Source organism: Pyrus communis, chromosome 9 (assembly GCF_963583255.1).
Source record: "Pyrus communis chromosome 9, drPyrComm1.1, whole genome shotgun sequence".
NCBI lineage: Eukaryota > Viridiplantae > Streptophyta > Magnoliopsida > Rosales > Rosaceae > Pyrus > Pyrus communis.
Genome location: NC_084811.1, coordinates 27,194,937 through 27,267,025, shown reverse-complemented (window position 1 = coordinate 27,267,025; position 72,089 = coordinate 27,194,937). Strand labels below are relative to the sequence as shown.

Here is a 72,089-nt window from a genome sequence, read left to right as displayed (position 1 = left end):
CCTTGGACGTTAATTGGTGTTGTGGGGTGTTGTTTAGTTGTTTCTTTTGGTTGTTGACTCTTCTAGGACCACACACCCATACCACACTTTCGTGCCTTCTCTCTCTCTCTTCCCTCTTTCGATTTTCTGCAACGTCCGTACAAGTCGTACGGACAACACCAAACCAACCCATTTCTGTGCAGATCGAGCTCGTGTTTAGTACCATCACCTTCATCTCGTCATCACGAACTCATCTATACTAGTTTTAAGACGTGAAACCCTCGAAAACCTGAGAACCAGGGAACCCCGATTTTGTGCAATGTTCATGCACACGTGATCATGGGGGTTTTAGAAGTTTTTAAGGACATAGGAAGCTTTAGAATACTCTCACGAAGCTTGGAGAAGCATTTTGGAAGAAATTGGACGTCGGGAAGGCCTGGAGTGGCGAGTTGCAGGTTTGGCCAGAATTTCGTGGTTTCTCCCGCGAGATTCCGTGAATTTAAGGGCTTCAAAGTGGTAAGGTTTTGTTCTACTCGTTGGAAGCTCCATTTTGGTACCAATTTCATGGAATTTGGTTGAGAAATGAAGAAGATATGAAGTTTTGAAAATTTTTCAGTTTTCGATGGGAATTCGAGTTATAGACGGCGGCGCTAACGGCGGCAACCGGTGAGACTCACCGAAGAAGACAAGGGAATATTTCGTTAAGTTAACGGAATATTCTTAACGACGTCAGGTTAGTTTTAACGGAATCTATTATGGTTTAACGGAATATTCCCTAACGGTGGTTAGGGAATATGTCAGTTTTGGCCGCACGTGGGGGCGCGTAAGGCCGTGCCCTCGTTGGCACGTGGCGGCGCGTGGAGCCTCGGAAAATTATTTTAAAAATATGGGGTTCTTCGTGAGGTTGAGTAGATCACGTTGGTGTATTCACACACCCCATTTGAGCATTGTATGAGAAGTTATTACCTAGTTTTGGTTATGTGCTTTACATTGACGTTTTTATAGTTGTTTCGCATATAGGTCAGACCTATCCTAAGGACGAGCGCAGTCACTCGAGACAAGGGGGTTACGACCCTTCCATATATCAGTGAGTGGGCTTTTGGTTTTCTGTATATACTTATATACTTGTGGTTTTTCCTATAAAATAAAATGGAATGTTTATATGTTTTAAATGCCATGCATAGCGTTTGCCTATTTATTTATGCATTAGTAGTTGCATATATGTATGTTTAGTGTTGCGGACGTACAGGTAAGTGCCAGGTAAGTTTATGGTTTATGATTGTGAATTAGTGGTTATGTGAGATGAATAGAGAGCTCATAACCTGCACCCCAGGTGTTAGTGCTTCCGCCCAGAGTAGGGCACAATCCTTCATGTGATGTTCACCTCCCGCACCACACGCTCATCTTGGATCCAAGTTGGGTGCATAGTCTTGTTGTACAGACCACTATAGGTGGTTCCGACTCGTAAGTGACCTGCGATTATTCGCCCAGTCTTCACGTGATCGTAGCACTTGAGCATATTTATTTACACCCAGTCCTGTTGTACAGACCACTTTAGGTGGTTCCGACTCGTTTCCAGGTATAGTTAGTGAGTTGAGGATTTGAGCTCTAGATTCAGCCATACAGGCACGTTAGGTGACTCCGGCTGACATGTTACTTGCATTGATTGACATTACCTGGATTACTTACATCTTATGTGGAGGCATCTAGGACCATCTAGGACCACACCAAACCAACCCATTTCTGTGCAGATCGAGCTCGTGTTTAGTACCATCACCTTCATCTCGTCATCACAAACTCATCTATACCAGTTTTTAGACGTGAAACCCTCAAAAACCTGAGAACTAGGGAACCCTGATTTTGTGCACTGTTCATGCACATGTGATCGTGGGGGTTTTAGAAGTTTTTAAGGTCATAGGAAGCTTTAGAATACTCTCACGAAGCTCGAAGAAGCATTTTGGAAGAAATTGGACGTCGGGAAGGCCTGGAATGGCGAGTTACAGGTTTGGCCAGAATTTCATGGTTTCTCCGGTGAGATTCCTTGAATTTAAGGGCTTCAAAGTGGTAAGGTTTTGTTCTACTTGTTGTAAGCTTCATTTTGGTACCAATTTCATGGAAATTGGTTGAGAAATGAAGAAGATATGAAGTTTTGAAAATTCTATGGCATATTTCTGAACATGTTTTTGATATTTGTGTATATTCTATTTTCTGGGAAACTATATAGGTTTTACGGCGAGGGGTTAGAACTTTTGATAATGAAATGATTTTGAAAAGCTTTGTTTTTGCCCACTCACACTTTCTGTTTTACGCCCTTCCAGGTTCTAGTTTGGTTTGCTCTTTTGGTGGCTTACGAGGAATCCACGGCATATCTGATAGATTATCACTAGTGTAGGACCACCTATGGGTGTGTTTAGTTAGTGTTTGTTCCTCTAGACTGCAATAGGCTTTCTTTGCTCTAAATATTGTTTTTCACACTTATACTTGCACTTGTACGTTAATTACATTGTTTAGTAGTTTGGTTTTTATTTATTCGTACTTTTATTATTATATTTTGCTTCCACACTATGCACATGGCTACGTCACCCTCACGTGACGGCCAGCACGCCTTAATTTCGGTCAGGGTGTGTCAGCAATGATTTCAGCTTTGTTTATTTTAATTTTTTTTTTTATAATTAATGGTCTTGTATATGTGTTAATTTCTTATAAACTATTATTTGGTTGAGTCTATAATCTTCAGTCGAACATTCCAACCATCACAACCAAACCTTCGATCCATTCAAAGTATACATAAATCTTCATGGCCAATAACTTCGCTTCCAAAATCCAATTCACCACGTGAGGGAAGGATTTATGAGTAGAACGACGGGTACCGTCATTGATCATTGAAACAAAAAGCCAAGAAGAATAATACGATTGGGACTAAATTTGTGCAAGCATAGTTTCATTTGACAAAAATGTGTTCCCAATTTAATAGGCCATTACTACTTAGCAGAACAAATTAGTTTTCATATTGAAACCAACATACACATTTTAATAGTAAATAAATCGAAAAGCAGATTAATAACCACGTCACAAATTCCCCCAGATTAAATAGTGATGTTACCTCACCTGCAGGAGCAGAAGGGTGGTGTGCGGTTGCGCTGTGGCCTTGTACCAAGAAGGATGACGACACTTAGGACGACATTTGCTTGCCGTTTAACCAGAAATTACCCATCGGATTTCTGAAACTCACCGAAAAAATGCAAATGTTAGGATTACCTTTGATTTACCTCAAAATGAACTGAAGTCCAACATGCAATACCTGAATTTATCTCTTGGGAGTGAGAGGAGTCGTTTCCAGGTAATGGCAAGGGCCAATTCACCTGCGGATTTGGAATTTAAGATCTGATACCTTCCCTCCAATTCGAAAAAGCTCTGGAAGGTCGTGAAATTGCCCATGAATATCGGTTGTAAGTACATGCAAATAAATAATATTAAGTGTCTAACCCATATAATTTGAAAGATCCACACCAGCGTTACCAATTCAAATGAAGGACAATAATAACGCTTTTTTCCCATACAAAATAAAATAACAGTGAAGTATGTACTGTAATACAAATATAATAAGAGACTAAAGAAACCAAAATCTTCACCTGAACATTGCTTTCTCCCATTAGAATTTCCTTTGCTTTCTCGCATAACATTCTCACCTACAATGAAGCAATGAAGACACGATCATGTACAGATAGATGGTTCTGATACTAAAAGACAGGAGATAAGTTAAAAAAAAAATAGAAAACATAATATAACTTAAAATGTGCTTAAACAAACCATTCTCGCATATAGCCAAGTTCTATACAGAGGTAAAAGTCATGGATTGTACTTTAGTCCATTTCACATAGTTTACTTTGTATGTGCACAAGATAATTCATTTTGAAAATTACAACCGCCTTATCTTAAAGTGGCAATACAACTGCCTTATCTATAGTCAATAAACAGAACTTGAATTACATCACTTCAAACACAAATAAAGAAAATGAAATATTCCTCATATGGTGGCCAAGAAAACCAAAAAAAGTACAGAACTTTTTCCCTTGAGAAAATGTTGTAGTAAAGCATAATCGTTTTCCAGAGTTCAACAACGCAATACCCAAGCATATAAGATTTAAGATATTCAGATCCATATTAAAGATGAATTGACCCATTAAATGAATACCAATTTTCGCACATTTGTATACCGACCAATAAAACAATACTTCATACACTATCCATGCAACCGAGGCAATGACTCTGACTGCTAAGGCATTTGAGAACTTCCATTCAACCAGAACCCCGTCGCTTCTTCTGTTTCGGGTTCTTCAGATTCCTCTCTTTTGGAGACACCTTCCCCATCTATAAATCTTCAATCTCTCAATTCAATCAGAAAAGCCTAAGCAAGCAGAAGCTATTGACCCCATACTACCTTTAATCGCTTTCGACATTAAGAATTATGGGCACATTATTTTTTTTTTCTTTTTGTTGTCGGATATGGGTTTTAATATGATTAACAATCTTAATTTTCCAGTTTATGTCTCCCCATTAGAACTATTTCCAGTTTATGTCTAACAATCTTAATTTTCCTAGTATCTTACATGCGTTGGTCCTTTCCCAAGTACGAAGGCAATTAACGAAATGGTTAAGATGCATATGTATGGTATATAAGGTACAATTGGTGAAACTACACAGCGTTAAATTTGGAATAATCTGGGGCTGGCTGGGACAACTCATGTTTAGTTCAAAATTCAAAAAGTAGCGTTCCAATGATTTTTTCAACAGAAATATTCCTTGCAGAAGGTGCTATCCAAGTCAAAGAGTCCTCCAAATCACAAGTATCTGAATCCGTTTCAAGATAATTTGACATCGTGAGCACAAGACTGTTGTTGAGACCAGGCAATATTGCTGAAGAGCAGGTATTTCTGAATTCTGTTGGAAAGATGACGTTCTTCAAATCAGCGACAATGAGGTCCAGATTCTTGGAGCGACCAAATTCTTTAAGAAAACCTGCCAGTACGGGTAAATGTTTCCATGGCCCGATGAAGGCAGTCGGAAATTGTATGTCCCAGAAGTCCAACAGTAAGATGGTGGCCTCCCATAAATTTGGAGCTTTCAAAGAAATCTTGGCCGTTAAGTAACCAATGAAATATAAAGAATTCAGATTAGGAGTATTGATGGTGGCCTCCAAACTACGATGAGATTCAATTAAGCGTAAGTTTTTCAGGTGATGAGCATGAATGTTGATATGTTTCAAGTTATGGGAATTGGTCAACATTATCCTCTCAACGGGAAGAAACTTTGATGAAACAAACGTAAAAGATTCAAGATCTACCGTTTGGTCAACTTGAATATCTTGAGCCTTGCAATACTTGACTTCCAAGAACTTGAGACTGTAACTTGAAATATAAAACATGGAGAGTGCGTCTTCGATCATCTTCAAAAGAACATGAAGTTAATGACAAGTATTGAATACAAGGGCACTCACAAATTAAGGAACGGAGGGCGTGCCTATCAAAGCGAACATTGTTGAGGGACATTGTTTTCAAGGAGGGAAGAAGCCGTCTTATATGATCTATAGGACGTCCACTGTTGGCACTGCGTATGTCCTTTATCCTCACATACGCCAAATTGAGAGTAGTTATAGATGTTGCATCAAGAAAGGTGGTTCTAGATAAGCAGTAGTAGTTTTCATTCTCATGCCAATCCTTCTGAAATAATCTATCAAGCCGGAGGCTTATATCTAACTCTTTGACGTTTCTATCTAACGAACAAGTTAATAACTTATCAACGATGCTAGGGTCCTCTCTAAACAAGTAACCCTTCATATGAAGCCTCAGTTTAAGTAACTTCAGCTTCTTTTGCTTATCATTCCCACAAGATCTCAAATATCTTATCAAGATGTTGATGAACTTCCTATGCTTATCACCTTGGTTGTCTCGATAATCAATGCTTTCCTCATAGTCACCCTCGTCGAAATCCAAGACGGAGCTCGAACACCACACACCTTCCCATTGCTTGGAAAGAAAACTCATACGGACGGCAGCTTTGGTGAGAAGAATTTGGATGATATTGTGCTTAACGAGGTCAGGTAAGTGAAGGCATGCCATGACGTACGTTTCGGCTACGTTTGATGTTCTTCTGTATTTGGGTCGGGGGTTTGTGGATGGAAGACTAAGCCTATTTATAAATGTTAAGTAATATCCTTGAAGGATACCAAACCGCAACTAATACGAAATCATACCGGTTAGGAAACCATTGTCGTATACAATTTGGCAAAACAGGCATTCTTTTTTATCATAATTTCGTAATATTAAGGTTTCCTAACAATATGAAACTAGCTAATTAATTTTGGAATGGGGTCCAATGGCAACTCGCTTCCAACCTACGACGACGACGAAGATTTCAGCTTCCTCGAGGACCCCGCCAACCACAGAGCCACCGCGCTACATCATCCAGAACCAGGCAACTATGAAGATCTTGAGAACTTCTTCGATGTCGACGAGAATGCTTTCAGGAGATGATGGCAGCCCCAAGACTTCTAGTTGGGTTGATGCCATTTCCGGTGATGGGGATGGTGGCCAAGTGCAATAAGAACACGGCGAACCTAATACGCAACGGAGTCAAATCAAATCCAAACCCATTAAAATTCACCACAAATTAATCAAAATACCAAATCAAACACCAACAAAAACAATCGAAATCACAAGTTCTATCTCATAAAGAAAAAAAAAACACATGATGAGATGGTGGAAAAGGGTAGAGGATCCTCTCCGGATCCACTATGTGGGGATCCTATCCACACATCCTAACCGTTTATTGTATATTATATGGTCAATTTTCGTCAGGTACTATTTGTTTTTAATTTTAAATAAAAAGTCAAATGATTTATGACCGCATAATACACGATAAATGACTAAGATGTGAGGATCCATAGAATCCCCACATTTGGATCCGAATGGGATCCAATTCCGTGGGAAATGGAGGAATGGGGTGGGGTGTAACAGAAGATGATGGGAGGAATCTAGGTTTTTTTTTTTTTATAATTTCATTGGGTACATTCTCTTCTCTTGTTCCTTAATCCATGTTCCTAGATTTTATTCTATACTAGTATTTGTAACTTTTTCCAAATTTTTTTTAACCATGTATAACTTTTTCATGTAAGATTTATATAGGGTGAGTTACCTTTTACCCTCTCTAGTATGGAGTCAATTGCAACGTCAAGAAATATCTTTAAAACATTTCAATTTCATACATTTAATTATTTTTTTTTTTCAGTTTCATACATCTGTTAAGAAATCTATTAAGTTAATCGTTAAGTGATGACGTGGCAGATATAGGCTGTCAACTTTGCACCATGTGAATAAAAATAATAAAAAAAAAGGATTATTTAATAAAAAATCAATTTAAATTATAATTAAAAACTAAAAAAATTGAAAAGAGGATCTGGGCAAAGCTTGGCCTAATAACCCCATCTCTTCCTCGACTCCATCTCATCTCCTATGTGCTTGTCTTCAATCGAGAATTTGATTCTTGGTTTGGTTTGGGAAGCTTCTTCTGCCGATGCCTTCTCCTCGATTCGACTCCAACAAGTCTATCAACGATCTCACAACTCGCTCATTGCTCGGTTCATTCCGTCACTCTCGAGTTCAATCTCAACATGACTCAGTAGGCCGAGAGGCATATTTGGCGGTGGGGCACCACCTGGTTCAACCCCAACACCTCGATTCCGTCCGACGAGGTACATGTGGACAACCCCCAAGCCTCAATGTTCCTGTGTTGGACCTTTGTGCAATTCGCAGCCAATGAGGTCGCAAAAGACTTGCCAAAATAGTGATTGACGGCGACGCTGAACGAGGAACCATGTTAGCACAAATGTGGACTCTACATTTTTTATTCATATGTTGCAAAGTTGGCAACCATTTTAGAATAAACTAGAAAATATGTCCAAGCGCTGATGCGAAATTTGAATGTATCACCTTAACGGCATGAATAAGACACATTTTATCTAAATAAATTCAACACAATCATGAATGAACAAAGATATATACGAGTGAATAGGGTCAGTATGATATGCGACTTTGTTTTTATATACATTCAACTTAGATGACATGAAAAGACATTGTACAATTAACATGACCAAACTAAACGTTTTGTTTCCCTAATAAATAGAAGAAACAGAAGCAACATGCAATTTACACAAATCTTGCCCTTGTAGTCAAGGTGGCAAAATAGATATCCTATAGGTTAGGCACATGTTTTAGCAGTTGACAGAAAAACATAAAAATTGTTCCGTTCTTATTCTAGCATCTAAGTTTTCAAGCACAAACATGCAAAGCAAAAAAACATATAGGACGCCTATTTCCATAAGGAAGTCTAAGAAGTGTATTTTAGTTTAGAGAATATGCATGTATTTTCTAATAGTGAAAACATGAGCAAATAGGATTGGGCAGAAACATGAGAGTAAAAAATCCAAACCTCAGGAATATGATTGTATTACAACAAATATGATTGGGTCGTCTCGAGGATCAAATGGGGACTCAAGATTTTGGTAACTGTGTAGAAGAAAAAGAACACCAATGGAACATTCCTAGAAACTAACCCTCAAACCCATCCAAATCAGATCAACTAATCAACAAAAAAATTTCATTTTTGACAGAAAACGTGGGTTCACACTTATGTTTTTAGTCCGTTTTGCAAATTCTTACATAAATCGTAATCCAATCTATTCATTTTCACCTTCGCCTCATCATGAAGTTTTGAAAATTAAGTTTAGACATTTCATTGATATTCTTGAGGGTGGAACCCAATTTTAACAATGTTTTGGGCGACACACCCTAACCCGGAATGTCCACCTGGACTCTGAATCGAGTTATGTTGGCCGACACCAGAAATGTGACGAAGCCATATAGTGTTGTGATGTGGAAAATATAAATAAATTTAAACCTAAAATGCCTAAATGCAAAAGTGCGCATGTGAGGGGGAATGAACCCATTTCACAAGTGATGTCAGAGTATAAGTAAAGTCTAGTAAACTAGAATGAGAATTCTACCATCGAAGGTAAACTCCTAAACCAAGATTTGTTAAGAATCCTCGTCAACACAAAAGCTTAGCCGCTAAAACTTGGAGGGGCGAAAAACAATGGTAAGTAGGCCTAAAAATAAAGCTTGTAAAACCTTTTCTAAAATGCAATAACCTCTTGCCGTAAAACAAGTATAGTTTCCAATTATATATACTACATATACTATGAAAACGTTTATCATAAACAGTAATATCACCATAATGCAACAATTCACGACATTCAGCATATAAAACGCATGACCATCGGTAATCACTGTAACTTGAATGAGCAAACATATAATATCAAGTGCTCATCGACATATGCTGACACACGAGTTCATGCAGAGGTATTCTAACATGAATAGGACTGGGTGTAATAATGATTTACGATTTAGTACTACAAACACGTGAACATTGGCGCTATGCGCGTCACATACGAGTCCTAATTGCCGATAGCAGTCTAGGACATAACTGGCACCTACAAAGGATCCCAAAGTAAGGGTGCGATGCGATGTGAACATACACGTGAAGCATGGCCCTAGCCCAGACGAGTACAAACACCAATGTAGTACACGATGAGCAGATAACGTAATTATAATCATATAATGGTAAATCGATAATTCGATAATTCTAGTCAATGCAATACTATTCATGACCGTAAATCCAATTAAGGCATCAATAATAATACACATACCTGTACATCCCATAGAAGATAGCATAATTCCATAAATTCTGTTAATACGCTAATTCTTATAAACGTTATTTTAATCTAAGCGTAATGTGGAAAATTCTTTATCAAATATATAAATGGAAACTAAATAAATATATAATATTTAAAAAGCAAAGATCCACTCGCAAATCATGTCATTGGGTCGAACCCGCCTCGCGGGCTACGAAGATTATTGCGATGCGGTTCACCTAGAAACGAAATCATTTATGTAAATATATAACGTACTAACGTAAATTCGTGTATTCGTACACAGTACGGCTAATAAAGAAACCATTTTAAAAAGGTTGAGTTTCGAAAAACAAATGGCGGATTTAGGTTCGGCACGTTGAGAAATCTAAGGAAGGACCTCGGGTTCTTCCACGAGCCGACCACCCACACGAGTCCACAAGCGCCCACGCGTCTGCGAATATGACTGTACTGGCCTTCCTTACGAGTTCATGTAATTTTGCAGGTTTTCATCCAACTTTCAAAACTCTGTTTGAGCTCATTTCTCAGCCAAAATCAATGATTTAAGAACCAAATAAAAGCTAGGAATGTAGGGAACAAAACTATACCCATTGGAAGCCCAGTCGTGGTTGGCGTTGGCCCAAAATAGGCCTGAAAATGGCTACTTCATTCGCTCAAAAATCTGGGGGAAAAACTCCCCGAGATGCTTTCTGCATTATATCACCCCCATATCTCATTTTAAGGTTGAAAAACAATATAAGGCTTCGAAATAAGAAGGATGTGAAGGTCTTGAGGCTCACCATGGTCGGGGAAGGAAATGAATAGTGATACATCTCATAGGTCATCCGTTGGAGATCATCTCTGCCAAAAATAAAAAGAATACGAATCTTTTAGACTATTGAATTGAAAGAAAAACGCCCAAGATACATATTCTCAAATGAATATGGGTAATCAGAACATCATCCCACTTTATGGGTCTACGAGTTATATTTCAAAAATCCAACTGTACATCTCATAGGTCATACCTTAAAATCATCTTTACAAAAAATAAAAAGAATACGAAACCTTTAGACTTCTGAGTTGAAAGAAAAGTGCCTGAAATACAGATTTTCGAATGAATACAGGTAATGAGAACATCGTCCCACTTTATAGGTCTACGAGTTATATTTCAAAAATCGAACTGTACATCTCATAGGTCATCCCTTAAAGATCATCTCTGCCAAAAATAAGAAGAATACGAAACAATTAGACTTATCAATTGAAAGAAAAGTGCTCGAATTACAGATTTTCGAATGAATACAGGTAATGAGAACATCATCCCACTTTATGGGTCTACGAGTTATATTTCAAAAATCCGACTATGCATCTCATAGGTCATCCCTTAAAGATCATGTCTGCCAAAAATGAAAAGAATATGAAACTTTTAGTCTCTCGAATTGAAAGAAAAATGCACGAAATACAGATTTTCAAATTAATGCGGGTAATGAGAACATCGTCCCACTTTATGAGTCTATGAGTTATATTTCTAAATTTCAACTATACATCTCTTAGGTCATCCCTTAAAGATCATCTCTACACAAAATAAAAAGAATACGAAACTTTTAGACTGTTCAATTGAAAGAAAAATGCCCGTAATACAGATTTTCGAATAAATACGGGTAATGGGAACATCAACCCACTTTATGGGTCTACGAGTTATATTTAAAAAATCCAACGGTATATCTCATAGGTTATCCGGTAGAGATCATCTCGGCCAAAAATAAAAAGAACACAAAACTTTTAGACTATTGAATTGAAAGAAAAGTACCCGATATACATATTCTCAAATGAACACGGGTAATGAGAACATCATCCCACATTATATGTCTACGAGTTATATTTCAAAAATCCAATTGTACATCTCATAGGTCATCCCTTAAAGATCATCTCTACAAAAAATAAAAAGAATATGAAACTTTTAGATTGTTGAATTGAAAGAAAAGTGCCCGAAATACAGATTTTTGAATGAATACGAGTAATGAGAATATCATCCCACTTTATCGGTCTACGAGTTTTATTTTGAAAATCTAACTATACCTCTCATAGGTCATCTGTTAATGATCATCTCTGCCAAAAATAAAAAGAATACGAAACTATATGATTGTTTAATTGAAAGAAAAGTTATTTTGGCATGGAAAGGCTCTTCCATTGTTTATCTTGCCTTGTACACGGTTGATATTTACATTGGACACACAGTTGGGTTTTGGGTCGCTATTGTTTTCTAATTGAATTCCGTCTTTTACTTTATTCTTGTGTAAAATTGAAAGTTAAATATTCATCAAAAGTTGGGTCAAACAATGGTCACTATTACACTTGCATCACAAGGTAAATTTATCTGTTGCAGGCAAATGTCGAGTGTTAACTGCATGGATTACACAAATTATGAAAGGCTCATGAATTTACAATTTGAAGTACCCAATGCTTTTGATTTAGCCGCAACCATGTACAACACATTGGTAATTATAACCGCCATTTTAGTTCCTCATGCACATAGGTCATCATCCCACTCTATGAGTCTACTAGTTATATTTCAAAAATCCAACCGTACATCACATAGGTCATCCCTTAAAGATCATTTTTGCCAAAAATAAATAGAATAAGAAACTTTTAGAATCTTGAATTGAAAGAAAAGTGTCTAAAATACAGATTTTCGAATGAATACAGGTATTGAGAACATCATCCCACTTTATGGGTCTACGTGTTATATTTCGAAAATTCAACTGCACATCTCATAGGTCATCCCTTAAAGATCATCTCTGCCAAACAAAAGAATACAAAACTTTTAGACTCTTGAATTGAAATAAAAGTGCCTGAAATACAAGCTTTCGAATGAATACGGGTAATGAGAACATCATCCCACTGTATGGGTCTACAAGTTATATTTTGAACATCTATAAATCTCATAGGTCATTCGTTAATGATCATCTCTACCAAAAATAAAATGAATGCGAAACTATATGACTATTGAATTGAAAGAAAAGTGTCCGAAATATAGATTTTCGAATGAATACGGGTAATGAGAACATCACCCCGCTTTATGGATCTACGAGTTATATTTCGAAAATCCAACTGTACATCTCATAGGTCATCCCTTAAATTCATTTCTGCAAAAAATAAAAAGAATTCGAAATTTTTAGACGGTTGAATTGAAATAAAAGTGCCCAAAATACAAATTTTCGAATAAATACGGGTAATGAGAACATCATCCCACTTTATAGGTCTACGATTTATATGCCAGTAATGTGGAATGATTTGCGTTCAACTTGACATGCTTGTCTATGCCTTGAACTAACCTTCAATTTGCTTGACACTCCCTACCTTTTATGACTCTTTGCTACAAATTTTCGAATAAATACGGGTAATGAGAACATCATCCCACTTTATAGGTCTACGATTTATATGCCAGTAATGTGGAATGATTTGCGTTCAACTTGACATGCTTGTCTATGCCTTGAACTAACCTTCAATTTGCTTGACACTCCCTACCTTTTATGACTCTTTGCAAGGAATAGCTTGCCCTTGGTTGCGCATGATTTTTAAGATAAGGGTTTAGGACGGTGGAATACTTTGAGGAAACTAACCGTACCCACCATCATCTCTTCCTTGTCTACCACCATAAGAACCAACTCTACTACCACCTCCGCCACTACTGTCATAACTACCGAAATAAACTCTATTTGGGTTTGAGCTCAAGGGCTCCATTGTCTCTGGGTTCAAGACGAGAAGAAGGAATTAGTGGTGGTTGAAATAAACCCTATTCTAAACCCTACTGCACGATCACCACCAACACCCGAAGAAGAGGGCATGCCACAATTACAATGACAAAGATAAAACATGCTAAGGCATGACCGGCTAAGCATGTTCTCCCTTTATCACACTTTGCCTTTGCCTTACTATGCCTAGCCACGGCATGCCTCACCCTTATGTGCCTTGCCTTGGCATGGAAAGGGGCTTCCATTGTTTATCTTGCCTTGTACACGGCTGATATTTACATTGGACACACAGTTGGGGTTTAGGTCGCTATTGTTTTCTAATTGAATTACGTCTTTTATGCCACTTTATTCTTTGTAAAATTGAAAGTTAAATATTCATCAAAAGTTGGGGTTAAACAATGGTCACTTTTACGCTTGCATCACATGGTAAATTTATTTGTTGCAGACAAATATCGGGTGTTAACTGCATGGATTACACAAATTATGAAAGGCTCGTGAATTTACAATTTGAAGTACCCAATGCTTTTGATTTAGCCGCAACTATGTACAACACATTGATAATTATAACCGCCGTTTTAGTTCCTCATGCACATAGTTGTACAAGGAATGCAATCAGCATAAGTGGATAAGGCATTGTCACAGCAGCTGCATACAATTTGTTCAGCCACAACTATGGCAATGAGGACATTTAACATCAAGTGGCCTGCAATTCTCAATTGGACGGTTGGACCTACTGACAAATTTGTAAAGTCAAAATACAAGGGGAAAGCCATCTATATTTTCACCGAATCACGAATACATGCAACAGAGGCTAAAAAATCAATACTTCCAGTCCAAGAAAAAAAGCATGAGTATCCCACATCCATCCCCCCTGGCGGGATAAAATTTCAGCGCCTCAGAGAAGTGACTAACTTCAGTACTTTGCAGCCAAATTTCATTACGAAGTACTTTCCAGCGCCCTTCCCCCATAAAGGCCAGACTAGAAGAAAAATGAGAACCTCAAAAGCTTGTGAAGATACCTTAGTGCTAATATCTCTGTAATACATGCAAGACCGCGAGTATCATATAAGGTCATGTTGTAGGCCGTGTCATAGTTGATAAGCCACGCCCAACAGGGAAGATTCCTGGAAACCCATCATCTGATTCTTCGACTTCTAAAGAAGTAGCACAGTACAGGTTTTCATGAGATAGAGAAAGCAAGTTGAACTGATGAATGGAACTAACACTAAAATGATGAGGAAAAAGGTGAGATCTTTCGAGGTCTCATTGCCACTCTAGCTCAAGTAAAAACCATTGTTGATTGATTATACTCTACTGAATTTTTAAAAGTTTCAACTATGGTATGCGGATTGAAAAGAGTAGAACACAGTACAAAATATGTCGGACTCACCAGTTATTTCATCTCCGGCTTGAGCTCCGGCAACTCCGATGCATGAGTACAAAGAATCATCGCCTACTTTCAATTGATCATATGCAAGGTATATGTCATCAATAGAAGCAACCTCATATAAATTTGTGAGATCTTTGATGCACGATATGTCCTGGAACAAAAAGCATTAGAATCAGAATATCTTCATGTAAACAGTTTATTTGATTATTGGCCATTATTTATTTTTATCTTTTGATCAACTGAACAGCCACCTATTATAAATCAAAGAGATAATTAAGCACTGGTACAGGAAAAATATCAACTTATATTTTTTTATTATTATCATCTGTAAACACTAAAGAACCTTTCTGTTTACCTTCCTTGGAACAGAAAAAGCCTGCAAATGAGCTAACAGTCCAAGCCAATACACATTTGACTTGATCTCAGCTTCATGCCTCATCAGAAGGGTCCGCTTTGCCTTATATTTTGAGTAAATAAACAAGTGACGTGGTCAAGAGAATCCCACTTTACTCTAAAACATGATAAAATAAAAAAACCCAAAAGAAAAAAAAAAAAGGAAGAAGAAACTAACCCTGTCCAGCTCCCTTTGGCAAATCTTGTTGCCATGTAAACCTCTAAGGACATTCTTGCATGCATCCACAGCTTTGTGAACCTGAATACTCAATAGACCTAAACATGTGAAGAGAGTGAAAAGTGACGGAACATATTCTGCTCACATATATACAAATAGAGCATACACACCTTCGCAGGGGTTGATGTTACAGATATGACATACCATCCAAGATTCAGCCTATCAAAAAGGTTCAACTCGAATGATACATCATATGTCAATCCAAGAGAGTCTCTGACAGTCGTAAAAAGCCTGTGCAAAACCACATAGAATACTTCACCACCAATAAAAATAACAAGAACCACATATTAGTCTTAAATAGCATCTTGAATTAATGATCAAAATCTGCCCATAAAAGAAAGGTTAGTTTCCAATTTTGTCCTTCAAAATCAGTCAATTTGGTTGTTCAATTGTTAGGTGAACAATAACAGGCTTACATTTTGATGTTGAGGGATTGCAAAGCTACAAAAGGCATACAACATAATATTACTGCCACATCAGTAACATGTAAAAGACATAATAAATTTGGTTTAGGTTAATAAATATATCCATATTTCGGGATAGGTTGACGTATTTTAAATTACTTATAGGTTCCTAAAATGTGTTAAACAAAAACAGGATTATCACCATCACCAACCCCAAAATACATCTGCCATCGTCAGTATCACCACCTCCATATCATTTCAATATCCTTGCAAACCATCTCCCAATTTCTTTGTAATTGGTTATAAAGGAGACTAGAACCCAACTCTCAGCCTACACGGCTACGCCTAACCAGAGTATCTTGCATAAGAAATTTTGTGCTATAATTTTGAGACATCCGTCCAAAGTCTGCTGTAATAGACAGTTGAGGACATGACATGGTGTCCACCCCACGTTGTACTACTTCGGATGCTTAGAAAATTACACCTCCAAACTGATAACGGTATTCAGTACTGTTTTCAAGAAAAGTATAGTGTTTTTATTTTAACAATCATTTTGGTCAATATGGTTGTTGCCCAACATGTGCTCCACCCAATAGAGAAAAGTAATACATTTTGCGCATAAATAGCTGACCATTCAGAAGGATGAACACATTCATAGATAAACTAGAAGTTCACATGCATGCTTTGTACCAAGCAAAAAAAATTACCTAGAATTTATAATCTCAGCCAGGAGCCCCATTGTGATGCCAAAGAACAGGGGATGACCACAGAGTTTTCTTTGCACATCCTTCTGAGTATCCTCATCCACCATAAGCAGCTCCTCCGATTTCAGTTCTGCATCTACATCAGAAATTACAGCTACAACACCTCTCTCAATAAGATGCAAATTCAAAACCTAATTCCAGTTTTGATAAACTCACCATCGTGAGTTGAAATATGACTAACTGACTCAAACAGATCTTTGCCATCGACTGTAAAACCCCATCGGTTTGGTGCAGGGCCTGCAATATATGCACATGCTCTCTCATCCGTATCTTTCAAGAATACCTGCTTAGATGTAAATGAACCATGAGCACAATTCAAGGTTACAGAACTTCTGTCATCCAAAGTATCAAGCTATAAGTGTACTCACTTGCTGAGACTGCAAATCAGAAGGAGCTGATCGGAATACAATAGGATTATAAGCATTCTCCATCTCATAATTTCCTTTCGATCTTACAGTTCCCAAGTAATCAAGAATACAAGACTCAACATCCTCCTCTGAGAAGTCCCCAACAATACTTACCTATGCAATAAGCAGACACGGCCATATATAATGAGAAATGTTGTGTATTATAAATTATTCGTCATGTGCATACTTTTTAAAACTACAAACAAATCAGCAAATTACGCACCTCCATGTTACTGCCTACAAATTGGTTCATCACTGCATCCTTTACAGATTGCAATGTCAAATTTTGCAATGACTTTGGTGTGGGCTCTACAAACCGCTCGTCTCCGTCCATCATTGCTAACATGAGTTTGTGAGCAGTTGAGCGCTCCAAGCTTTTGGGAATGGACTGATAATATGATAAATACAATTGCCTTGCTCTATCAAATGCATCATCCAGCCAGACACTATGCTGCAAGTGAGCAAACATGCATTATAAATTAACCCATTACAAGGCATGCATCTCTAATGAGATGACTCCTACGGAGCAGGAACTACAACAACATTGTGCCCAAAACATGTCGACAACAACAATGACGAGAATCCCTCATGGAATCCACATACCAGAACAGAGAGACTAAAAGTTATGATGGGTTACCTCAAGTACCATATGAAGCAACTGGAAAGCCGCACGCATTCCATTATCTCTTAAAGTAAAACGGAATTCCATAGAGATAAATTCCTCGGTGGACTCCAATGAGCAGTTAATCAGGTGATTCACACAGAACAGTTCTACCTGATAAAAACAATTCGCATACATAATACATAATAATAGCAAAATGAGGAATTAAAGATAGTGAAACAAATGGCGAGATCCTAATATTAAACAATAATTACAGACAGCATATGGATAATCTGAGCATATGATTAAGGATCTCATCTAATTAAGCAAATACATGTCACAAATATTGCAACTCAATGACATCAGTTGGCAACAAATATGATAAGGAATAAGCTCATGAGCATGCTTCAAATTCACATTTCTTGGAGGGAGAAAAAGTTTATGGTTATAAGTTACAATAACAAACATGCAGCACTGAGCTATTTACTAGATATTTATTTAACACAGAATACAGAAGAACACACCAGCTATTTGCTCTTCCAACAACTAGTGAAGTTGTGAATGCTTGTTTACACAATGAGCATTTATGATACTTAATTGACTTACCAAGAACCTTTCTCAAATATATAATTTATAGAATTATTAAAGAGGAAACAAACTCCTATTTAAGTAGTTTAGCTATACTATTGAAGAAACAAAAAAAAAAAAAAAAAAGAAGCTCCATGCATCTGATATATAGACATATATAAAATTGTGACAAAGAGAGGAATTGACATACCTGCTCCCTTGAGAAGTTGCCAACACAACCTCCCTCACTAAGAGTTCGTACACCCACAACAACAGAACCTCTGGACTCAGAACTTTCAGCTGCCCGTCCACCGCCAACTATAAGCCGCATTACACCTCCCCTTGCCTCACTTTTTGAAATCTGTAATGAACAAAGATATAACTTGTTATTATTAGTAACAGTCTTTACTCTGCACATATACATCTAAACACCATAATCATCTACAATAATGTATCTCGTGATTAAGCTCTGCTCACTTTTTCACTGATTCTCTATGTCAATCTAAGATTTTACACAAATAAGTACATGACTCACAAGACAAAATGACTGACTTAAAAACATTACCAAATCTTCAATTACACATCAATGAACCCATTACCATATAAACATCAGATGAGATACCTTGTAATTTACAGAAATTCCATTTGACAGATGACATTTAGTGATCCCCGTTTCTTTGTCATAAACTTTAGTCACATTTATTTCTGGACTACAGGGAATGAAGGATGGCATGCGCTGCTGCCTTAATTCATGTAACTGCAACGAAGATATCAATTCTTTTGGCACCTCAAGCTGCGCAAAACAGAAGAGAAAAAGAATCAGCCATAATCATAAATTTGACAGCATAGATATATATAAAAACTTAAGCCAGTAAAAGTGAGAAAGCTAAGTTTATGAAAAAAATGACACCTCTGGCTCAGGTTCAATGGGTTCCTCCAATCCAGCTTTAGTAGCAGCTATAATCTCATTAGAGGAAATGGTGAACTCAGTTTCACCTATTCCCTCTACATGCACTCTCTTTGGAACACAAGCAACAATCGCTGCAGGAAGGGGTGCAGTAGGATTTCCAAAATTAGAAACAAATTCCAACACCTTGGCGCCAATAGAGTTGACCTACACACAAAAATTTGAATTATATGTGGTATAGTTCATCAATCTCAGTGCACATTGCCTCATAGTATCAAATTTTTCTTTGCCTATAAGTTGGCAGGTAAAACTTGAACCCTTTGAAATCTTGTCAAACTTTGAAAGGAGACTAAGTAATAAGGCTTAGTAAGATTTTAGCATCATGATCACTGTTTTCTAGTTTTCCAACAGTGTGTGTTACCCCGGATCACTACACATATACATATATGCTCAGGACCACTAAATTGACTCCAACTTTATCCTCTAATTATCTTCATGATTAAGAAAGACACAAAAAGTCATTTGTAATTACAAAGTCTTAACCAAGAAAAGAACAAAATTATACATACACAATTACATTTATGATTAACCATAATACAAGATTCCATCAACAACGGAATGCAGTCATTGCATTACAAGTTCTTAACCAAGAACAGACACAAAAAGTCATCTGTGTTCCATTACATATCTTTATTACTAAGATAAAGTATATAAACTATAAGTTAAATCTTATATCATATAAATGATAAATTAAACAAATTCTCACCAGATCAATCTTTTATTTTTTATGTGTCGTGACTTGTTAAAAATATACCAAAGTGACCCTACATAGCACTCTAATGTGTCACGCAGTCCAAAATGGTGAACTATCCTATTTGTAACAGGTACACTTGGCAATATTGATATGGCATGTATTAGCATTATAAAGTACAACTTCTAAGTGTGCTTTTTTTTTTTTCTTTGGGAGAGAATCTAGTTGTGCTTTTTTTTTCTTTGAGAGAGAATCTAGTTATGCTTATATATGCCTTTTATGGTTAATTCAGATCAAGTAACAGAAACAAATGATAATGACTTTGAACATCACCTCTTCAAGAGTAACTGTTCCAGCAACAGCAACCAAACTCTCGTGTCCTTGCCTCTGATCCATTACTGTATGCCCCAGCGCATCACTCTCCATAATAAAATCCAAATTATCAACAGAAGACACATTATCTATCATAGCCGCCAGATGTTCACTATCTTTTAATAAGGCATCCATATAGCGAGTTAATTCACCCTTAGTAACACCAAATTCCTTGAGCCTTCTAACCTGCACCGAATAAAATATAACAAATGAGTTATGTAACATATGTAACTGACATGTAAACTACATTCAGAAAATCATAAACAAACTTCCTTTCCAAAGTGTATGGAAGATCAAGATAGAAATACCAACCTCTTGTACAGCAACTCTAATTGCACCTTGCCAATTCTTGGGTTCGGCAGTTACCGTAAGAGTAGTGACAGTACATCCTTCCCTTCCAGAGTCACTATGATCCAATTCAATTGAAGTAAATGGTGGATTTGAACTCTGTCATTTCTAAAGATTAGCAAACTTACAAAGAGCTGCAAGGTTTCTCAAGTAAATACATAAATTAAGTACATGACAGGATTTCAGGTATACAAATATGAACATTTCAGATATTAGCACTTAAAAAGAAATAGATGGTAACTGATTATTAGCACTCAAAAACGACCTACAAAAATGGGATATTCAGCCTACAATATCTTCATAGAAAACTTTGGTGGTGTGCAATCTTGGCTCTTTTGTGGATTGTTTGGCTGTAAAAATAAAGTAAATTATTTTATTTTGCTTTGAAGGTGTAACTACCGTGATTTTGATGGACTTCTCCTATTTTACCTGTATCTTTTTTTTTTCTTTAATTAAGCTAACTGGAAATTGTGCTTGTAACCCTAAAAATGCACCTTGTATCTTGTATTAATTCGGAAATGCAAAGCAGACAGAAATATTCTCTTCATTAGAACATTTCGCAAGTCACCATATGTTTGAACCCTGCTCACAGGAACCTGCAGCAGTTCCACAACAAATATTAGTGAGAGAGAAAGAGGGGTAACTAAATCTCTAAAGCACGTAATTAATGCAACTCTACAAGACCCCTTATACCTTGCAGAACATATTAAATGAAAAATTTTGAATCAATTCATGCTGAAAAATCTGTGGAGGCTTCAAATCCTTATTACTTCCAGGAAGTGACCAATTATGTTTCACAGGAGGACGAACAGTGTGCCTTTCCTTTTTAAAGATTTTAGCTTGATCAACGGAATTAGAAGAACTTCCAGTCAGCCCAACTGAAAGCTTGGGCACAAGGTAACTAGCCATTGCACCAAAAGCATTAGGAGCAGGTGCAGGAACTGTCTCATTTTCTAGGCCAGTTTGTCCAAAGACAGCCTGCAATAAAGCAACTAATTTTATTCTAGTTATGACTCTAAAAGTGAACACAAATTACTCAGCTAGACAGGATATAAATGGTTCAATAAGTGAGCTCTTGCATACTTCAATCTGGTAAATCGTTTTTGAGATGTTATCAATGTCCCCAACAATGTATAAGCTTGCATTTGCAGGGAAGTACCAACGCTCATGGAATTTCCTTATTTTATCTACATCCCACTTCTTAATCTGCTCTTCTAACCCAATCGGGAACCTTTTGCTAAGCTTGTTTTCAGAATGCAGATGTTGTAATAACTGCACCCAAGATCAAACGAGTAAAAGTTGAGATATAGCTGAACAAAAAAAATTATTAACCGGCTTCAGAAAATAATAAAACTCCCCAGTCAAACCTGGCAGTCAATGCGATAATCTATAGTATTCATCATCTGTAATTCTGACAGAATCGCACGCCGTTCTTTTTCAACACGAGAAGAAAGGAATTTCGGGTGAAAAGCAATCTGTACACATGCATGAAGCACAAGTAAATAAAACTCGAAACCATCAACTTCCAGTTCAGTCTTTTTTATTTAATTTTATTTTTCCGTCAAATAGATGATTATACAAAGGTATTCTGAAAATAATGAAGTGATGAATCGAAGACAATATAATAAGTCCATACAAATATCTACAATATATCTACACCCAGGAATATACCTAAGCCCATATAGAAAAATCAATCATCCATACCTCATTCAAGGCATCCAGTACATACGGAAGCAGATCATCACCATCAGAATCCTGGAGGGCAACATATAGTCGTCAATATGTTATTACGTTTAGAGGCCTAGGTTGTAAGAGCGATATACATATTAGCTTAAAGTGAATTAGTCTTTTCTATTCTTGCAAAAACATAACAAAGTTTTGAAACAAATAGTTACATATTCATTCTCAAATCCTTAAAGCTATGTATTCGTTCTGTTTGATACATAAATCCACAAATACTTAAAATGACAAAAATTCAATAATGTTGGTGCAACGAGAAAGGACCTTTGAACTGATGGGCGAATGGATGTGAAACACTGTATGATGGAAGTCAGTGTAAGCATTGGATCGAGCCCCTGTCCCAAGAAGTTTCTCACGTTTCTTACTTCCAAGGAAAGCAACATGTTCAATCATATGTGCAATTCCTTGCTCATCGTCTTCCTCATCGATTGATCCTGCATGAACTTCCATGTGTGCTTCAAACCTAAACTCCAACAAATGTGCTCTATTGGTAAGGGATATGAGATTATCTTATAAGTAAGCTGCACATGAAACCTGGCTTTTGCATTTCCAGCATAAGCATAAAGCATAAACCAATTATAAGTGGTCCTGTAAGGAGGCCAACCTGTTTGGCGGAACTTTATTTGGTAAGATCAGATAGCGCAGCCCATTTTTTAGTTGCCCTCGATACAACTTTGGATGAGATGGAATTTCAGAACTTAAAAACCCCTCTAACTCTGTTTTTTCTACTCCAGGATATAATAAATCCAGCTCCTGTTTCTCCAGAATACCATCTTGCCAGGCTGTACTTGCTGCATGTGGCTCATCTGGGCCCACGGTTGCGTATGAAACATGAGCATGTTTGCCCTAAAAATTATATGGACCACAATAAGTCAGAAAAAGGCTGTATTGAAAGCAAGAGCAGAAGTTTCCTATTGGAACCTTCAACTGCACCAGTAACTGTTATTTTCCTAATGAAAATTTTTTAAAAAGTCACTGATAATTGGGCTCCTTGGGGAAGTGCTTCTAAAATGACTAAAAGCATTTTTGGTGAAAATGTTTTTGGAGCCAATCCTTAGTAAAAATGCAAGTGAATCCTGAAAAAGCAGTTGAAGTGCTTCCTACAAAGAACACATAACTGGTGCTTCTTGCAGGAAGCACTTCGAGTGCTTTTGGAACCCAAAAACATTCTCTCTAAAAGCGCTTTCAGCTGTTTTAAAAACATGTTGTCTTGTGAACGCAAAGTTTCTTAAAAATTCACTGAAAGACTTTAAGTTTCGTAACTTATTTCACATCTTAAATTATTGTTGCATAAATGCAACCCACATAGAATGTGGCTCTGTAATTCAATCAAACTGAACAGTAAGTTTGCTGTTTTGAGCTGAATCATCATTGTAAATCTGTAATGTCAAACGTTAAAATAATATTAACAATTTCTCAACTGTTTTTGCAGGGATTCGCCCGCCACTGTACCAAACAAATGAGAATAATTTCCGAACCTCGAATATGTAATCATGAATGCACACACAATATAGACATACGGTACAAACATATCTAAACACACCAGCTAATAGTTAAACACAAGGCATAAAATGCAAGACTGAGTAACAAAATGCATCAACAGAAGGAAACTTGGGGTGCTCTACTTACAGCAACATATCCTAGTTTAGGCTTGACTAAACAAAAAGACGTTTTGTCATTAAAGACCCTTGGTGTAGATGTCCTACAGCGATGACGACTTCTGTTTTGGCAAAAAGAGCTAGTAATGCAGTTATACTTTCCTGGAAAAAGTGCTTCAGTCACTGGCTCTCCAAGCATGGAGACACATTGTTCCCATGTATTAATTTTCTTTCTATGTACACCCGATCTACCTGCACCAGCTTCGAGTAGACGCCTTTCACCCACAAGAAATTGACCAAAAAGTCAACAAGAGTGATATAGAGGGCACTGAAAATGTATTGCACTATAATATAGAGGAACATTTTAACACAAGCAATATATTTAGGTCCACACTCCACAATTATTAAACATGTTATATAGGCAGTGAGCTGCATAGTGCATAGTAGTCAACACTGTTATCTTCAGGTTAAGTGGGTTGAACTGAAAGACAACCGGTTGGCAAAAAGATTAGGCAGTGAGCTACAAATTGCAAAAAGATTAGCCAGTCATACTTGTTCTAATAGTATATACTACATACTATACACAGAGCCCTTCCATAGAGGGATCCAATATGGAAGGGCCAGCATACACACACACACACACACATATATACATATACACATATATATATATGTATGTATATATGTATATATGTGTGTGTGTATAGCAAACAACAAACACAATCTACCTCAAAATTGGAAGAATCAATAAATTAAACAAGAATGAATGCCTAATTCTGATGTTTTAAGCAGCAAGTATGGTAGAAGTTGTGCACTTTTTCTTTTTGTTTTAGAATCGGCGTTTATACCAAAAATTAGCAGAAACAGGGGTGTGAAAAGCAGAGTCTTCAAAATGACGTGTTGCATTTATTACGAGTACATGTGATTAGCGTGACACTAGCAAGATTAAATATCAAGATTAGGATTAGGAATACATACAAGGACTATGAAGAGAGAGAGAGAGAGAGAGAGAGAGCATAGAAACCCCTAAGGCAGAAGCTAGGATTTGAAAGAAAGAGAGATGAAATTACCTGGTTGGAGAAAATAAAGACAGACGATTGATATGCAAAAGGGTGAGAGGAACACGAGCACTGCGAACACAGACCACCGAATTCAGCCGCCTATTCGAATAAGTGTCGTCGTCTCTGCTTATTCTCCGGGACGGATGGATTAGGGGGACGTTTACAACAAGAGAGTTTAAAGCTGCCATTGCTCTGCTCTGCGATTTTAGATTCAGTTGAGACTTGAGAATTGGAGTTGATCAGATAATATGGAGGTAGAAACACAGAGAGAGAGTTGAAGTAAATTATAATCCACGTACTTGTCCTCCGCCTGGGTCCTGACCTGAGTCCTGACTTTCTGAGTCAGTCGTGCGGCAAGGGGCGTTACACACAAAGGGTTTGTGTGCCGCAAAAGCCTAAGGGGGCTTTGGGTGCGAGCGACATATTGGATACGAAGCCCTCCTCTTCATTAGAAGGTCTTTTTTTTTTTTTTTTTTTTTTTGAAAGAAAATATAATTTTACTAATCCGATAAGAGGCTACATGCCAACACAAAGGAAGGCAAAATAACCCACATACATTTGGGAGAAACAGATACATAAAAGTCTAATCCAATTAAATAAAACTAAAATGGAAACCCAAATTCCTAATTTCCGGCCGCAAAAAGTAGCGTTTGCTGCCATCACCGTCAGAAAAGTCTTACTAGCAGCTACCGAAGCAGCATCACTAGAGAAAGCGACCAAGTGGTGAAAACAAACAAGACATCGCAGCACAAAAGTACCAAACCCACGCTACATCCAAATTTCTTCACCAAAGACGCAGAACCAAAAGATAGTCACCAGATCCAAATCTCATTCACTAATCCCTACAAATATATACAAACACAGTAACACATGGATAGAAGGTGAGGCTAAGGGGTACATAAAATACCCTTAATTTGACCGAAGCCGCAGTACACTTAGCCTCAAGAAAAATCCGGCAAGCCGTTTTTTGGGGTAATAATGAGGAAGGGAAATAAATCTAGCAACCAGACCGAAGTCTACATATCAAAGACTTAATAAAGCTTTTGGGCCTATTCTAGTCAACATGCCACTCTAGTCTCTAGCAATGTGTACCTCAGTTTACGTGCAAATGGCAGACCTATGTGATTATTTGGCTTCTAGATAAGAGTATTGTTAATGAGAAATGTTGGTATGAGAAGATGAGGGGGGCACCATATTTTAGTTATTATGTAGAACTTATCGTTGGTGACTAGTTATTTGGTTGTTATGTTTAGTTATTATGTAGAACTTGTATGTTGGGTGACTAGTTATTTGGTTGTTATGTTGAATCGATAAGGTAGGGTTTATGGTTTAGGGTGATGAATTATGTATGATGTGTGATGTAGTTTCCATGCTGTAGTATTTAGCACGTTAGATGTTTGATTATGAGAATGCACCATGTAATAGTGTGGTACATCGATGGTCTTGCTTAGTTAATCCGTATTAGGGGATCATACTATCATAAGTATGCCGAGGGTCTTGCCTGATTAATCCGCAATGGGGGACCACTCTATTATTTGTCTGCTTTTGGTTCTATCTAGTTAATCCGGATTAGGGAACCATATGGTCATGCTTGGTTAATCCGCATTGAGGCCCACATTATGATTTGTTTGCCTATAGTTCTGCCTAGTTAATCAGCATGGAGGGGTCACTACCTATTTGGTTACATCGTTCCATAAGTGGTCATGCCCGGTTAATCCACATTAGGAGACCATACGCATTTTAAGGATGGTTTTATTGAGTTGGTCTAGAATCCATTTCCTACTGGTTTTGCTGAATTGGTCTGAAATATTAGATTTTTGTGAATAGAAGTTGCTCAAAATTACGCTCGTGTTTGTAACTGGTAAAAAATTACGACAAACCTTACAAAAATTGACTTTGTTAAAATTCGTGAATTAATGTTTGATCTTATTGATTGATTAATGTAGTTAAATGTGATTTTTTGTGCATCGTTGGTTCATTGAAATGTTAGTTGGTATTGATTATGGTTTTGTTGTAGGAAATTATTTTGAGGTATGTGAAAGATTGAATGACATATTGGTGCATCACTTATGTCAAGAGTTGTCTAAAACTTTATGTTTTCTTGCTAGGAATGTCATGAGAAATGCCAAAGTATAACAAAGAGTGAACTATGAATGGCTTGACCCCGTTTCAGGGTGCAGTCTAATATAAAATAAAAGGAAAGGATAATTGAACTATGATTTTTTTCGCTACTTCACTTTGTGATACCACTGAATTGGTTTATGAGTGCTTGTTTATGTATATTATTGATGTACAACATCTAGCTTGATTGTATGTGGTTGTCCAGTTACAACCTAACGTCACGTGTCAATCCTAAACGTGTCTCGAGATTGGGGTGTGACTGTATTACTCTTGAATTTTTCTTTTACATTCTCATTTGGTTGAAGGAAAAAAAAAACAAGAAGAGGAAAATCAAAATCAGTAAAAAAAAATTTGCTTAAAATTTTGAAATAAAATTAAATTATCAGGGGAGATTGTGGAGTTTTATTGACACACACTGACCAAGGTCAAGACGTGCTGGCTGTCACGTGAGGGTAACGTAACAAAATGCGCAACAGAAGAGATAATAAAAGAAAAGCGAATAAATAAAAAACCTAAAACCAAACTTATCTAAACTAAGATAACATAAGTGAGTGAAGGTGACCAAGCAAGTTATACAAATATCAGAGCATAGGTAAACGAAAGTGCAATCGAACCAACTAAGTACTAATTATACAAACAAGGAAAAGATCCCTACTTATTTATAGAGATGTCAGAATCGCCGTGAAAGTCCTCGTGAGCCACCAAGGATGACTAGCTACCTAGAACATGGAGGGGTGCAAAACAGAAAATGTGAGTGGGCAAAAACAAAGCTTTTGAAAACACAGTTGTCTTTATAAACATACTAACCCCTCACTGTAAAACCTGTATAATTTCCCAGAAAATAACAACACGTAGGTACATAAGGATAATGCTTACAAGCAGTGAAAATAGAGGTATGCCATGTCAAGATGTTCAACCATAAAATGTGTAAGCCAGGTGATACGAATCAATGTAAAATAGTATGTCAGCCGAAGTCACCTAATGTGACCTGTACGACTGAATCTATAGCTCATCAAGTTTGCTTGCACACGAGTCAAAACCACCTATTGTGGTCTGTACGACAGAGTTGGGTGTAGATAAGTACGCTCAAGTGCTACGATCACGTGAAGACTGTGCGAATAATCGCAGGTCACCTATAAGTCGGAACCACCTATTGTGGTCTGTACGACAAGGATGTGCACCAAACTTGGATCCAAGGTGAGCATATGGTGCGGGAAGTGAACATCACATGAAGGACTGTGTCCTGGCCAAGGCGGGAGCACTAACACCGCGGTGTAGGATAATGAGCTCAAAATGCATCAACTTATAACCACACACAATGCAACCAATACCATCATGATGTACTCACCTGAGCCTTTGCAGTCTCATCCAATACTATGCATAGCTATACTAATGCAATACTAACACATAATGCACACATGACATGGCATTTAAAACATATGTTCATTTAAAATAGTTTATGGGAATCATAAGCATATGTACATATATATAGAAAACAAAAGCCCACTCACTAGTAAGTAGCAGGATCGTAGCCCCCAAGTCTCGCCTAACCACACTAGTCCTCCGGGTACGTCTCACCTATATGCGAAATAACTAATTTTACATTAATTTTAAAGCACATACAGAAACCCTAGGAATAACTTCTCATACGTTGCTAAAATGGGGTGTTTGTATATACCAACGTGACCTACTCAACAATACGAACACCCCGATATTTGTAGATTAATTTCCTGACGTCTCACGCGCCCTCATGCACCGACCAAGGCACTGCCACACAAGCTAGCAACGCGCAGGCACGTGCCTGACACGCTGACGAAATCCCTAACGACGTTAGGGAATATTCCGTTTAAAAGGTAACGGAATTACCTGACACTATTGATATATTCTGTCAAAGTTGACGGAATATACTCCTCCTTCTTCGATGGCTTCGTCGGAATCTGCCGCCGGCCACGGTATGTGCCGCCGGTTTCTGGAAAATCTTAAAACTTTAATATCTTCATCATTTTTCAACCAAATTCCATGAATTTTATATGGATTTGAAGCTCTTAACTAGAAGAACACAATCTTACCTATTTGAGGTCCTAAAACCGACGAAAAGTGGTCGGAATAAGGCTTGGAACAACCGGCCAACCTCCAACTCCATGTTCTCGCCTATTCCAAAGTTCAAACTGCTCCAAAACCAATCTAGGGTTCCTATAAAATTGATTAGGACCCACCTCGAGCCTTTAAACCTTAGAAAAAGACCACGATCCCGACGTAGAAAAATACACCTCGCCAGAGCTCGCGAGTTCTTGAATTTCCGACGTCTAGTCCTCGACCTAAGGGTACCAATGAGTTCGTGGGGTCGAGGTGAGTGCAATGGTAGTGATTTCCAGTTCGATCTATGATGTGTTGATTATGATTGTGAGGTAAAGGTGGCTCGAGTGTACAGAAGGAGAAGAAAGAAGAAGAAGGTCCGAGAGAAGAGAGAGAGTGAAGGTGTGTGCGTGCGTGATTGGGCAGAAGGAAAAAGGAGAAAGATTTTTAATTTAATTGGGCCAAAGAAATCATGAACTAAGGTGATTGGTGGGTAAGGTATAGCCAACCCATAAAAATATATTTCTACCCATTTACACACTCGTTTGTTCGTAACTTCTTCGTTACGAATCCGATTCGACCCTAGTTCACATTAGCACACTCATGGCGTCGAGTACGATTTAAGTACGATGGTAGAAATAATAATTTAAAACTACATGTGTACATCCACGTCACTAAACCACGAGGCATTGCCATCACTTTACACACTCGGGGAGAAAAATATATAATAATTCGGAACGGATCGTCACATTTATCATAATAAATTTTGGTATAATTAAAAATGGATACATTTGTTATTTGCATATAAATTGTAATTTATTTTGAGACAACTTTCAAAGACCATTTTAAATAAGCGGACTCACATAATAGATAAGCAAAATTTGTGGGAAAAAATAAGGATTAACAAAATTTAAATAAGCGGACTCACATAATAGATGAGCAAAATCTGGGGACATTATCCTATTCCTATCCGTAGAGCCTTTGTTTTGTTTTGGTTGTCTTCCTACTTACTTTATTTGAAAAACCACTATTCAATTGAAATATTTTTTGTTTTGTTTTCCTTTTTTTTTTTTCCAATTGAAATATCTTTAGATTTAGGTTTTGAATCCTTGATTTTGAATGCTCTTCTTTTTTTTTTTTTTTTTTTTTTTGGGGACAAACCTTGATTTTGAATGCTTAGATATGAGTTCTGAGAGCATTTGCACCGAAAAAGTACATCAACTCTTTACATAAAAATATATACGAATTGATTTTGATTTTAAACTCATGCTAATTAAAATTTAATTGCTTTCGTGTCATGATTAATCTCTGTAGATGTTAAATGAACCTAGAAAAAAAAACTGATCCTCAGTACTTTCCTTAGTTACGGCCTCACAGCAGAAATGGTCAAATTATAAATAGGTACTGCTATCCACACACCTCTCCCAATTTTCACGCATTTGATAGAATGAATTAAAGATCTATGGCCAAAATTAACAAAGGTGTATGGAAGGTAAAAATACGTGTGAATAGCACTTTCTTACAAATAATTACAATTATCACAATCATAGAATCTGCATCATTTAACCTCTCTATATAAAAAAAAAAAAAAAAAAAAAAAGCTAGGTTTTACGTCTTAAGCCGGACCAAGACCAAATGTTAAGATGTATCCCAAACAATAACTTCCTTGCTTTGCTCCTCGTCAAAGGATGCCTCTTACGGTTTGAAAATATCACCATAATAAAAGCTACTGCTGACAGTTACCATTGATCCCATTTATTTATGAAGTCATCCCACATTTCTGTGGCAATTGACTCTCTCACTGATAAAGCAACATGTTCTTGTATCGAAGTAAGTAACTCTGTGTCAAGATTTTCATCGAGATCAGGCAATTCATCCATTGTTGTCCCTTCCGCACTCGAAAACAGCCAATCCTTTTTTGACATACGCCGGATGTAATTGTGTAGAACACACGCAGCTATAACTATATCCCTTTGAATATGAAATGCGTATTGAGGAGCAAGTTTGAGTATCGGAAACCTAGTCTTCAACAAATAAAAAGATCTCTGGATGACATTCCTAAGAGATGAGTGCCTGTGATTAAATAGCTCCCTTGCATTTCTAGGTAATTGATTTGCACCTCTATATTCATTAGCATGATACCTGACGCCTTGAAATGGGGCAATAAAGCCTTTCATATTTGCATATCCTGTGTCGACAAGGTAATATTTTCCTGCAAGATAAAATCATTGATAAAAGTAAGTTGTAGATGGCATTACAAAGTGCAATGTCATGATAAAGAAATAATGCTTACAGGAAGCATGTTACAGATAATATATCGAAGGCACACCTTCGGGAATACGAGGGAAATTCTGATGCGGATCATCAAGGACTGCCTTCAACACACGGGCTCCTGCAGCTGAGCCTTCCCAGCCAGGATAAATGAATATAAACTGAAGGTCAAACGTGCAAGCTGCCAACACATTTTGTGAAAGAACACCTTTCTTATTTCGAAACCGGGATTGATCTTTGGCTGGGACATGGGCTGGAATGTGCATTCCACCAATGACTCCAAGACAATCCTAAGAATAGACAGATAATTTTGTTGCTATAAGATACAAATCCTAAAGTAGATAGTAACTAAAAGTAAATGGCAAAATAAATAAATAAATAAAGTGAGAAAAGTATGTAACTTGACTAAAACCTGGAAATATGGATAAAATCTAATGCTTCCACGGATTTCTGAAGGTCTGGTGGGGGTTGGTGTTTGTAGAAATTCGCGTGACAGTGACTTGACTGCCTTCAACACATTATTGAAATGACGGCTGATGGTTTCACCTGAATGATGAAATCGCTCTTGGATAACTCTGTTGCGTTCATTATGGCCAATAATATTCAAAAAGATTCCCAGCTGCTCCTCTATCATAACACCAGCAGTATCACGTAGCATTCCTCTTTGCCGGAGAATGTCACATAACTTGTGAAACACATGTTTATCCATCCGAAACATTTCCTGGAACACATCATCATGACCAATCAGGACTTCGGTCATAAATCCACATGCTTTACTAGGTGACAGACCACGACAAGGTTGCCTGGTAATACTGTTATAATAATAGTAACCAGCAGCTGCTGCAGTTAGTTCCATCTCTTCCAATTCTAAGTCAAAATCATCCATGACAGCTGATGTATCTGCAAAATTAAAATTAAGATACTACACAAGACAATCACTTGAGCGGCGTGGCCAGCCTTCAAACAAAAACAATAAACCATCAAATGGAAACTAATTCCTCTAATTTCATAAAAATATAAAATAGAAATCCACTAAATACCCTCTAATGTCAATCCAAAAAATGACACAGCCGTAAAACAGAATGTCATACTAGTTACAATATCAACGGTTCGGAGTGAACTTGATACAACCCATAAGAATCTTTGACACTTCAACTACACATAAAATAAAAAGAAGGAATTCGATAATACTGCTCATCTATTCAATTAGAGGAAGCACTAAACTTGCGTTGCAACCACGGTAGTCGTTTCTCACTTCTAAGAGATATGAAAGTTTCTCTTGCATTGGAGTTCTCGAATAAATCCAATGCACAAAAGTAGATCTGCTGATCGATGCCTGACATGTCATCCAATACCTTTATGCATTTGCTTATAGAAAACCGTTCCTCGCTCTTCAATATTGCTGCTGCCCTCATTTTTGAAGCAGCAGCTATTTCGAGCATAGCATCCACTATAGCATCACCTGTAGCCTTGCGACTTCTCTTTCGACGACCTGAACTTGATGGTATCCCAGAATGATTCTTGTTTCCATCTTGCATGTTTGCATCGTCTCCAGAGCCAGAAGCATCCTCATCCACAAAATTCATTTGTGCACTAGGACCAATAGAGATGCTTCAACACTCAATTATATTCACAACTGAGAAGTTCTGATTTGAACTTTATTGTGTATTGTTTCCAGAATGACCAAAAACTCAAAAAGCCCAAAATCATTCCAATTCTACACTAAAAGAATATAACTTGTTTAGATATTAAAGCAGCAACCACATACAGATTTGATACACAGCCGTATACAGAGTAGGAAATGGATTGAAGTTCCACCCATCATCAACTTCTTCACAAAGCACAGTATAACATATCACTTTGATGAAGGATGAAACCATGAATCATTGATAGGCGAAACAACAACATATCTCAAACACCAACCGAAGACCAACCTTCAACTGAGTACTAACAACCAGATACACAGAATTTCAAGTCAAATCTTTCTTTTTGGACAATGGACAGCCAGGGTACCCTATATACAATACTGAATTCTTTTTTCTTTCAATCTTCTTCCACATTCATACCAATTTACACTTGTGGACCCACTCGGAAGGAATGACTTCAAAGTTCAAATATAGGGATTCAGTTAATAATAAAGGAGATGCAGATTTAATCGATTCCTGGTATATAGTTACATCAAATCCATTTGAAATGTATTCTATCCATAATCCTTTCTTTAATATTACTACATCCTATTGACACCTAGTCTTCACAAGTTTCATTCGTATTTTTCCCATAAGACTGAACTTCCAAATAATGGTATCTTGCAAACACAAACAGAGCTCATGTAAGAGCACTTTGCAAAGTAACAGTTTGACATTCATTGTTATATAAGTTATATTTTTAGGTAAGCTAGGGAGACTAAATTTGTAGACTAAATTTTGTAAACTAAATGACATGGAAGTTGATAAGTGGATTGTTACACAAGTGTTGATTAACGTGCTTATTTCTTATTAGTGACACATCGTTTAGTTTGCAAATTTAGTCCACAAATTTAGTTTCTCTAGCATTACCCTATATTTTTAGGTTCAAATTGTATTATCACGAAACAACATCGAATAGAACTGTGATTCTATATTTACCGCTCTCACATTTTAAATTTAATTTAGCAGAAATTAAAATCTTACTCATTCACACAATGCCCATTTATTCTATCTTCCATCTAGAATGTGAGCTAGTTAGTAATTTTTCACACCACCAGTTAATACACTCTCCAACAACACACGAAGAATCAGCATGACATGTGGTTTTTGAGGTAAAAGTGTTCCAAGATTGAATGTTTAATGCAACAGAAAGTTGAACGAACAATAACACAAGGTAAACCTTTTACTCCATGAGTATGTCCTATGCGAAGAATTCAAAGTTAGCAAAATCATTACCATGTTATGGGTTGTTTAGTGCCCCAAATTACATTGATTACTCTTAAAATTGATTTTGCTTTCTCAGTCACTGTGTTGTGTAAAATCATTAACATTACTGCAAAGTTGAATATTTATGTTTTTCCCTATCCGATTTAAGATTTATATAGCATGTTGGATGACCTGGTAAAGATACAATTACAAACATGTAAGTTAGGTTAACATTCCTAACACAGTGCTGCACATGATATGAATATGATTCATTAATTCTCAAATACATTAAGTCATTAACAGCTAAGTGAAGAGAGATTAAAATATAATCACACCAAAAGAGGGTATTTACCACATACAGTCCATTGCATCAACTCAAATCGCACAAAAGGTTCATATATACACACAACGATTTCAAATTCAAAAATCTTAACGAAATTCACACGAAAAATAAAAAATAAAAAGCCTTAACGATATAGCTGTTGGAAAAGCAAATCAATTTTTTCTTTTAAAATCTTACCCATAAAACCAAGGGCTGTGAAATTATTATCCTCTGGAGCCTGGAGCAGGGAGGAAAATCCGTCTGGTGACTGAGAGAGGTAGTACAGAATTTATGTATCACCAGCGCAACGAGGAAGATGAAAAAGCAAGGGAGGCTTCGATGCCAAAATTAATAGTAAGAAAAGCTTGAAAAAACAGTTATGGCCCTTCGGGTAACCGAAGCGTTTACCTGGGTCTGAAAAGCTGCACGTCTGTTGGTGAAGAAGGCTGGAGTTACTAGGCTGTGTTTTAGGATGGACATGGGCCCATCACGGCCCAATACGAAGGAAATGAGAAAAAGATTTTTTTTATTTATGTTTGTGGTTTTAAGAATCGGATCGAACAGTATATTCGATCCATAGTTTAAGCGATAAATACTGAACTGGATCGTGCCCGATTCGTATCAAATGCGAATTCTTCATGTAACGTTGGTGAGTGTAATAATTCTGATTCTTTGGTTCGATTCATGATTTCAGACTAGTTTCTCTCTTTTCTCAATAGCTACATATTAAAAACAGAGAGGTGTATTGTCTGCCCTCTTATTTTCATACTCTCTTCATGCTCTATGTGTAAGCTATGTCAACATTTTATATTAATTTTTTATAGAAATAATAAAACAAAAAGTAATAGGACTATAAATTGTTGACGTAACTTAACCGTAATCACACAAACAGGAGGGCTTGGGAGAGTATGGAAATGAGAGGGCAGACAATCCACCTCCTAAAAACATACATGATCTACCATTAATGCAATTTTTTGTATCCTTACAACTTTCAATAAAAATAACCAAGTCAAAAATAATTTTTGAAACCACACATCTATCAAGCAATAACCTCGATTTAATCATACTAAACACTCATTGAGGTTTATTGAGTTTTCACAAAACTCCTTCACGTTTGAAACATTACACAAACCACCTATCAAGTTTCAATTTACTTTCGTATAATCCGTTCAGTCAAAATTTGGCTTATAAATTTACTAATTTACCTTTATCAATTACTTGAAACTAATATAGTAAAATTTTATGATTATATGAACATTAAAATTCATTAAACGCTTTTAAAAAAAAAAAAGATTTCAAACTACATTATTACTAGCACATTGTGAATCTAAGTCAACCCTTCTCCATAGTGTAGACAATATTGTTTGTTGAAAAAAAAAATTACTTAAAAAAAAAAAAAGGCGATTTCATCTTCTTCTTCTTCTTCTTCTTTTTTTTTTATTTATTTTTTATTTTTAAATTTTTTTTTTTAAGTATAGTACTTACAAATCTACTAAACATCATGTTAATTTTATATATATATATATATATATATATATATATATATATATTAAAAGTAATCAAATGTCCAACATAACATGCATAGATAATATTACATATTCACAAAAATTTAAGAGGTGTGATATCCACACACCCAATTTTACTTCTCACACACCTTTTTAATTTTCGATCGTTGGATCGGATGAATTGAAGAAGATTAACGAATAGAAATTATTACGGGCCATGTGAGAAGTAAAATGGAGTGTGTGGATAGCACATCCCAAATTTAATTGTCTGCGATGAGTTTTTATGTTTTAAAATCATTGTATTATATTTATAACTTGGAGAAATTAGGTTCTCATCCTTCCTTTTGCTACTCCATTGATTAAAATCCTACTCCTTTTCAATTTTTGATCAAGGTCATTGGGTATTCATAACATCATTAATTATTTCAATAATAAATTTTTTTTTATTTCTAAATATATTCATTTAATGTTAAAAATGTTACAATTAGTATATTTATATTTATGACTAAATTTTTTATCATATATTTTTAGTTTTAGTGTGACAGCCCGTCCTAGATTATTCGTACCGTAGGTGTGAAATGACAGTTTTGCCCCTAGTGGTTTGTTTCATCGTGTGGTTGTTTTGGGAATTTGGTTGGCTGCATCTAGACCACACACACCCACACTCTCATTCTCATCTTCTGCCCTGTCTCGTGTCTCTCTCTCCTTCTTCTTCTTCTTCTTCTTCTTCTTCGTACGGACCAAGACCAAAACCTGTGAAAACGTTACGGATCGAAGTAGAAAACCATACCTTTGTGTTCGTGAGGTTCATACGAGTTCAACCATAACAATTTCAGGTAAGGAAACCTTTGTTTTCACATCGAACCCGAGATGTTCAATTCGGAGTATTGTTCATGCACACGTAAAATCGTGTGTTTTTGGGAATTTCAGGTTTAGAGGAAGCTTGGTGAGGTCCTTAGAAAGCTCGGGGTGGTTCGTTTGAAGGTTTTGGACGTCGGGATCATGAGTTACAGGTTTGGCCGGAGTATCGTGGGTTTTTCCGGCGAGATTCCGTTGGTTTTAGGGCTCCAAAGTGGTAAGGTTTTGTTCTTTTTGTTGTAAGCTTCATTTTGGTACCAATTTTGTGGAATTTGGTTGAAAAACGAGTGAGAAACAAAGATTAGAAAATTTTCCAGTTTTCTGGCGACGGCGACGGTGCCGGAGGTTGGCCGGAGAAGACGACGGAATATTCCGTCAGTTTGGACAGAATATTCCTAACAGCGTTAGGTTAACTTTAACGGAATCTGTTAGTTTTAACGGAATATTCCTTACGGCGTTAACTAACGCCGTCAGTGTGCCAGCGCGTGTGGCCGTGCCTTGGCCGGCGTGTGAAACGTCGAAAAATTATTTTAAAAATATGGGGATGTTCGTGAGGTTGAGTATATCACGTTGGTGTATTCATACATCCCATTTGAGCATTGTACGAGAAGTTATTACCTGGTTTTGGTTATGTGCTTTAAATTAACGTTTTTATAGTTGTTTCGCATATAGGTGAGACCTATCCCAAAGACGAGCGCAGTCACTCGAGGCAAGAGGGTTACGACCATTCTACATACCAGTGAGTGGGCTTTTGGTTTTCCGTATATACCTATATACTTGTGGATTTTCCTAGAAAATGAAATGAAATGTTTATATGTTTTACATGCCATGCTTTGCGTTTGCCTATTTAATTATGCATTAGTAGTTGGATATATGTATGTTTGGTGCTACGGACGTACAGGTAAGTGCCAGGTAAGTTATGATTTATGTTTGTGATTAATAGTAAGGTGAGATACATAGAGAGCTCATAACCTGCACCCTCGGTGTTAGTGCTTCCGCCCAGAGTAGGGCACAGTCCTTCACGTGATGTTCACTTCCCGCACCACACGCTCATCTTAGATCCAAGTTAGGTGCACAGTCATGTCGTATAGACCACCATAAGTGGTTCCGACTCGTAGGTGACCCGCTATTATTCGCCCAATCTTCACGTGATCGTAGCACTTGAGCGTATTTATTTACACCCAATCCTGTTATACAGACCACTTTAGGTGGTTCCGACTTGTGTGCAGGTATAGTTAGTAAGTTGGGGATTTGAGCTCTAGTTTCAACTGTACAGGTCACGTTAGGTGACTCCAGCTGACAGATTACATTGCATTGATTGACATTACCTGGGTTACTTACATTTTATGCAGAGGCATTCGACATGGCATATTTCTGAGCATGTTTTCTATATATGTGTATATTCTATTTTCTGGGAAACTATACATGTTTTACAGCAAGGGGTTAGAACTTTTGTTAATGAAATGATTTTGAAAAGCTTTGTTTTTGCCCACTCACACTTTCTGTTTTGCGCCCCTCCAGGTTCTAGTTGGACAGCTCTTTTGGTGGCTCACGAGGAATTTTCGGCATATCTGACAGATTATCACCAGTGTAGGACCACCTCTGGGTGTGTTTTAATTAGTGTTTGTTCCTCTGGACTGCACTAGGTTTTCTGTACTCTGAATATTGTTTTTCACACTTAGCTTGCACATGTATGTTATCTACTCTGTGTGTAGCTTGGTTTTTATTGTTCGTACTTTATTATTATTCTGAGTTTCCGCACTGTGCACATGGTTACGTCTCTCTCACGTAACTGCCAGCACGCTCTGATTTCGGTCGGGGTATGTCAGTTTGGTATCAGAGCATAGGTTTGGCAGTCCTGTATTTTTGTGAGTGTTCTAATTGTTTTGCAGTCTTCTATCAGAACTATGCCTCCTTGTAGGGAACCACGTCACTCTCCTGAGCCTAATTTCCTCGATGTAGCTCAATTGGGGGAAGCTATCGCTACCAATATTCAGTCGGCGCTCCGCCATCCCCAAATGACTCATTTGGAGACTATGTACAATCTGAAGCTGGATAAGTTCCAGGGCCACGAGGGTTTTGAGGGAGCTGAGCGGTGGCTGGAACATATTGAAAAGACCTTTTGTGTATTGCATAATCAGGGGAATCTCCCTGTTGAAAAGTGGGTTGAGACGACATCTTGGTTCTTGGGTCAGGAATCTGCATCCTGGTGGGAGCAGGAGATTCATCGTTTATCCCCGAAGGAAAGGACTAACTAGGAGGTGTTTAGGCAATTGTTTCGAAAAAAATTTGTGCCTCCTGAGTAGATTGATTGCAAAAAGCAGGAATTCACCGAGTTGAGGCAAGGGAAGTTGACGGTGAATGAGTATTATCGGAGGTTTACTGATTATCCCGTTATTATCCGGAGGTTGCTGCCAATCCGAGGGAGATGCTTCGTCGTTTCCGTTTGGGTACTAAGAAAAAGTGGCGTTTTATGACGACCACTACCCCTTGCGACTCCTACCATGAGTTCTATGAGATTCTATTGAGGATTGAGGATTCCGAGAACATGCCCAGCGAGAGTGAGGAGGAAGAAAAAGATGGCAACCAGAGGAAAGATGACAATGGCAAAGGTCAGGCATCTCTCGGACCTCGCAAAACCCAGAGTTTTAAGCGAGGTGGGACTAGCTCTAGTTCTTCCAGCGGTGGTTTTAGTGCCACTGGTCAGGGTCGTGGTGGTAGATTTGCTGGGGGTACTAGAGGCCAGAGGCAAGGTGATGCTGGTAGAGGAAGGGCTCCGGTTTGCCGCATGTGTAATAATCGGCATTTTGGAGAGTGCAGGAGAGGTAACGGTGGTTGTTTCACTTGTGGGCAGATGAGACATCGAGCTGCAAATTGTCCCCAGGGTCAGCAGAGGCCCCAGCAGTCTTTCTTGCCACTACATGTGCCGATCCAGCAGGTCTCTGACCCTGGTAGTTATGGTCAGATGCGTCGTGGTGGTGCCTATTATTATTAGGGTGATGTCGTTCCTTATGCCCTAAGACAATATCCGTATCCCCATAATCCGTATTCTCAGAGTAGGTACCCTCAATTTTCTAGTGGCTATATGCCGTATCCTCCAGTTCCAGCGGGTGGATCTCAGTGGTACCAAGGAGGACAGCCTCAGCAGGGGGAGATTGCTGCTAGTAGTGCAAGATCTTCAAGACAGTCTAGTCAGCCTAGTCAGGGGCGTAGTGTGCAGAGTCGTGATGGTCAGACTAGTAGAGGTCGTGGTGGACGGCAGCAGACCCAGTGACGTATTTACAATATCTCTCTGCAGGATGCTCAGAATAATCCAGACTTAATCATGGATACGTTAAATATCCTTGGTTATTTTGCTAGAGTATTGATTGGCTGTGGTGCTATACATTATGTTATTTCTCATACATTTTCTCAAGTGACGCAACCTCTCCCTACACCTCTAGGGTATGATTTAGAGTTTGCTATGCCTAGAGGGGAGAGATGTATTGTTGATTGTGTGTATCCAGGATGTCTAGTGATGGTGGAGGATGTAGTTATGCCAACTGACCTTATTCCGTTAGATATTGTTGATTTTGATGTGATTTTGGCACGGATTGGTTGCATTTCAATCGTGCCAATATTGATTGTTATGGGAAAATAGTTACCTTCCATCGTCCTGGATTACCTGTGGTTACTTTTATGGGTGAGCAGAGTGGGGTGAGACATGGCGTTATTTCTGCTGTGCAAGCAAAAAAGTTGTTATCAAAGGGTTGCCAGAGATACTTAGCTCATGTGGTGTTGAATGATATGCTCCTAGTAGTGTGGAGGATATAAGGGTAGTCAGGCATTTTCTTGATGTTTTCCCTGACGATTTACCTGGGTTACCGCCAGACTGAGATGTGGAGTTCACCATTGATTTGCTTCCAGGTACTAATCCTATATCCTTGACTCCTTATCGTATGACTCATGTTGAGTTGAGGGAATTGAAAGTCCAGTTGCAGGAATTAGTGGATAAAGGTTTTATTCAGCCTAGTACATCACCTTGGGGAGCTCCAGTGTTGTTTGTGAGGAAAAAAGACGGAACTTTGAGGCTATGCATTGATTACCGGCAATTGAATCGGGTAACGATTAAAAACCGTTATCCATTGCCGCGTATAAATGATTTGTTTGATCAACTTCGAGGTGCTTGTGTATTTTTCAAGATTGACTTGAGGTCTGGTTATTATCAGTTGAAGATCAGTAGGGAGTATGTCTCTAAGACGGCTTTCAGGACTCGTTATGGTCATTACGAGTTTCTGGTAATGTCATTTGGATTGACGAATGCACCAGCAGCTTTTATGGATTTGATGAACCGAGTATTCTAGCTGTATTTGGATAGGTTTGTCATCGTCTTCATTGACGACATTCTGGTGTACTCTAAGTCTAAATCTAAGCATGTTCGACATCTTACTTTGGTGTTGAAAAGACTGAGGGAACACCAACTGTATGTAAGTTTAGCAAATGTCAATTTTGGTTAGATCAAGTGGCATTTTTGGGACACGTCATTTCTGCTCAAGGTATTTTGATGGATCCTCAAAAGGTAGCAGCAGTGGATAAGTGGGAACAACCACGAACCATCACTGAGGTGAGGAGTTTCCTTGGTTTAGCAGGGTATTACCGACGGTATGTAAAGGATTTTTCTGTGATTGCTTTACCACTGACGAGGTTAACGAGGAATGATGTTAAATTTGAGTGGGATGATAATTGTGAGTAAAGTTTTCAGCAGTTGAAGTATTATCTCACTCATGCACCTGTTTTGGCACTTCCAGACGATAGTGGTAATTTCGATGTCTATAAAATGGTCTGGGATGTGTGTTGATGCAGCATGGTAGGGTGATTGCTTATGCTTCACAACAATTAAAGCCTCATGAGTTGAATTACCCTACGCATGATTTGGAGTTAGCGGCCATTATCTTTGTGTTGAAGATGTGGAGACATTATCTTTATGGAGAAAAATGTAAGATTTTTACGGATCAAAAGAGTCTTCAATATCTTTTCACGCAAAGGGATCTTAATCTTTGTCAGCGGAGGTGGTTGGAACTGCTTAGTGATTATGACTGCATGATTGATTATCACCATGGTCGTGCGAATGTGGTAGCTGATGCACTTAGCAGGAAGTCTCGGGAACGTATCAATGCATTGTACGCTAGTCGTGTTCCTCTTCTGGCAGACTTGAGATCAACTAGAGTAAGGTTAGAGGTAGAAGATCAGGAAGTAGCCTTACTTGCTAATATTCAAGTTAGACCGATTTTAATTGATCGTGTGCTTGAAGCCCAGATGGTTGATGAAGAAACTTAAGAAATTATTCAAGCAAGGAATCAGGGGAAAAGGAAGGACCTCAGAGTTCGTGAATCGGATGGCATGCTTATGCAGGAGAGTAGGATGTTTGTGCCTAATAATTTGGATTTAAAGAAACCAATTCTTGATGAAGCACATATATCAGCTTATGCTATGCATCCAGGAGCTATTAAAATGTATCATACCATTCGACCATTTTATTATTGGTCGGGGTATGAAGAGAGAGATAGCTGAGTATGTGAGTAGGTGTGTTGTATGCCAACAAGTTAAAGCTGAAAGGAAGAAGCCGTTTGGGTTGTTGCAGCCACTTCCCATTCCATAGTGGAAATGGGAAAACATTACTATGGATTTTGTGTACAAGCTTCCGCGTACACATAATGGTTTTGACGGCATTTGGGTGATTGTTGATCGGCTTACTAAGTCAGCACATTTTATTCCAGTGAGGGAAAAGTATTCTTTGGGCCGATTAGCTGAGTTGTTCATATCGAAGATTGTGAAGTACCATGGTGTTCCAGTAAGTATTGTCTCTGATCGTGACCCAAGATTTACTTCTAAATTTTGGATGGCTTTTCAGGAAGCTTTGGGTACGAGATTACTTTATAGTATGACATATCATCCTCAGACAGACGGACAGTCAGAGAGGACCATTCAGACGTTAAAGGATATGTTGAGATCTTCGGTGTTGCAGTTTGGCGATGCTTGGCACAAGCGGTTGGATTTAATGGAATTTGCCTACAACAACAGCTTTCATTCGAGTATTGGCATGTCACCATTTGAGGCACTATATGGTAAATCTTGTCGTACACCCATATGTTGGTGTGAGGTCGGAGAAAGAGTTTTGGTGGGCCCCGAGATTGTTGAGGAGACTACTCAAAATGTTCAGGTAATTAAGTCTAACCTGAAGGCGGCCCAGGATCGATAAAAGAGCTTAGCGGACCGGCATGCTACTGACAGAGTGTATGAAGTGGGTGGTTGGGTGTTTCTGAAGCTTTCACTGTGGAGAGGTGTTGTACGGTTTGGAAAGAAAGGTAAGCTGAGTCCCAAGTATATCGAACCGTATATGATCACTGAGCTAGTTGGTGAAATGGCTTATAGGCTTGAGTTGCCTTCTGAGCTGGCTAAAGTGCATAATGTTTTTCATGTGTCCATGCTTCGTCATTACGTTGCGAATCTGTCACATGTGATACCTCCTCAACCATTGGAAATTAATCCGGATTTGACTTATGATGAGGAACCAGTAATGATTCTGGATTGGAAGGAAAAGGTTCTGAGGAACAAGACTGTGAATTTAGTGAAAGTTTTGTGGATGAATCATTCAGCGGATGAGGCTACTTGGGAGACAGAAGATCGGATGAGAGATTTGTATCCTCGGTTGTTCTTTGATCGCTAGTGGTTGGTGTGAGTGGTTACTATGAATTTCGGGACGAAATTTTTTTAAAGTGGGTAGGTTGTGACAGCCCATCTCGGATTATTCGTACCGTAGGTGTGAAATGACAATTTTGCCCCTAATGGGTTGTTTTGGGGATTTGGTTGGCTGCATCTGGACCACACACACCCACACTCTCATTCTCATCTTCTGCCCTGTCCCATGTCTCTCTCTCCCTCTTCTTCTTCTTCATACGGACCAGGACCAAAACCTATGAAAACGTTACAGATCAAAGTAGAAAACCATACCTTTGTGTTCGTGAGGTTCATACGAGTTCAACCATACCAATTTCAGGTAAGGAAACCCTTGTTTTCACGTTGAACCCGAGATGTTCAATTCGGAGTATTGTTCATACACACGTAAAATCGTGTGTTTTTTGGAATTTCAGGTTTAGAGGAAGCTTGGTGAGGTCATTAGGAAGCTCGGGGTGGTTCGTTTGAAGGTTTTGGACATAGAGATCGTGACTTGCAGGTTTGGCCGGAGTATCGTGGATTTTTCTAGTGAGATTTCGTTGGTTTTAGGGCTCCAAAGTGGTAAGGTTTTGTTCTTTTTGTTGTAAGCTTCATTTTGGTACCAATTTCGTGGAATTTGGTTGAAAAACAAGTGAGAAACAAAGATTAGAAATTTTCCGTCAGAGGTTGGCCGGAGAAGACGACGGAATATTCTGTCAGTTTGGACGGAATATTCCTAACGGCGTTAAGTTAACTTTAACGGAATCTGTTAGTTTTAACGGAATATTCCTGACGGCGTTAACTGACGCCGTCAGTGTGCCAGGCACGCGCCTACGTGTGGGCGGCGTGTGTGGCCGTGCCTTGGCCGGCGCGTGGGGGCGAGTGAGACGTTGAAAAATTATTTTAAAAATATAGGGATGTTCGTGAAGTTGAGTATATCACATTGGTAAAACCCAAGGCATGGGGAAAACCCATAGACTAAGGAGAAAAGTGAGAAGTATGCATAATATCTAAAACAAACGTCAAACAGGAAAAAGGTAGTGAACTCAACGGAGTATGATTATCCTAAGATGGGTGCCTCGTTAGGTAGCAAAAACCTAGTGGAAAAAAATGCTTCTAATCGTAGGAAAAAGAGTATATTAAGATCAAGCGAGTATGCTTCTGGATACTCCCCTTGAATTAGACATAACTTTTAAATAAGAGAACTACAAGCGATTCAACTCAGATAATTTACGCGTACCAATTCCTTGGACGAGCTTCTGAAAAGTAGACTTGGCAATGACTTGGTGAACAGATCGGCCAGGTTGTCATGGGAACGGATTTGCTTGACTTCAATATTATAATGCTATTGTTGCTGGTGAGAGTAAAAGAACTTCGGCGTCATGTGCTTGGTGTTGTCTCCTTTGATGTATCCCCTCTTTAACTGCTCGATACATGTTCCATTGTCTTCAAAATCGTTGTAGGAAGGTCAACGACGGAAATAAGACCATTAGTGCTTCGAATATGTTCCATAACTACTCTCAGCCAAAAGCACTCACGCAATGCTTCATGCAAGGCGAGAATCTCAACATGGTTCGAATAAATCGCAACTAGTGTTTGCTTGGTAGACCTCTAAGATATAGCGGTGTATCTAACGGTAAAGACATAACCTGTTTGAGAACGTGCCCTATGTGGGTCAGACAGATATCCAGCATCTGCATAACCAACAAGGCAAGAATCATTTCATAACTAGTGTTTGTTTCGTAGACCTCTAAGATATAGTGGTGTCTCCATCAGTAAAGACATAACCCGTTTGAGAACATGCCTTATGTGGGTCAGACAGATATCCAGCATCTGCGTAACCAACAAGGCAAGAATCATTTCGAGAACCGAAAATGGTGGCAATACTCGAAGATTCGCGGGTACAGAATAAGCCCAAATCTGTTGTACCCTTGACGTAGCGGAAAATGTCTTTAACACCATTCCAACGCCTATGTGTGGGCGCATTGCTGTGTCTTGGCAAAAGATTAACAACAAAGGAGATGATGGGTCTAGTGCATTGAGCCAAGTACAATAAAGCCCCAATTGCACTTAGGTAAGGAACTTCAGGTTCTAAAATCTCTTCCTCATCCTTCTTTGGACGAAAGGGATCTCGTTTAGCATCTAGAGTCTAAACGACCATAGGTGTACTCGAAAGCTTCGCTTTATCCTCATTAAAACGTCGCAACATCTTTTAGGCGGAGTTCGATTGATGTACTAGGATTCCATCTAAACAATGCTTAATCTCTAGGTGAGGCAATATCGAGTTTTTCCAACATCTTTCATCTCAAATTTCGATTTCAAGTGCGTAGCAATTTCCTTAAGCTTTACGGGAGTTCCGATGAGGTTATGTTATCGACATAAACTGCAACAATTGCAAATCTGGAATGTGACTTCTTTATGAACACGCCTGGGCATAATTCGTTGTTCACGTAACCCTGACTTGTCAAATATTCACTCAGACGGTTCTACCACATCCTTCCGGATTGTTTCAATCCGTAGAGTAACCTCATCAGCCTAATTGAGAAAATGTTCCATGATCTAGAACTATTTGAACCAGTCAATGGAAGTCGTTGGAATTTCATGTATATTTTCGTATCTAGATCCCTAAAGAGATACGCAGTTACCACGTCCATAAGCTGCATATTCAGTTTTTCAGAAACTATCAAACTAATTAGGTAGCAGAACATTATAACGTCCATTACAAGGGAATACGTCTCCTCGTAGTCAATCCCAGGATGCTGAGAGAAGCCTTGTGCTACGAAGTGTGCTTTGTATTTCACTATTTCATTCTTCTTGTTATGTTTCCTCACGAAAATCCACTTATAGCCAACGGGCTTCACATGTAGAAGGGTAGAAGCCACGGGCCCAAACACCTTATGTTTTGTAAGCGAATCGAGTTCGACCTAGATTACTTGTTTTCAGTTTGACCAATCTGTTCTACGTCAGCATTCATCGATGAAACGTCATTCAATGTCATCGCTAAGCATGATGTCAGTAGCTACTGAGTACGCAAATGCATTGTCAACAATTATCTCATTCCGATTCCAAACCTCATCCAATACTGTGTAATGGATCGAAATCTCATGATTCTCGGAAGACCGATATATCTCATCTAAGACATCGTCGTAATCTAGAATAACCTCATGCGTTGGAACATATGAGTGAGCTATGTTCAGATTCAAACTAGGGTTACTAGTTGGTGTCAATTTCCTCTTCCGGGTTGTGAATCCTTTGAACCAAAATGTCTGCCATGCTTCAGGGTTGGAGCAGATGATTGGCTAGCCGCCAATATATCGAGCCGTGTGAAAGGTGAGGCTTCCCCACCTTCGAGGATGGTCTGGCCTTCCTAAGCGGGATGGTGACGTACGTAGGGTACATTTATCCTTGCAGGTGCATTTACAGTGGATATATGTGATCTTATCACCTTTGCTAGATCGATAAAAGCATTTGACATGCTTTGAGCAATGCTCTGAAGATCTATAATTCTGCGCACCTCAGTTTCAGACTGAGCAGTACGGGACGGGGATCTAAATAAGACATAGTAGGAGTATACCATGACAATTCGCGGCGTTCTCTAAGAATGTTAGCATGCTTATCTCCCCCTAACGATAGGAAGATTGTCTCATCAAAATGACAATTCACAAAATGTGTTGTAAAGAGATCTCCTGTCAAGGGGTTCTAAATAGCGAACAATTGATGGCGAATCATAACCGACATAGATTTCCATTTTTCTCTGAAGACCCATTTTGGTACGTAGTGGTGGCTCTATTTGCACATAAATGGCCCAGCCAAACACCCGTAAATGCGAGGCGTCAGGCTCATATCCAGTAACCAATTGTAATGGTGAATATGGTTGGGTAACAGTAGGCCTTAGGCAGACTAGCATAACTGCGTGCAATATTGCATAGCCCTAAGCAGATACCGGTAGTTTGGTTCTCATAACCAAAGTCTGAGCTATCAATTAAAGGCGTTTTATGAAAGCTTCTGCCAAGCCATTTTGGGTGTGAACATGGGGTTCAAGATGTTCCATTTCAATCCCTACTGACATGCAATAATCGTCAAATGTCTATGACGTAAACTTTCCAGCGTTATCCAGTCAGATCGACTTAATCGGATAATCAGGGTGGTGAGCCCCTTAGCTTAATAATTTGTGCTATGAGTTTAGCAAATGCAGCATTGCATGTGGACAGCAGGCAAACATGTGACCATCGTGTCGATGCATCAACCAACACCATAAAATATCTAAATGGTTCGCAGGTTGGTTGGATAGGTCCACAAATGTCCCCTTGAATCCTCTGAAGAAACTTAGGGGGTCATGAATAATCTTTGTAAACGGGGATTGAGTATTCAACTTCCCCAAAGAACACGCTTTGCATGGTGGGAATCTAACGTATGGAGGTAACTGATGCCCATGAGATGATTTGAGGAATACGGTGCATCATGTCACGTCCAAGATGTCTCAAACGATCATGCCAAAGCAAAAAAATGCTCTGTAACTCAGGCATAAGGCCGACCACATGATTGGCTTCTATACCGTGAATGGTTGTGATGTACAACTCACTCGGGAGACGTTCCAACTTCTCGTTAATACCTTTCTGGCCATATTTGTATAAAGTGATACAAAGAAATTCATAACCATTATCTTCAGTGGTTTCAACATGATATTGATTATCTTGAATATCTCTAAAACTCAGCAAGGTTCTTTTGGAACGTGGAGAATAGAGTGCCTCCTTAATGGTTAAGATTGTACCATTGGACAATGTGATACGGGCCTTTACATATCTTTCAATCATGTTGGATGGGCCTGAAAGAGTTGTCAGATGAGCTTTCTTGGGTATCAAGTTAGTAAAATAATGTTGTTCACGCACGATGGTGTGCATGGTAGCACTATCAGCCAGACAACTAACTTTCCTAATAGACATACCTAGAAACAATTTGATTGAATTGGTCACATTCATAAATATGATTCCATTCATTCAAATGAGCAATTCAAGAAAATAATATCCATCACATAACAATCCATAATTCAAAACAAACCAAAACCAAACAAATTATTCCAAACACTTAGAAAAATTGTTCAAAATTAAACCATTAACCTAGAAAAATAAGGGAGAAGGGTCGGCTACTCCTAGTGGGTTCGGCCACAAGGGGTAAATACCCTAAAAACATGTCTAATTTATTCGTCCATGAGAGCTGACGCCTTCTGAAAATCCAATATCTTCATTGATGTATTAGCATCTTCCGGATGATCTACTCACGATGGGAATGATACTTGGCAATAGCCTCAGGGGAAGCTCGGCATACGCGTGACCAATGATCCCTTGATCCACAGCGGTAGCACATGTCTAGTTTAGTTGAAGCAGGCTGAACGGGAGCTTTTCCCTTGTTCTTGAAGTTTGGGGCTTTAAGGGCAAGGGGTGGACGTTGCTGGGTCGAATTTCCTCTCTTGGGATCGGCACTCTGTTGAACTTGGGCTCATGGTTGGGCTTGTCGCTCATTACCACAACCACGACGATTCTTACGTCGTTTGTGGTTACTAGAATGGATCACATGCACTTTAGGAGCAGTGTTCGAGCCAATCGGTTAAGCTTGATGATTCTTCATCAAAAGGTAATTCTGCTTTTCAGTGAGAAGTAGTACAGAGATCAAATCTAAAAATTTGGTGAACTTATGTGCCCTATAGTATTGCTATAGGACAATATTGGTGGCATAGAAGGTCGAATAGGTCTTCTCCAAGAGATCTGATTTGGTAAGTTCCACTTTACAGAATTTCAGTAGTGATCGGATCCTCAAACTTCAGAGTTGTATTCATTCATGGACTTAAAGTCCTAGAAGTGAAGATGCTGCTAGTCATGTCTTGCTTCAGGCAAGTATATGTCTTTTTGGTGATCGAAACAATCGGCCAGAGCAAGCTAGAAGGTGTGTGGGTCCTCCTTAGCGAGGTACTCGGTCTGCAGTGCATCATGGATGTGTCTTCGAATGAAGATTATTGCATTAGCCTTTTGAGCTTCGTCAATGATAGGATTAAAAGCACACCACAAAGTAGCACACAAATGTCCTATTAATTTTTCTTATTAACAATAATATTTGTCAATTGTAGCATATGAAAATAAGGGTCTTTCCGCAGAAGATTGTTTTATCTAACTACTTAAAATGTCACAAAAACTGGGCCGCTGTCCTTATTGACCAGCCACCGAAAAATAATTATTAGACCGACTTACACTTATCTAAAGTCTACGAAATATTATATGCAAACACTAGACACACAAAGCTACACTCACACAAATTTTTGGGATTTTTGGAGTTGATTTGCTATTTAAATTAAATCGAACAAAAACAAGACAAAGACAGATTTTTAAGTAGTTCACAAATCAAGAAAAACGAGTTAGGGGAATTGCTATCCACCACCAAATAATCATGCAAACATGTTATGTTTCATTCAAATTCCTTTCATTTTTAGATGAAGATGCTCAAGTTGGCTCAATGTTAGAACCCAACCTATTACTCTTTCTTATGTAGTATGTTAAGAGAATGGCGTTTTCAACTTAACTTAGTCCTTAACATGCAATCTAGAATGGTGTGTTCATAGATTTAACAAGTAGAAATCATTAAGAACGAAAAGAGTTTGAGTCATCACAAGGCATCGTAAATACTAGCGTTGTCTTACTTATCCTAGAAATTGGTTCACATGTTAATCACAATTAACAAGTACTACTCTAGAACATATGTAGGTCCTCATTCGACAAGGGCAGTCACACACATATTCATAGCATTAGAATCATAGATATGTTTACTAAGTATGCATCCGTAGAAAACACATAAAGAATTCATCAATGAGATAAGTAGTGAACCAATTTTCATCCATTTGTAAAAGTAATTCAAACGAAATGTCATAACAAACTTGCAATCATATTCGGGGCTTCAAATAGCCCCTAACTACTAAAAATTTAGTTACACAATCCTTAAGTTAAAACAAAAGATAGACATGAGTTTGAGAAAATAGAACCGAAAGAAATTGACTAAGGCTTCTCCCCCTTCCTTCCTTCCCCAATGCTACTTTTAAACCAATTCTTGCTGCATCATTTTCTTCTCCTTAACTCACCCACTAATAGCCATTTAGTGATGACAATAAGTGAGAGGAAATTGTGAAACAATTGTAACTCCTTGGGTAGCCTTTATGTCAATAACTCCCTCTTAATCCTCATTGTTAATTCCATTTCCTCTATTATTTGAATAGGTGTCAGCTGGTTTGTTCTTGATTGCATCATTTTTGGCTGCTAAATTTATTGGATTTATTGCTTTCAATGCTTTCTTGTCAGTTACAAACTGCTCAGCCTGTTGGGAACCTTTCAATGTTAAAATGGCCATAACTCTTCTACAAAAATGATATTAACAATCCGCAAAATGTTCCAGAAAATAGACATCCGTAGCTTTCCAAGCATATAAGGCTCATTCTCTAATTCATTCTGAGTTGTCCGCAACTTAATTCCAAAGTCAGCTGACGTGCACAGGCAGTTTTGATGAATTTATTAATTAAAATTCCACTTGTGTTATTTTTCTTTTCTTTACTTGACAAATCCTACAAAACACAAAAACTAAGTAAATAACTCAAAAATATAAGGAACTAACTAAGAAAAGACAAGTGAATTTGATATAAAATATATATAAATATAAGCTTATCCAGTCAATAGGTTTGTCATTGGTATATGCCTCAATGGTGGCTATACTGCCTTTTGCAGTTAGATGAAGCTTCACATCTTGAACCCACTTCAAGTAGTTTCTGCCAGATACTTCCAGAGCAGTGAAATCGAGCTTGTTCAAGTTCAACATGTCCCAAAAACGGAGGGAGAAAACGTGATTAGTCATATGGTAAGCCATAGACATATATCGTAGAACATACAAGTTCTCATAGACATGTATTGGTTTAATTGATGTATGAAAACTACAGGTTTCATGTGGTATGTTTTGAATGAAAACTTCAGGTTTCAAATGCACTAAATATGAAACTACATGTTCAATTTAGTTTTTATGAACGATTAGTTCATAAGGAGATATTCTTGCAAGAAACACAGAATGCAATATGCTGATTTAAGTATAGTAGATTTGAGTTTCTTCGAGAACTCAAGTGTGAGAGCTTCATTACTACGAAAGTATGTCAACAGTTCAAAGTATAAAGATAAACTATTGAATCGTTAATGTCGAAAAGTGATATTCAGGTCAATAACTTTGGATTCATTATCAGATTAGTGGACCGCAGTTCATTTTTAATTAATTCAATAGATCGGGACCAAACGGGGTTGATCGTGGAAGCAAAATAATGCCAAATATTAGCATTGAATTCGAAAAACCGTAGCCCAAAAGGAATTAGGCTAGGTGCCGTGAGTAGGGCAAAGCCTTAGATGGCATATGGGCTCAGGTATGGCTACAGAAGCAGCCCATATGTGGCTGCAGGCCATGGGCCGAGAGACAGGAAGCCCACCAGTAAGCTACTGGCATGATTGGGCCGACACCAACACACAAGAGCAGGCCCATGCCTGCGTGGGTGCAAGGAAACCCCAACCGCAGCTGGGTTTCAATTTTTAGGTCGCAGGGACAAAGCCCAGCCCCGTGGGCTGGCTGATTGAGGCAGAAGCCATGACATGTACAAAGCCCAGCAAGCGCAAAAGGTTACTGGCGGGTCAGGCCAAGCTACAGGGTTTCGGCTTAGCAAGGCTACAAGCCTGCTAGTGGGCTAGGGGCTTCAAGCCTATCAAAACTGACCCTAGGTCGAAGCCTGGTTGTCGCGTGCAGGAGCAGAAAGCCCAAAAGCTGTTGCGGTGATCCATGTAGCTGGGCTTCAGGCCAGCGACGGTGCATAGTGTGGTCGATGGTGGTGCCATGGCGGTGGTGCCGCAAAATCCTAATTTCCTTTCTCTTATTTTTCAAATTTTTCTAGGGTTAAAGAAACCCTAAATTGCTTCTAATTTATTTTATATGCTTTGACTCATAAATTCCACATAGCAATTTAATTGCGTAATGCATGAAACAAATATATATATATATATATATATATATTGACAAATTTATGAAACATATACAATATATATATCGGAAGGAAAATATAAACATAGAGGGCTTCATGCATCATGAGGAATGTTTTCATGCTTCAAGATCGTTTCAAATATCTTACTTTATTTTAAGCGTACATGATTTGCAGAAAACAAATAAAACCTTTGAATTTTGTGGAAGATAGCCTCCTCCTACGATGCGTCAATTCCTTAACTTCTAGCAAAAGTGTGCTGATAACGTGTTGTGGGCCTATTTGATTGAACTAATCCAAGGGATTAGAGAGAGAGGGGGCCGGTGGTATTGAGAGAGAAGAGCGAGTGATTTAATTGTGAGATGTGTTTGTATCACCCCATTGTGCCTTTATTTATAGTAATAGGATAGACAAAAACCTTACCCTTTTAGGATTACAACTCTTAATAGGTAATCAACTCCTAATAGGAATATAAGAGATATTCCTAGATTCACTAGGATTTACACAATCACATTTCTATTCTAAATATGACTGCAACATTTATATAATTATAAAGTTTTTCCTTATTAGTTTTAAGTAATTGATAAGAATAAATTAGTAGATTTATAAGCAAAATTTTGACTCAGGAGTTATATGAAGGGAAATTAAAATCTAAAGGAGTGTTTGTGTCTTGTCTCAAACTTGAGGAATTTTGTGAAAATCCAATAAATCTCATAAGGTGTTAGTATAATTACCATATAGAGATTTCACTTACACAAGTTACGGCAGCGCTACCATACCAAATAAAGTCCCTTGGTTTGACCATAGAAAAAAAAAATCTCTCTTGGTTAAACGGTTTTTCTCTTATTCCTTCCAAGTGCTTTGCACCAAGTTTTTTCCGAATTCATATATTCAATGTTTTATTGTGTACTTCTTACTAATGTAGTCTAAATTCACGAACAGTTATGTGTCATTTTGCAAGGAGATAAACTTATTTGTAAATTAATAGCTTTAGAAATATTTTTATTTTTTAATCAAAATAAATGTAACCAATAAGAAATAAGCACGTTAAATTTAAGTAATAATCCAATTATTAACAACTACATCATCATTTGGTTTATAATTTTGATCTCTCTAACATTACCTTGAGATAAATGACCAAGTGCCAACAAATGGAACATGTCATAAAAAGGTGACAAAGAGTTTTGAGTGCAGAAAATTTGATCCCCAAAAGAACGCACATTTTTGTCTCCAAGTTATCATGGTCGTCCTCCCAGAATTATTTCCAAATTGGCACATAATTAATAACAGTAACAAAAACAAAATAAAACGTAATGCTAGGAAAACCAATTTTTAAATTAAATTTTGTAAACCAAATGATGTGGATGTTAATGATTGAATTATTACTTAAGTATTAATTAACATGCTTATTTATTACCAATAACACATTATTTGGTTTGTAAATTTAGTTTAAAATTTTAATCTCCCTATCATTATCCATAAATAAAAATAGAGCTCAAGTCGTGCTCATTGGTCCAATAAAATACAGGAGCTACAAAACTGGGATGCAACACGCTACACTCAACCAACTATTCCACAAAATTGCATCACCGTTATTGTGGTCCGCAAAGTTTCGGGTGGCAGCAGGAATAGCTTAACAATTTCCATCAAGTTCAGGTGCATCATCTCTAGTGTGGTTTTGGAACATAGCCATCGACAGCAAAGTTTCGGGTGGCAGCTGGAATTGCTAAACGAATTCCATCAAGTTCAGGTTTTGCAATGACTTGACAACCCAAGCGAGACCTACAACGCAGAAACATAATTTTAACATGACCACACTAAAAAAAAAGAAAAGAAAAAAATTACAATAATTCTGGGAGAAAACCTACGTTTCAGTCAGTCCAAAGGCCAAGTCCAACATATCATTTTCCTCATCAGTTGGGTCTTCTAATTTGCTGTAATAGTCCACGTCCTACAGTATTATTCTATAGTTAGCTCCTTGTACTTTATGCAACTTTCTTAAAACATATAAAACATACCATCACAATCACATGACATGTTGAACAGGCAAGTGAACCTTCACACGCTCCTGATATGAGATAATAAACAGAATATTAGATTCAGCAAATATGATTAAAGAATTATTTGACAGGGTAGTGACTCTGGTTGTTACCGAGTCTCATCCATTTTAAGAAAGGGAAATTTGCACAAATACCACTTGAACTATTAGAGGTGTCTGTCCTAAACTCTCTACTTTGTGTGAATGTACCGCCTCCAACCTAACTCCATCCAAATATTTGTTCAATAAATTTAAGAGCACCCTATAATTTTCTTTAGGCACCCACTCAACAAAATTTTGTTAAAAAATTCCAATATTACCCTTGTATTAGAAAACCCAAAAGAATAAAATAAACCTCAATGATTAAATAATAAAGGAGTGGGGTGTGGAGGGGAAGTGTGCGCTGAGGATGGGAAAGGTCGGAGTTGAGCAGTGGGTACAGGGCTTTAAGAGCTTTCCACTCACCAAAAGTTCTCCCCACATTTCCCTTGTAACTTTTTTTTCAGTGTGAAAATAGCAAAATGACTTGTTGCTTGAAAAAGTTATGCTACGACCACCACCCTTCAAGGAATTCACCCACCCCATTAACACCCTATGTCATTCAATCACAAGAAGTAGGTGAAGGAGGTAATGGAACTGTCTACAATGCCCAGCTAGACAATGGCCAAGTAATTTCTATTAAACGAGCAAATAATGAAGACTCTAACATGGCAGGTTTGAAATTGAACTTCGATAACCTTCTTTCAACAAATTCAAATTTACAGGCCTCAAGCTGAAACCCGAGTTTACCCAAGTGTTCAAACAGGCATTAAAAGTCTACTATTTGAAACTTAGACATAGTTTAGACTTTAGAGTATAGGGGTAATTATGGGACAATTGCTGGGTTTTCTTAGAAGTAATGAAATTTGAATTAGAAAGTGGGGTGTACTTGGAATGGCGGGTGAACTCAGATGATCATGGAGTTTAAAAAGAAAACTCCTTTAATTTCTTTATTTTTTAATTTGTTTTTTCTTTGTTCATGAATTCTTTCAGCTTTTTAATTTGTTTTTCTTCTAATTAATATAGATGACATTTACCGAATTGTCCTCAGAGCAGTTCATGTGTGTGGCACCAGGACTTGATTTAGCAGCATATGGATGGCGACCAACCAAGGTGGTAGATTTGCACCAAAAATGAAGTTTAGATATTTGTTGCCAATTTTTTTTTCAAGGTGGTAACCGCACATGCCCCTGCTAGTCTAGGTGGTACTTTTGCAAATTCCCCTTTCAGGAAATATGCAGTCTGAAGCACTCAAAAAATATTTTCCAAACTGATTTGACAAACACCTATCAGTCCTATCAGTAGAGAGACGCATGAAAATTATGAAACCTGAAACAAATGATGCGGTAGAACGACTATCTAGGGGACGACAGTAATTAATGGAGCAGATTTGGGTTTAAGGTGAAAAAGACTATTAAATAAGTATCAGAACCTTGCCTTCAAGTTCTATATCATTTTCATGGGCAGCTTCAAGCATAGACATTCCAGTAGGAACCTTGATATGTTTTTCCTCTCCATCCTTATCAACAAATGTCACAGATATCCTGCAAATAGTTCATCTGTGTGTGAAGAAACAACATAATAATCTTACTGCAGATCTCACTCAAAGGAAAATTAGGGCCATGAGGTGAAGATAAACCACTGCAACAAATTTCGCACAAAAAAATGCGGAGATATATGTTTAAATCATGCATGCAAGTTCATTTGACTTTGTTCTCCTACTATTATGCTGCTTCTCAGACTCGCATCCTCTATCATTATTACTAATTATAATTTTCGAACAGTTCGACTGCAAATAACTTACTTTTCTTTCTGCTCAATCCCTTCATTCGAAGAATGGCTGGCACTACTGGTAGAAAAAAGACGATGCTTCTCAAAGATGGTTCCTCGCAACAAATTAGTTTCAGATTGTTGATCAAACTGTTCATAAGACAAGGAAACCACAAATATAATCTAAATGAGAATAAAAACGCGAACGCATATGCAAGCTCATTCTAAATAAATACATAAATTTAAAACTACTCAGAACTTCATAATAATCATCCTTCATCCTTCAAATATATTTACAAGTCCCAACTTCTTCAAAAAATACTTAAAATACTACAAACAATTTGAAAGACAGATATGCCTTCACTTAGATTTAAAATACAGTTCTGACAATTCCCAAACAGCTTGCCAAATGTATATTATTAAACTGGTTTTGTTTTATCTCCATTCTTAGTAAATGCTGACCTAAGTTTAGTGTTAGAAGAAAACATGACCGCTTCACTCCTTTGATAGGACCATACTACAAATAAGACCTATGGCATGTTTACTTACTAGAATGAGAATGCAAGATATGTGTATCATTCCTATTCCTGACACACCCTGCACTTTCTAACACACAAGGAATTAAAAAGTAAGTGGGTCCCACTTTGAAATCATGTATTCAATACCCAATTTTAACCAGGTATCCTTACCAAGAGGGGCTTGTTCATCCCCTATCTGGACAATTGGTTATCCTTCCCATACTATTCTCTTATCGTTCTCATACCTTAAAAAGTAAGTAAACATGCCCCTAAATTGGAATGAACGCGGTCCATTTCATCTTCAACACTCCCAAGGCATGACATCCTGCTATCCTAGATATACAAGAATAACTCATTCTATACCATATAACAAAGAATAATGTGCACTTTGACATTAAGCAGAAAAGAATGAACATAGGTAGTAGTTAATTCAACTTGGGCTTCTCAAATGTCAGGGTGAAAGTGATGGTTCTAATATAGCACCATCAAGAAATGAAAGAAGAAATCATAAAGGCCCCCATTTGTTTCACCTTCTTAGGTAGGAGTGGACTTGCTAGTTTGGTATGACCAAGGACTAACTTAAATGAGACTAACCCAGACTTGCCTATACTCCATGCCTCACTAAATCACGCTAAGCAATCCCGAGTAAAAGCTCGGTATTAAGCCGGACTAGAAAGAAAACAGCATACGAGCGCAAATCAAACCCAGAAAACATAAAACCCAGTCCAGACTCCTTGATCGCAGACCCTTCCCCATCTCCCTCCCACCTTCGAGCCAATCACACATGATCCCACCCCCAACCATCCCCTTTATACTTCAAAGTTAGTCCAATTTGAGATAGTCCGGTGCAACAAATGCACCCATATGTTTAACGGCTCTCCTTTCCTACCCAATAATTCTCATAGGACTAGACCTTGCAGATCATACCAATTAGTACAAGTACCCCCTCATTTGAAGACGAAAGTGGTCACTAGAAAAATAAGATCCAGATCAATTCATTGGTGAAAATTCATTAATGGTTTCTTTGATTGCTTGGTTTCTTCTGCCCATCATGAGTACAGACTACAGATAAACATAAAAATTATGCATACAGGATGATTACTGCAAAAAAAAAAAAAAAAAAAAAGGTTTCACCAATAGCTGTTCAAGTGAAGTGATCACTCATAGGATATTAATTTATATTGGAGGTGGTAACTGACCAGAGGTTGCAAGTAATGTCTGTAAGAATTACTAGTATATCCTGCTCTGGTTATAGATGCGGATTTGCCTGCAGTTTGTAAAAGAAGCATGATATTGGGAAACGTTTTGAGAATGATCACAGAATAACATCAAAGTGAGTAGAAAATACTTTAGAAAAAACAGTTTGGCTTTTAACAAGGTGAGCTTCAAACAGGCATTAGCTAAATAAAATATTTTAGTACATACCTCTGGAGAGCTGTTTCAGTATCAAAACTCCAATTCTTGATACTTGAGAAGCAAACATAATCGTCAGACCTCTTAGTAAACCCTAACTCCACCAAAGCAAGTTGAGGAACTTTAATCTGGAAAAACAAAAGGAGAGATTCAAATTCTGATTTTTTGTTTTTATCAAATGAAAACTTTATTGTCAAATTATCTCCAGACTTAGAAGTATTCAAGTTCCAGGCAGGAAGAAAAGAGGATGTCCACATTTTAAGAGAAGTGTAAAATCTTCCCCCAACTACACTACCCCTGCAATATAGTTCAATAGTTCTAACAGGCCATCACTTTAGGTTTTCAAGGATCATCCTCTGCAAAGGATCAGCCTTAACTGAAATTGTTTATTAAATCACTAAGCAAGTTGAGATTTGGCTAATTTTTTGCAAGGCTATTTGTCAAAGGAGGACCGAAAAAGCTGATGAATTCAATTTATTGGACTGGGAAGTCCACACTCTTCATATTTTTGGACATCATCACCTGAACCTTGTTAATTGAAGTTGGGAAACTGCAATTGCTATTTACAATTCATGGTTTCACCAGGCACTAAAAGTCCAAAGTCCAAAAACCAAAGGTAACTAATCAAATGAATAAATTAATGACATTCAGAGCCTAGGAATGAACATTAAACTTCTTTACTGTTATTTCTAGTGGTAGCCATAGCCATGAAAGCAATGAGAGAAGTGAAAAATTCTGCAAATCCATGAGAAATCAAAGACCTAACCAAATTGAAATTGAAATTCCCAGTAATGGATCCACTAGGACGAGGAGGAGGAATTTCCGTAATTGAAATAAACAGACTCAAATTTATGTTGTGCAATTTGATTTTCTCTTATTCACATGCAATATTTGCATCGTCTCCAGAGCCAGAAGCATCCTCATCCACAAAATTCATTTGTGCACTACGACCAATAGAGATGCTTCAACACTCACTCATATTAACAACTGAAAAGTTCTGATTTGAACTTTATTGTTTCCAGAATGACCAAAAACTCAAAAAGCCCAAAATCATTCCAATTCTATACTAAAAGAATATAACTTGTTTAGATATTAAAGCAGCGACTACATACAGATTTGATACACAGCCATAGACAGAGTAGGAAATGGATGAAAGTTCCACCCATCATCAACTTCTTCACAAAGTACAGCATAACTTATCACTTTGATGAAGGATGAAACCACGAAACTTTGACAGGCGAAACAACAACATATCTCAAACACCAACCAAAGACCAACCTTCAACTGAGTACAAACGGCCAGATACACAGAATTTCTACAGTCAAATCTTTCTTTTTGGACAATGGACAGCCAGGGTACCCTATATACAATGCTGAATTCTTTTTTCTTTCAATCTTCTTCCACATTCATAACAATTTACACTTGTGGACCCACTCGGAAGGAATGACTTCAAAGTTCAAATATAGGGATTCGGTTAATAATAAAGGAGATGCAGATTTAACTGATTCCTGGTATATAGTTACATCAAATCCATTTGAAATGTATTCTATCCATAATCCTTTCTTTAATATTACTACATCCTATTGACACCTAATCTTCACAAGTTTCATTCGTATTTTTCCCATAAGACTGAACTTCCAAATAATGGTATCTTGCAAACACAAACAGAGCTCATGTAAGAGCACTTTGCAAAGTAACAGTTTGACTGTCATTGTTATATAAGTTATATTTTTAGGTAAGCTAGGGAGACTAAATTTGTAGACCAAATTTTGTAAACTAAACGACATGGAAGTTGATGAGTGGATTGTTACACAAGTGTCGATTAACATGCTTATTTCTTATTAGTGACACATCGTTTAGTTTGCAAATTTAGCCTCTCTAGCATTACCCTACATTTTTAGGTTCAAATTGTATTATCACGAAACAACCTCGAATAGAACTGTGATTCTATATTTACCGCTCTCACATTTTAAAATTTAATTTAACACAATGCCCATTTATTCTATCTTCCATCCAGAATGTGAGCTAGTTAGTAATTTTTCACACCACCAGTTAATACACTCTCCAACAATACATGAAGAATCAGCATTACATGTGGTTTTTGAGGTAAAAGTGTTCCAAGATTGAATGTTTAATGCAACAGAAAGTTGAACGAACAATAACACAAGGTAAACCTTTTACTCCATGAGTATGTCCTATGCGAAGAATTCAAAGTTAGCAAAATCATTGCCCTGTTATTGGTTGTTTGGTGCCCCAAATTACATTGATTACTCTTAAAATTGATTTTGCTTTCTCAGTCACTGTGTTGTGTAAAATCATTACCATTACTGCAAAGTTGAATATTTCTGTTTTTCCCTATCCGATTTAAGATTTATATAGCATGTTGGATGACCTGGTAAAGATACAATTACAAACATGTAAGTTAGGTTAACATTCCTAACACAGTGCTGCACATGATATGAATATGATTCATTAATTATCAAATACATTAAGTCATTAACAGCTAAGCGAAGAGAGATTAAAATACAATCACACCAAAAGAGGGTATTTACCACATACAGTCCATTGCATCTACACAAAAGGCTTAACGAAATTCACAAATCTTAACGAAATTCACACGAAGAATTCAAATTCAAAATTCTTAACGAAATTCACACGAAAAATAAAAAATAAAAAGCCTTAACGATATAGCTGTTGGAAAAGCAAATCACTTTTTTCTTTTAAAATCTTACCCACAAAACCAAAGGCTGTGAAATTATTATCCTCTGGAGCCTGGAGCAGGGAGGAAAATCAGTTTGGTGACTGAGAGAGGTAGCACAGAATTTATGTATGACCAGCGCAACGAGGAAGATGAACAAGCAAGGGAGGCTTCGATGCCAAAATCAATAGTAAGAAAAGCTTGAAAAAACAGTTATGGCCCTTCGGTGAAGAAGACTGGAGATTACTAGGCTGTGTTTTAGGATGGACATGGGCCCATCACGGCCCAATATGAAGGAAATGGGAAAAAGATTTTTTATTCCTGCATGTGGTTTTAAGAATCGTATCGAACCATATATTCGATCCAAAATCGTATCAAATGCGAATTCTTCATGTAATGTTGGAGAGTGTAATAATGTTGATTCTTCAGTTCGATTCACGGTTTCGGACTAGTTTCTCTCTTTTCTCAATAGCTACATATTAAAAACAGACATTATTATATACACTAAGGGGGCGTTTGTTGCGCTGGACTATCTGGACTGGATTAGCTTCAAGGACTAAGTTGGACTGGCTTAAACTAGACTAAACTGGACTAACTTAGTGAAACGTTTGGTGCAGTATTGGACTAAGAAGCTGGATAATAACAAATTCTAATATTATATTGTTTAATTTATAAATTATTAATATTTTATTATGATCTTATCTTTTTCTTCATCTTTTCCTACCATTTCCATCTCACTCTTTTCCTCTTCTCTCATCATCCCACCCTCTCCCTCTTTTTTTCCTCTTAGACCTCTCAATTCATGTCTCTTTCTCATTCATGGTCAAACTCCTTATTGATTCCAGTCTCTATTTCTCTGTCCTCCCTCCCTCTCTAGCTATGCGTTGTTCGAATGGAACCTCACGGCTCCAATTTTCCCGACGAGTTGCAGGTTTCCCGACGTGTTTTCCGGCCAACCCTCGTTAAATTGGATGAAGTTAGCATCGCCAAAAAATTCATCGCCATCCCTAGACCGAGATCTTAGCTTTGAATGCTTGAATCTGTCATAGATTTGAAGAAGCTCAAACATGCCGAGACTTCCAGGCCATTTTCCGACCACATTCGACCACATTTTGGCCTCGATTCAGGTAAAATCGTAATCTTGTCACTCTCAGCTTCAATTTGGTATATTTTATATAAAAGTTGGTTGTGAAATGGATCTGAAAGAGAGTCGGAAAGTTAATGATTGATCTAAGTGACCGGAGATGACGAGAAGTCTGTCGGGAATGGTCATTGAGCATGACGAGGACGAGAAAGAGAGGATAGTCTTAGCTAGTCCCATGGTTATTGGGGGGTCTCGCTAAGACCTCTTAGTGAAGGGTTTTGTCCATGCTAGTCCCTTTAGTCTCATTAATGTTAGTCCCAGCATGGAACAAACACAGTATTGGACTAATAGTTAGTTCAGTCCAGTCCAGTCCAACTTAGCGAGGGCAAACAAACGCCCCTAAGCCAGTTGAATCTGGCACTGTTCAGCAATAGTAAAAGGGCAGAAATGCCCTCTAAATAATTGTCTTAGCTGGGTTTCTCTCGGCTTCTGTACAGTGAAAGGGCTGTTTTGCCCTTTTGATTCCACGCGTCCATCATCCGTGTATGTTTTGGCTTTGGTTATTCTGGATCTTTCTTTTGCTTTCGCCTATTCTCTCTCGCATATCTCCGGTTGCTTTGTTTCTCGCCGTCTTTTTTCTCCGCCTTCGCTTCTGTTTTCTTCATTGTGTTGCTTCGTTGTTCAAAACGTCGACCATTTTGCTTAGTTGTTCTTCGATTAATGGTCACAGTTGTTAAATTCTCTGCCTTTTTGGTTCGATTCCAATAATTTTTTGGATTTTTGGTTCGTTGGATCCGGGTTTTCCAAGTAAGTTTTACATGTATATTACCGCAAGGGGTTTCGATTTTCCATGTTTTTTTTTTTTGGATTCTTTTTGTTAATATCTCAGGGCTTTGCCTTTTGATTTCAGAAAATTTGATGTGAGAATTACTTGACACTCAAATTAAACCCTCGTTTGACAATTGTAGTAGAATGGATAAGTGAGGGATCGTTCTAGACCGAGGATTAGGAGGGCTTGCTAAAACCTTCTAAATTGACTTAAAAACATAAAAACGCAATATAAAACACTATTTAATGCTCGAAGAAAGCAAAACTAAAAATAAGAAAGATTAAGACTAAGACTTCAACGAAATAGGGGGGAATTGGATTTGGACGAATTTAAACTAAAATGAATACTTGGAAACAAAACAAATTGTAAATATGGATTTGACGGAAATGAATGGATGGGAAGCTAGCTAAGGGTTCTTTCTCTACACATGATATTTATGCATATGAATCAATTTCCAGTTATTCCTTCATTGAATTATGAACGACAATGCCCCAAATTAACCGTGACATCACTAGTTAACCCTTTGATTTTCCTTATATTATTGGATTGGATGGCATCATTCGACAACCCAAAACATTCTCAAAAGTTCCCTACATGTCATCATAATAGAGATACAATCGAAGATCATTAAGAATAATGAAAACCATAAGCATTGACAAAACATTTGTAACTATGACATCATGTTACTCATGCTAAGAATTAAACTTAACGCGATCGTGACAAGCGACCTTCACTACTTTCAAGTATAAGTTAGTAACGATTATGTGAAACCTTCTTAAACTTTAGCCACATATTCATGCATGCTAATTAAGTGTCGACCCTCAATCAACAAACACAAATAAGTTAATCATCAAATAGTTAAGCCAATTGCATTCACGAATCAAGAATTCATAACCGGAATTCCTCAATTCATATCACATAAATAAACATGGTATTGAAATCACCCCTAGCCAAAAAGGGTTTAGTTCCTCATAACTTTGAAATCAAAGAAACACCTAAACATTCCAACAACTCAAACTTGAATTGTATGAACGTTTAGGCACTCTTCTCTTCCATTCCTCATATTACAAAACAAAGAGAATTGAATTTAAACATTGAAATCAAAGAAACGCATAAACATTCCAACAACTCAAACGTGAATTGTATGAACGTTTAGGCCCTCTTCTCTTCGTCTTCGTTTGAGCACAAGGACTAAGGGATGTTGTTGGTGTGTTGAATAGATTGGGGGATTATGGAAATGGAAGAAATGGAGGAGAAAGGGAAGGGAATGGTGCAGAAAATGGAGAGACTCACGGCTAGGGAGAAGATGGAAGTGTTTGTGGTGTGTTGTGTATGAAAAATGAGATGATCTTGAATGAATGAATGCAAGGGTATTTATAGGAGTAGTGGAGGGAACATATGGCTGTTTGTTTAAGATGCAAGTGGCTAATTAATGATGGAAAATCAGTTAGGAAAACATGTGAAAACTGGAATTGCATGTGAAGGTGTTGGAATGTGCTGAAATGGTGAAGGGGATACACGGCATTGAGAAGCTTTCTTGCTCATTTTCTGAATGCAATGATGAAGAGTTTAATAATTAATGCATGTAGGTGGCTGAAATGATGAAGAATGAGTGGTGGAAATGAAAGGGAAAGCTAGAAGACATGTGAAGATGCTGGAATTGATGAAGGGGATACACGGTAATGTTTGGAATGTGGAGAAAAGGGTGCATGTGGTTGTAATGTTTGTTGGTTAAAGATGCATGTGGATGTATTATACAATGGGAAAGTATGTGATTGAATTAAAGGATGCAAAGTGAATGAATCATGAATCATTGTGGATGAAAGGTGGAAGTGCATGTGTTGATGACTAGGTTAGTGGGTGGAAATCTGAAAATGGCATATAGGAATGGGAGCTCACGGTTTGAATGTGTAAAGTGTGTGTGAATGCATGTGAAGATGCAATAAATAATGCATGTAGGGTTAGGAAATAATGAAGAATGAGTGGTGGAAATGATGAAGTAGGAAGGTGGAAATGCATGTGAGATGTTTGGAAAGGAATAAAGAATGAATGGTGGAAATGTGAGTGAATGATGTGCATGTGTGAGAATGCATGTGGAATTAAGAGGAGTATGGAAGTGAAATAAATGAATGATATGTTAAGTGATAAGTGAATGATATGTGGTGAGTGATAAGTGAATGGTTTGATAAGTGATAAATGAACTAGTTTAAAGGGCTAGGGTTTAAGTACATAGAATGGGCCTAAAATAGGTTGGTTTGTATGGCATAATGTGTTTGATTGGGCTAGAGGTTTTCCATGGCTCAAAGGATTTGTTTGATTGGGCTAGGTCCTTTGTTTGATGTCCCCAAAGAGCATACAAGGCTTCAATTTCGTCCATCCTCTTTGCTCCATGATTAAGCTATCCAAATCATGCACAAAAATGCTCCAAATGGCCTCAAAATGCACTTTCTTGCTCCCTAGGCCCTTAGAACCTGAAAACACACAAAAGAAGCATAAAGGACTAAAATAACGAGAGAAACATAACGTAAATGCACGAGAACAAGCCATTTAAGTCGCATGAATATGCTCCTATCAAATACCCCCACACTTAGCTTTTGCTAGTCCTCGAGCAAAACAGAATAAAAACAAATAAACAAAACGACACTAAACACGTAAAACACAACCTAAACCTTCCAACAACCGTCTTAGGGATTTCCAATGACATGTTAAAAATCATCATTCTCACAGATTTTAGTCATCTTCACACTTAAGTACATTCTTAATCATAGTCACCATATACTAGTTCACAATTAAGCATTTAAAACCATGTTTTGAATGTAGTAACATGCCTTAGAGAATTTGCTCAATTCCTTACAAGATATGCACTCGATTTTCACTCAGAATTTCTAACTACACACCCTAATCTAGTCATATGTGAGAAGATTGATGTAACATGAAAACGAATACTCACATATAAATATCACAAAGAACGCAATTTCTGGAGTTAATAAGCATGTTTAGATATGATCTCATGAATGGAATGCTACTACTTAGACGCGAGAACCAGTGACACCATAAGCTCATACCAAGTTCAAACTCCACAAATTGAAATACACAACACTCAAGATAGAAATCAAGGGTTGTAACGGGGCTTGGGGTATGTGGATAACAAAGAAGGGATATGGAAAACAAAGGTTCTTAAAGAAATAGTGAGCAAAGCATTTGAATCAACTTAGAATTCACTTTTGAATGAAAACTCAACTTTTGAACAAAAAAAGGAGAATTTAGACAATTTACGCCCAGAATTGGTGTTTTGGAACCTTTCTTCAATCACTTATTCTTTTCTCTTTTTTTTTTTTTTTTTTTTTTTTCTTTTCTTTTGAATCTCAAAACATAAACACTTAAACATTCTCTCCCCCACACTTATTTTCTTTCATAATGTAACTCAAAAGGAATTCAATTAAGTCATGCTCACTATCTTTTAAGAACAATGGTGGGGATTGTCCTAAACTAGGCTAGGTGAGGAAAAAGTGGGTTAACAAAGAACATGGGCTAACACGGCTCAACGGGGGTACAACTTACAACATATACGAAATATGGGAAGTGAGGCTATTTGGCTATGGTGGCAACTACACAACTTCATCTTGATATATGTTATGCAAATCAATAACATGCTTTGAATGAAATGGGCATGAGTTCTAGCATTTGGAACTATATGATGAAACGCCTTCTAAGTAGTAACCAAGCAAAGAATAATGAAATCATGCAACGATTTTAGAAAACAAGAAATCACAGATTATACTCTCCAAAGAACGTTATAGGCTCAAGTCTCTCAGGGTTGTAGCATTTGTTTGAGTTCCTTCCTTCAGGCATGTTACAAAAACTAAATTTTCTTTTATGATTGCATGTGAAGTCATACATTATAACCATAACCAAGCATATACCAAGAGTAAATCAAACTTTTCTCTATGTTTATAACTCTTTTTAACAGTCATGCAATTACAAACCAAATCCTTATCATTGTGTTGGAAGGTATCCTAAGACACAAACACACACACAAAAACAACTTTAAAACAACTCTTTTTGGGTTTTTCAAAACAATTTTTCAAATTTTTATGGGATTTTCGAATTTTTAAGACAAAACACACTAAAACAGTTTTAAAACAGTGAGAAACAACATGTGAAGTGATAGGTGATAAAATCCAACGAATTTGCATCAAATATACTTAGTTACCCCCCCCCCCCCCCCACACTTAAATCAAACATTGTCCTCAATGTTTTAAGCATAGATTCACACAAAGCATAAGTAAATACACAAAAAGCACTTAAACATACTAAACATGGCATAATGTAATTAACAAAGAGAAGAGTTTAGAGACGCAAATCTGGTTATAGAGTGTAAATTCCATCTTCTCCTTGGTAATTGCATTGAGGCTTTGATCTTTGTGATTCCACAGGCTTACTCTTGAATTGGTTTCCGCCCATCATTGATTTTCCTTTGTGCTACTGGGCTGGAGGATTCTTTTGGTCTTCCCCGAAGGTCTGAGCTTACCCCTATGGTCTGTTTCTTTGTTCAATCTTTCCAATTCGTATTGAAAAGGGTTGGAGGATAACTCAGCCTATGTTTGTCTCCACATGCTTCAATGTATCATTTTCACTTGCCTTACTCGCTCCCCTTTGCAGAAGTGGTCCCTTCTCCGGAAGTGTATCAACCGTTGAAGATGACTACTCGAGAGCAACGCTAGGTAAGCAATCAGGAATAGATTCCAGGCAGTTGGCTCCAGATCGGAAGACTGACTCCAAGTGCCGGCTGATTGCTTCTTTTACTTTGCCATGCGAGTAAGAACAAGGACAAAGAAAAAGATAGGGAAAGAGCATGATATGAGATACTTTTGCTTTTGACCTTGATGATATGAGATACCTTTGGTTTTGAAGAAGCGGTGAATGAATCAGCACATGTATTTGTTGTGCTGTTTCCTCCTGGGTCATCTGTACTCCAGGCATCTGGTATCATCTTTGGGGAAGAAGAAAGAATTGAGTATTTCGAAAGGCTTTGCTGGGAGTGCGCCCTCAGAGGTGAGAGAGAGTTGGGCATTTTCTTCAGGTTTGCCCTGCCATAAAAGACGAAGGTCGACATATATAGAGATAATATCAAGTGGTGGTACTTTTTACCATTGTCGACAAACGTTTTGATCCCGCAAATCCGGCTTTTTGAAATAATGGCGCCTCTTCGATCTCTGAACACGCCTCTTCGATTTCTGAGCAGGCACCCCTTCGATTTCTGAACGACGCCCCTTCGCTTGCTGAACGACACGTGGTAGTGCAGATGCGGCTCCTTTTGACAAAGCTGCACGCGTCTTCTGAAAAGCTGAGAAAGCGTCGCCGAACTTTGCGCTTGTCGGCTAAAGATGTGTAGTTGCGATGATGGCCTCCACGTGTTGTCTGAAAAGAAGAACTCTTTTGACAAAGTTGAACACGTCTTCTGAAAAGCTGAGAAAGCTTCGCCTAAATTACGCCGGAAATTCCGGCTTTTTTGAATCGGTAGACGCGTCGCCTTGGCTTCTTATTGAGGTATCGATCACCGCCACAAACACACTCTGAAGATTTCCCATTCTTGAAAATTGTCTCCGGCCCTTCGAAATTTAACTCCATCCACCCATTCTCTTTGAACACTTTTGAAAAAAATGGCAAACTCATCGAACCTTAGCTTAGATTTGAGTCTCAGCAGCGATCCGGTTGCGCCCCGTCAAGGTAATGTATGGCGCCCTTCTTTTTTTTCTTCTAACGGTCATCTTTCAGGTGAAGACTCTGTGATGCAGGACGCCACAACAGCTACAATAGTAGCTAGGAACCTCCTCACACCAAAAGATAGTAGGCTGCTGTCAGGACGGTCCGATGAGCTGACCGTTCAAGAGTCCCTCGCACTTAGTGTTCAGTGTGCGAGTTCTGTGTCCAACATGGGCCAACGCCTGCTTGCCCGCTCCCGTCAGGTGGAATCATTGATGGCAGAGGTGGAAAGTCTCAAGCAGGAGATCCAGCAGCTTAAGTATGAGAATAGAAGTTTGCATGTGCTTGCAAATAACTATTCGTCGGGCATGAAGAGGAAGCTTGATGAGCTGCAAGAGTCTGAAGGTCGGATTCACAGTGACCGTCAAAGGTTTTCGTCTTTCCTCCAGAGGCACCTTTTTCCTGGCTCATCCAGCGCTTGGCCAAGTATTGAGGCCTGGAATGCTCTATCTTCGATGCCTCCCGCTCCGATGCCTTCTGCTCCTATGCCTTCTGTTCCTACGCCTTCCGCTCCGATGCCTTCTGTTCCTACGCCTTCCGCTCCGATGCCTTCTGTTCCTACGCCTTCCGCTTCAAGAGTAAAGCCACGTAGTGGGGCCTCAAGCAAACAACCTTTGTGAAGCACCATCTTTCTTTGTTTAGCAGTGCCTATCAATAAATCAAACATTTTCTCAATGTTACAATCATAGACTCACACAATTAATAAACAAACAAACAATAACAACTAAACAACCTAACAAGGCAGAAACGAAATAGCAACAAAGAGAAGGGTTTTTTTTTTTATTTTATTTTTTTTATTTTTAAATTTTTATCAAATTTTCGGAGTTTTATACTAAGACACTATAAAACACTCTAAAAACGCTTAAAACAGCAAGAAACAACATTCTAAGTGATAGGTGAATAAATCCCACGAAATTCATGCAAATACAAATTGTTTACCCCCCCACACTTAAATCAAACATTGTCCTCAATGTTTTAAGCAGAAAGTCACAACAGAGCAAGCAAATAAACAAATACGAGAAAGAAAGCAAAGTAAAGGCAGTAAAGAAAAAGAAAGGAATAAAAATAAGTCTCTTAAAGGGGTTTCCAAGTTCTTCTCTATTCGGATGCATGGGTTGCCTCCCACGAAGCGCTTTCTTTTACGTCTTTCAGCCGGACGAGTACCCTCTTTTAATCTTCATTTGAGCCCACGGAATGGAAAGGAATGTCTTCCACCACTTGCCCCACACCATGCTCGTAATATGGCTTCAACCGATGCCCGTTCACCTTGAATTCTACGCCATTCCTTAAGCTTTTTATGTGGACTGCACCATAAGGTAAAACGTTAGTAACAACAAACGGGCCAATCCATTTAGAACGCAACTTACCAGGAAACAAACGTAGGCGAGAGTTGAAAAGTAACACTTTCTGCCCAACTGTGAAGGTCTTGGTTCGAATCATTTTATCATGGAATGCTTTGGTCTTGGCTTTGTACATCCGGGCATTCTCATAGGCTTCATTCCGAATCTCCTCAAGTTCATTCAATTGGAGCTTCCTATGAACTCCCGCTGCATCTATGTCCATGTTGAAAGTCTTCACGGCCCAATGTGCCTTGTGCTCTAACTCTACGGGCAAATGACATGGCTTACCATAGACGAGCCGAAAAGGTGACATCCCAATGGGTGTTTTGTACGCCGTACGATATGCCCACAGTGCATCATCTAAACGTAAGCTCCAATCCCTCCTTGTTGGTCCAACGGTCTTCTCCAAAATTTGTTTGATTTCTAGGTTCGACACCTCGGCTTGGCCATTTGTTTGAGGATGGTAAGGTGTGGAGACCTTATGGTTGACATGGTACTTTCTTAGCAACGCCTCAATGGTCCGATTGCAAAAGTGAGACCCTCCATCACTTATGATTACTCTCGGCATTCCAAACCTAGCAAAAATGTTAGTTTTCACGAAATCTGCAACCACCTTAGAATCGTTAGTACGGGTGGCTTTTGCTTCCACCCATTTAGAAACATAATCAACAGCTAGCAAGATATAAGTGAAACCATAAGATGGAGGGAAAGGGCCCATGAAATCAATGCCCCAAACATCAAAAATTTCAACATTAAAGACAGGGGTTTGCGGCATTTGGTCCTTGGTACCTATGTTACCCATTCGTTGGCAACGATCACAAGACATACAAAAGGTTCTAGCATCCCTAAATATAGTCGGCCAATAAAAACCACACTCTAGAACCTTGAGGGCAGTGCGTTGTGTGCCAAAATGACCACCACATGCATATGTGTGACAAAAGCTTAGAATTGAGTGAAATTCAGAATCATGCACACATCTACGTACAATTTGATCTGAGCAATACTTCCACAAATAAGGGTCATCCCAAACATAGAAACGTGCATCATTTTTAAGCTTATCACGTTGGTGTTTGTTTAGTTCATTTGGAAATTGTTTAGCCACCAAGTAATTCACTAAATCTGCATACCATGGTTCACTTACCTCAATGGATAGCAGCTGCTCATCGGGAAAAGTTTCAGGGATAGGTACGGCATGTTCATGCTCCTCGTGGATCATTCGGCTTAAATGGTCAGCCACTACATTCTCGCTTCCTTTCTTATCCCGGATTTCAATATCAAATTCTTGAAGAAGAAGAATCCAACGGATAAGCCTCGGCTTTGCTTCCTTTTTCGTGAGCAAGTACCTCAAAGCTGCATGATCAGAATAAACGATTACTTTAGTACCAATTAAATATGAACAGAATTTATCTAAAGCAAAAACCACAGCTAGAAGTTCTTTTTCCGTCGTGGAGTAGTTCAATTGGGCATCATTGAGAGTCCGAGAGGCATAGTATATGACATGCGGCCGCTTGTCTCTTCTTTGTCCTAGAACAGCTCCTAATGCATAGTCGGATGCATCGCACATGAGCTCGAACGGAAGGCTCCAATCTGGAGGTATAATAATGGGGGCCGAGACTAGCTTCTCCTTGAGTTGGTTAAATGTCGAATTACACTCTTCATCAAACTTGAATGGCACATCTTTTTGAAGCAATCGGCAAAGAGGGTTGGACATCTTGGAGAAGTCCTTGATAAAATGCCTATAGAACCCTGCATGGCCAAGAAACGAACGTACCTCTCTAACTGAAGTAGGAGAGGGTAAGT

At 38.0% G+C, this 72,089-nt stretch overlaps 3 protein-coding genes across 6 annotated transcripts; all 3 read right to left on the bottom strand.

The window, feature by feature from the left end:
- Nucleotides 1-13,975: 13,975 nt before the first annotated feature.
- LOC137746313 (stromal processing peptidase, chloroplastic-like) lies at nt 13,976-25,452 on the bottom strand. 3 transcript variants are annotated; one of them, XM_068486389.1, is made up of 25 exons: nt 25,317-25,452; nt 25,027-25,214; nt 23,988-24,231; nt 22,963-23,204; nt 22,623-22,821; nt 22,323-22,373; nt 21,986-22,093; nt 21,702-21,890; nt 21,312-21,596; nt 21,113-21,214; nt 20,583-20,717; nt 20,232-20,456; nt 19,151-19,354; nt 18,863-19,033; nt 18,452-18,601; nt 17,710-17,847; nt 17,296-17,523; nt 17,034-17,186; nt 16,822-16,948; nt 16,609-16,741; nt 15,608-15,728; nt 15,438-15,518; nt 15,222-15,323; nt 14,867-15,017; nt 13,976-14,630 (listed from the first exon to the last, which is right to left on the bottom strand). In XM_068486389.1, the coding sequence occupies exons 2-25, from the start codon at nt 25,203-25,205 to the stop codon at nt 14,548-14,550; spliced, it is 3,801 nt and encodes a 1,266-aa protein (XP_068342490.1). In that variant the 5' UTR covers nt 25,206-25,214; nt 25,317-25,452; the 3' UTR covers nt 13,976-14,547. The 3 variants fall into 3 exon arrangements, with proteins under 3 accessions (XP_068342490.1, XP_068342492.1, XP_068342493.1); XM_068486391.1 differs by having other exon boundaries at nt 16,609-16,735; nt 25,027-25,408; XM_068486392.1 differs by lacking the exon at nt 25,317-25,452 and having other exon boundaries at nt 23,988-24,208; nt 25,027-25,152.
- A 5,025-nt stretch (nt 25,453-30,477) lies between these two features.
- Nucleotides 30,478-35,142, bottom strand: LOC137746312 (uncharacterized). 2 transcript variants are annotated; one of them, XM_068486388.1, is made up of 5 exons: nt 34,897-35,142; nt 31,898-32,385; nt 31,544-31,775; nt 31,357-31,426; nt 30,478-31,272 (listed from the first exon to the last, which is right to left on the bottom strand). In XM_068486388.1, exons 1-5 carry the CDS (start codon nt 34,898-34,900, stop codon nt 30,954-30,956), a joined length of 1,113 nt encoding a protein of 370 aa, XP_068342489.1. In that variant the 5' UTR covers nt 34,901-35,142; the 3' UTR covers nt 30,478-30,953. The 2 variants fall into 2 exon arrangements, with proteins under 2 accessions (XP_068342489.1, XP_068342488.1); XM_068486387.1 differs by having other exon boundaries at nt 30,484-31,426; nt 34,897-35,141.
- Nucleotides 35,143-54,277: 19,135 nt separating this feature from the next.
- Nucleotides 54,278-61,495, bottom strand: LOC137745435 (uncharacterized). The gene is made up of 8 exons (XM_068485400.1): nt 61,305-61,495; nt 58,585-58,700; nt 58,359-58,426; nt 56,676-56,791; nt 56,309-56,415; nt 54,813-54,862; nt 54,663-54,745; nt 54,278-54,576 (listed from the first exon to the last, which is right to left on the bottom strand). The coding sequence occupies exons 2-8, from the start codon at nt 58,640-58,642 to the stop codon at nt 54,462-54,464; spliced, it is 597 nt and encodes a 198-aa protein (XP_068341501.1). The 5' UTR covers nt 58,643-58,700; nt 61,305-61,495; the 3' UTR covers nt 54,278-54,461.
- Between the last annotated feature and the right edge of the window lie 10,594 nt (nt 61,496-72,089).

What these genes read in the sequence shown, in the direction of transcription:
- LOC137746312 (XM_068486387.1), bottom strand. An exon ending in GATTTTATCCATATTTCCAG is followed by an intron (nt 31,776 to 31,897) that starts GTTTTAGTCAAG and finishes GTCTATTCTTAG; the next exon opens with GATTGTCTTGGAGTCATTGG. An exon ending in TTTCCCTCGTATTCCCGAAG is followed by an intron (nt 31,427 to 31,543) that starts GTGTGCCTTCGA and finishes TTTATCTTGCAG; the next exon opens with GAAAATATTACCTTGTCGAC.
- LOC137745435 (XM_068485400.1), bottom strand. Translation starts at nt 58,642, where the DNA reads ATGTTTGCTTCTCAAGTATCAAGAATTGGAGTTTTGATACTGAAACAG. An exon ending in GACATTACTTGCAACCTCTG is followed by an intron (nt 56,792 to 58,358) that starts GTCAGTTACCAC and finishes TCTTATGAACAG; the next exon opens with TTTGATCAACAATCTGAAAC. An exon ending in CATGTCATGTGATTGTGATG is followed by an intron (nt 54,746 to 54,812) that starts GTATGTTTTATA and finishes ATAATACTGTAG; the next exon opens with GACGTGGACTATTACAGCAA.
- LOC137746313 (XM_068486389.1), bottom strand. Translation starts at nt 25,205, where the DNA reads ATGGCAGCTTTAAACTCTCTTGTTGTAAACGTCCCCCTAATCCATCCG. An exon ending in TTAGAGTTGCTGTACAAGAG is followed by an intron (nt 20,457 to 20,582) that starts GTTGGTATTTCT and finishes TATTCGGTGCAG; the next exon opens with GTTAGAAGGCTCAAGGAATT. An exon ending in TGCTTCATATGGTACTTGAG is followed by an intron (nt 17,524 to 17,709) that starts GTAACCCATCAT and finishes GCTCACTTGCAG; the next exon opens with CATAGTGTCTGGCTGGATGA.